Below are 69,694 nucleotides of genomic sequence, written 5' to 3'. Positions count from 1 at the left end.
CCAGCAGGACCTCAATTTCAGACTCAGTCATGTTTTTTTTTCTTTTCTTTTCTTTGTGGTTGTCATTTTCAAGCATAGAAGTTTGGATATTGGCTTGTGTATAAGGTGGAGATCTGACACCAGTCAACTGCGCACAACTTCAAGATCATTTGTGATTTATTGTAAATGTATATTATTTTTGTCACATCTGGAAGAGAGGCACATGCACGTGTTTTTGTGCGCACATTCTATGAATCGCACTTACATTTTGAGAAATGATCTTAGAACAAATTTAGGACGTTTTGTCTGATCAGAGAGTAGTTGTCCAGTGTTTCTTCAGCTCTGTGTTCATGTAGTAATAGATTAATTTAATGAAGAGAAACGCAGTGATTCCCACAGCAGTGCAGATCCTCACAGAACTCATACAGCACAAAAAACAGACATTAATGATCATAATAATACATCTAGAACAATCACTACATCAGCAACTATAGTAGATCAGCCTTCAGAGCAGCATTTATGAAGGTCAAAGACGTGTCGTCAGTGCTGCTGAACAGTTCTGAGTACACGCAATAGGCTTAAAGACTTTAATTTAATTTATACTTCTGGGACAAAACTACGCCGTGGGTTGTGTGTACGTGCAGGCTGCGGCGTAGCCTGACGTGAACCTCTCCAAAAATGTCACAGCGCGTCAAATCTAGGTCGACTGCAAGCGCTGCGACATGTGTCTGCTAGTACCCCTCCCTCCATATTAGGGCTTTGCGATATGGGCAAAATATCTAATTGTTATTTTTTTTTTGTTATTATTATTTTTTATTTTACAAATAGCCTATTGCGATTGCAATTTGATTTGCGATTTTAAATGCGCAAAGTTAAGCTTCGGCTCAATATTGTCAATAATGTACAGTATTAGTATCATTACCCTGCTAAAAAAAAACGAAATTCTTACAGTTTCCATTAAACCATTACAAAATTCCTTTTTGTTTTTGCCATTATTCCAATTACTGTTGTTCTGTTGGTTGCCCTCTGCCATATTACATCCCACCAATAGAATCCATCAAATAGGCACCATTATAATTTACGTTAAAACCAATACAATTCCCATTATCCATCCATCCATCCATCCATCTTCTTCCGCTTATCCGGGGCCGGGTCACGGGGGCAGCAGTCTAAGCAGAGAACCCCAGACTTCCCTCTCCCTAGACACTTCCTCCAGCTCTTCTGGGGGGACACCGAGGCGTTCCCAGGCCAGCCGGGAGACATAGTCTCTCCAGCGTGTCCTAGGTCTTCCCCGGGAAGGCGTCCAGGAGGCATCCGGAACAGATGCCCGAGCCACCTCAGCTGACCCCTCTCGATGTGGAGGAGCAGCGGCTCTACTCTGAGCTCCTCCCGGGTGACTGAGCTTCTCACCCTATCTCTAAGGGATCGCCCAGCCACCCTGCGGAGAAAGCTCATTTCAGCCGCCTGTATCCGGGATCTTGTCCTTTCGGTCATGACCCAAAGCTCATGACCATAGGTGAGAGTAGGAACGTAGATTGACCGGTAAATCGAGAGCTTCGCCTTGCGGCTCAGCTCTTTCTTCACCACGACAGACCGGTACATCGACCGCATTACTGCAGAAGCTGCACCGATCCGTCTGTCAATCTCCCGTTCCATCCTTCCCTCACTCGTGAACAAGACCCCAAGATACTTAAACTCCTCCACTTGAGGCAGGAACTCTCCATCAACCTGAAGTGGGCAAGCCACCCTTTTCCGACTGAGGACCATGGCCTCGGATTTGGAGGTGCTGATTCTCATCCCAGCCGCTTCACACTCGGCTGCAAACCGTCCCAGTGCATGCTGAAGGTCCTGGCTTGATGAGGCCAACACGACAACATCATCCGCAAAGAGCAGAGACGAAATCGTGTCGTCACCAAACCTGACCCCCTCCGGCCCCTGGCTGCGCCTAGAAATTCTGTCCATAAAAATCATGAACAGAACCGGCGACAAAGGGCAGCCCTGCCGGAGTCCAACACGCACCGGGAACAAGTCTGACTTACTGCTGGCAATACGAACCAAGCTCCTGCTCCGGTCGTACAGGGACCGGATAGCCCTTAGCAAAGGGCCCCAGACCCCATACTTCCGGAGCACCCTCCACAGGCCGCCGCGAGGGACACAGTCGAATGCCTTCACCAAATCCACAAAGCACATGTGGACTGGTTGGGCAAACTCCCATGAACCCTCCAGCACCCTGTAGAGGGTATAGAGCTGGTCCAGTGTTCCACGGCCTGGACGAAAACCACACTGTTCCTCCTGAATCCGAGGTTCTACTATCGGCCGGATTCTCCTCTCCAGTACCCTGGCATAGACTTTCCCAGGGAGGCTGAGAAGTGTGATCTCCCTGTAGTTGGAACACACCCTCCGGTCCCCCTTCTTAAAAAGAGGGACCACCACCCCGGTCTGCCATCCCAGAGGCACCGTCCCTGACTGCCACGCGATGCTGCAGAGGCGTGTCAGCCAAGACAGCCCCACAACATCCAGTTTAACAATTCCCATTATAACTCTGAAATCCATTCAATTTTCAGTTGTGTTTTGGGAGGGGTTCTATATATATATATATATATACAACCCGATTTCCGGAAAAGTTGAGACGTTTTTTTAATTTTAATAAAATGAAAACTAAAAGACTTTCCAATCACATGAGCCAATATTTTATTCACAATAGAACATAGATAACATAGCAAATGTTTAAACTGAGAAAGTTTACAATTTTATGCACAAAATGAGCTCATTTCAATTTTGATTTCTGCTACAGGTCTCAAAATAGTTGGGACGGGGCATGTTTACCATGGTGTAGCATCTCCTTTTCTTTTCAAAACAGTTTGAAGACGTCTGGGCATTGAGGCTATGAGTTGCTGGAGTTTTGCTGTGGGAATTTGGTCCCATTCTTGCCTTATATAGATTTCCAGCTGCTGAAGAGTTCGTGGTCGTCTTTGACGTATTTTTCGTTTAATGATGCGCCAAATGTTCTCTATAGGTGAAAGATCTGGACTGCAGGCAGGCCAGGTTAGCACCCGGACTCTTCTACGACGAAGCCATGCTCTTGTTATAGCTGCAGTATGTGGTTTTGCATTGTCCTGCTGAAATAAACAAGGCCTTCCCTGAAATAGACGTTGTTTGGAGGGAAGCATATGTTGCTCTAAAACCTTTATATACCTTTCAGCATTCACAGAGCCTTCCAAAACATGCAAGCTGCCCATACCGTATGCACTTATGCACCCCTATACCATCAGAGATGCTGGCTTTTGAACTGAACGCTGATAACATGCTGGAAGGTCTCCCTCCTCTTTAGCCCGGAGGACACGGCGTCCGTGATTTCCAACAAGAATGTCAAATTTGGACTCGTCTGACCATAAAACACTATTCCACTTTGAAGTAGTCAATTTTAAATGAGCCTTGGCCCACAGGACACAACGGCGCTTCTGGACCATGTTCACATATGGCTTCCTTTTTGCATGATAGAGCTTTAGTTGGCATCTGCTGATGGCACGGCGGATTGTGTTTACCGACAGTGGTTTCTGAAAGTATTCCTGGGCCCATTTAGTAATGTCATTGACACAATCATGCCGATGAGTGATGCAGTGTCGTCTGAGAGCCCGAAGACCACGGGCATCCAATAAAGGTCTCCGGCCTTGTCCCTTACGCACAGAGATTTCTCCAGTTTCTCTGAATCTTTTGATGATGTTATGCACTGTAGATGATGAGATTTGCAAAGCCTTTGCAATTTGACGTTGAGGAACATTGTTTTTAAAGTTTTCCACAATTTTTTTACGCAGTCTTTCACAGATTGGAGAGCCTCTGCCCATCTTTACTTCTGAGAGACTCTGCTTCTCTAAGACAAAGCTTTTATAGCTAATCATGTTACAGACCTGATATCAATTAACTTAATTAATCACTAGATGTTCTCCCAGCTGAATCTTTTCAAAACTGCTTGCTTTTTTAGCCATTTGTTGCCCCCGTGCCAACTTTTTTGAGACCTGTAGCAGGCATAAAATTTTAAATGAGCTAATTAAGTGGATAAAAGTGTAAAATTTCTCAGTTTAAACATTTGCTACGTTATCTATGTTCTATTGTGAATAAAATATTGGCTCATGTGATTTGAAATTCCTTTAGTTTTCATTTTATTAAAATTAAAAAACGTCCCAACTTTTCCGGAATTCGGGTTGTATATATATATATATATATATATATATATATATATATATATATATTTTTTTTTTTTTTTTTTTTTTTTTCAGCATACCTGATTATAATGGTATAACTACTTTTACAGAATTAACTTAACTGAATTTCACAGGAAAGATTTGTATTTAATTTTTTTTTTATAAAATGAACTGTTTTTCTTTAGTCAATTATTAAAGTATTACATATGTTACATTGTATTTGGGATTTTAAGAACAAGTGTGAATGGCTCGTCCGTGACGCGGGATTCGCGCCTTGTGGGGAAGAGAGGAGCGAGTATAAGAAGCGTTCTGTCACGGAACAGAGAGAGAGAGAACCCAGGAGGCGAATGGCAGGTTAATCCTCTTTTAATAGAAATAAGGCAAAGCCGCAATGGCCGATAAACAAAGGCTGATTTCAGGGATAATTCCTGGTCGAGACAATGAAGCCTAAGTGGCAGGTCCGGGAAGCCTGTCTTCAGCGAGACCAAGGGAACTGGTGATGCGTCGGGCCCTTCGTTACTCCTCACGGCAGAAAACTGGGCGGAGAACAAAACAGGTAACAAACAGCCCACACAAGATTCTCAAAACGACTAGACAAGACAGGACAGGACTAATGGTCTGTAGAAAAAGCACAAAAACGTCAGAAACATCCAAAGAAGTTAGTAATAATCCAACAGGGAATGGAAAGAGACAGAGCTAGAAATAGAGAGCCTAATGATAGGAGATAGAGAGCAGGTGAGCAGAAGAGAACGTGGAACAGCTGAAGATGATGAGAGTAGAGATAAGTGAGCGCAAAGAAAAAGGAAAGAACCAGCAGATGGAGACAGAGATAGAAAAGAGAAAGAACTGGGATCATGCCACGTTCAGAAACACAGGCTGTGTGTGCGGTCTTCTGAATTGAGAATAGCGAACATGCAATAATAGATGCTCTTGACGCAGCTCTTGCAAATTACCTTTTTGTTCGTTGTCTTTCGTTTCGAAGCTTTAGTTACATAACGTTTTTCTTTAGTTTTAATTTTCCTAACTATTGAGCTGACCTGTTTTTTTATTAAATGGTGGGTGGGTGTTTACACAGTTGATTAGAGCAGAGCTGATTGGGATGAACAGAGGTGCGCTCATTTTATTGGTTAGTAAGACTGTCACTCAAGGCTAACAGTCATGAACATGCTCTGGAACAGTGTCATATCGCGGCCTCATCGCAAGCTTTCGTCTCAAATCGCGATTTCAATTGATGTTGTCCACAACAACAAAGTGGAGATTGTGGAGTCCTTGAGGAGATTGAAAGAATGCCATCTTCTCCTGTTCCATTGTTGTCTCTTTTTTGTAGTTTTAAATAAACAATCTGTTTTTTTATATTTATTTGCCACCATCACGGCTATAATGCTTCTCCAATGAGACGCTTCTTCTTCGGCTTTTGTCGTGGTACTGCGGGGTTAGACAAGCAGCATGCACGTGGTCAATGCAGAGTAGCAGTTTGCATGTGTACTGCACATCAATGCGGACAGGGCAGCTGCTGGCCAAATGGGTGCCCTAAGCAGGATTGTATTTTTTTGCCCCCCTTCCTCAAATATGATGATGGAAAAAAACACCTACTATAGGGGTGAAAATAGAACTTTAATCAAATAAAAAAAGTAAATGAATAAATTGTATTATTTACAAATTACAATTGTAGCTCTCGACATTTACCTATGGCTATAACTTTATTATGACTAATTTATTTTATAGTCTCAAGAATTCAGAAATAATGCAAAAGGAAATTAAGCAGTTTTACTATGATAAAACTATAGTTTATTTTTGTAAGGGTTGTGATATGCACATTTTTTGTTGAAGAAATTATAAAGGCTGTGTCATCTATAGCAGGTGTCCAAAAATGAAAGATTAAGTGAATATTTGAATAAAATGTTTGGTCAGTAGCCTAAACAAGGATTTGATTGTCCTGTAAGTGTAACAGCAGCAATTACATGGCATTTGCCTCCCTTTGCAGGCATTTGTAATAACATGTACATAAATTGTTTATTTTGTATTTGCCTGCATTATGTATTTTAACAGTGTTATTATTAACCAATCATTATTGCATCATTGTTTTTTTATATAATGCATTTAAGTCATTTTAAAGGCTATTGATGGCTTATGTCTGTTTTTATAGAAACAACAACAAAAAATATTACAGTATATTAATACTTCTTTGTAAATTATTATTTGAAGTAACAAAACCATGGCTAATTTGCAGTTACCATGGCTACAAGAACAATGATTTGTGGTGTTATTGTTAAAACCATGGGTAATTTTCGTAAGAGAACCTGAACAAAAAAAAACCTTTCACAGGAATGTGCCTGAAAGTGATAAACGGGCCTTGTTTTTACCTAAATGATTTATAATTTATTTTAATATATATATAAAAAAATCTATAAGGTGTGCATTGTAGCTGACACAAAAAATAAATGAACACATTGATGAATGATGACTACAAGTCTTTCTCCTTCAAGTGCTATTGAGCTTCAAATTTGCGTTTGAGTCCATGTGAAAACGTAGCATAATTTACATATGATTTACAGTTTGTTTTAATAAATATCAACATTCAGCCGCAAACATGAGGTGCGAGCGGTCGCGAGCGCGGATGGGAGAATGGCGCATGTTTTTTTTTTTTTGAGCAACTGGTATGGTGCCCCCCTGGGAGTTGGTGCCCTACGAAGACTGCGTATTCTGCGTATAGGGAGCTGCGGTACTGAATGCGGACAACGACGCAGAAGTATAAATGAAAACTGACGCACATTCTACGGCGTAGAGGCTACGGCTATGTCCGATGCAGAAGTATAAATCAGCCTTTAAGCTTGCCGGAAAGCACCGGCAAAAGTAGTTAACATAAATGTGACAGGGGGAAATAGTAAGTTGATATTTCAATTATTTACTAATAAACTAGTGTTTTCTGAGTCTGTGTAAGGATGAAGTTGCCGATGCTGACTCGCCATCTCATTAGACGTGCCTTTAGAGAGAGGTGCATCTTTACAGAGGTTTAACGTTAAAACATTGTTATATTCTTGAACTGTTTTATATCTATACATTTTATTTTAGGCAAGTCGTGATGATTTAAGAGAAGATCAAACATGATCAAACATAGTCTCACTGTCTGCCGCTGGCCGCATGGTCGTTAGTTTAAAAAAATAAAACATACTTAATGAACAAAAAATGCTCCAAACGTTTTTCTAAATTAACTTAATAAAATAAAGTAATTAAATATTATCAATCTGCCATTACATAAAAAACTGAACTATTTTAATAGCTGAAACAGTATATAAGATGTTTAGGGAGAAGGGGAGAAAAAAAGCAGGGCTCTACACCTGATGTCTGTTCAATGAATTGAGTGTCTAAAGTGGGTGTGGCCTTTTCTTTGGGGGGTGGGGAATGCTTTCAGGAAGCAAAGCCACATGGGGCTCACTGCCACAAAATGGTAACATAAATATAACTTTTTAACATGTTTAAATTTAAATAACACTGAAAAAAAAAATGTTTCATTCATCCAGTTAAAAAAATTGAGGGTAATGATTCACATCTATATTTTATAACTTTAGCCAATGAAAAATAAATTCATCCAATTAAAAATAAATTAGGGTCATGATTTTATATATATATATATATATATATATATATATATATATATATATATTTATATATTTTTTTTTTTTTTTTACTTTAGCCAATGAAAAATAAATAACTTGCCCTAAACAATATTTTCTATGTCTATGAAAACTATTTTATAAAACTTGGCACAAAGTATATTTTTCTTGTTGAAGAATTTAAATTTTTGGTCCAAACAAAAATATATACATTTAATCAAAACAAAAATTCTCATTTAAGAAATTTATTTTTATGGTTATCATATACATAGAAAATATTGTTTTGGGCAAGTTATTTATTTTTCATTGGCTAAAGTAAAAAAAAAAAAAAAATCATTACCATAATTTCTTTTTAATTGGATGAATGAAAGTTAAATCTATATCAGTTGTTTTATTTTTCCAATTTGTTAAACTAGAAAATTAAGCAAATAAATGAAGGAACGTTCATGCAATTGCAGTTTTATTTTAATTCAATTCCAAATATTAATGTAAAAATACAACTAAACATGAATTTTTATCTGAAAATATTTCCCCATAAAACATGAAAAAACTAGTTTAACAAACAACTAACATAAAACAGTTTATCTCAGAATCACAACAAACGACATCAAAACTATATGGTTTTATTCCTCTCTGAGTTCACAATATTGTCAGAACTGAATTTTAGGAGCTAACTCACCTTTTCTGAGGTTGAGCATTACTTGCTGAATAAAATGTAAAGTGCTTTTCAAACACTTAGTCCAGGAGCAGGACATAAATCAGTCTGAAAAATTGACACAGAAGGCCTGAGATTGGTCGGTTTTATCCATTACAAAGTTTTCTTCAGATGATTCCCGCTCTAGATGGGTTAGATGTGGACTTGATCAAGTCAGTTAGATAATGCTGCTGTCAAATACTCAAGAACATATGCTGCGTTCACACTGTGTTCTGCTCAGAGCTCTTCATATCCTTGGACCGGGAACTGTGTGTTTCTATGTCAACACTATCGACGCCTAAATTAATCTGCAGCAGTCAGGTACAGTCACTTGATACAAGTAGAAGCTCTCAGAAAATTCCCAGATTACAGATGATAATTATGAGTTCTACAAGGACATGAATTCTTTATCCAAGTTGGAATCTTGTAATTATGGCAAATACAACACTTATACAAAATTATTCTTCGATTACAAGAAGTTTTCTCGTCGCTTCACAACGTTACGGATGAATCACTGATGGCAGATGGAGTATTCTGACGATGCTATTCATACTTTCCTGCACCCTGACAGTGTTACTTGGCAGTACCGGGTTGCTATGGGACAGTCTCAAGCCTCCCGGTTTTCATCCAAAATATCTTACATAGTGTTCCAAAGACGAACGAAGGTTTTATGGGTTTGGAACGACATGGGGGTAAGTGATTAATGACAAAATTTTCATTTTGGGATGGAGTACCCCTTTAAGATGTGCCAGTACAAGATTTTTTCAGTTAAGACAGCTTGATGCATTTTAGTCTGAAACTTGTCTGTGGGATAATGTTTATATAACGTTGGCTGTGCTCTCTTTTCACAGTTATGAGGGCCATACTTACACTTCCAAAGCATCTCTTCAATTTCTTCTTCCTTCAAAAACAAGATAGTCGTTAAGAGGGTTATGAACCTAGATAGAACAGAAATATATTCATCCGTTTTTGTATGTATATCGTTAATTAATTTAAACTTACTCTTTCAAAAAACACCCATGTCTATTTAACTTAGTCCTTAAATTATTGAACTCACCATATTAGTGCCACCATCATCTCTCCTTCGCTGCAATCACTCCCCGAGACGAGTCACATTAAAGATTCGTTTAAAATGAACGAATCACTCCCCGAGACGACTCGTTCTTCCCGAGTCACATTAAAGATTCGTTTAAAATGAACAAATCACTCCCCGAGACGACTCGTTCTTCCCGAGTCACATTAAAGATCCGTTTAAAATGAATCACTCCCTGAGACGACACGTTCTTCCCGAGTCACATTAGATTCGTTTAAAATGAACGAATCACTCCCCGAGACGACTCGTTCTTCCCGAGTCAGATTAAAGATCCGTTTAAAATGAATGACTCACTCCCTGAGACGACACGTTCTTCCCGAGTCACATTAAAGATTCGTTTAAAATGAACGAATCACTCCCTGAGACGACTCGTTCTTCCCGAGTCACATTAAAGATTCGTTTAAAATGAACGAATCACTCCCTGAGACGACTCGTTCTTCCCGAGTCACATTAAAGATTCGAGAAGAACAACACATCACTAACACAGTCACTCCACCCACAGATGACTTCCTGCTCTCGTGAAGTAACATGGTGTTTTTAAATTGTGTTCAAGATGTTCTTAAAGGTAGGCTAAACATTCATACTCTGTATGAGTAAAAAAAAATTTTTTATTTTTTTTTTATCCTTTATTTAACCAGGTAAAACTCATTGAGATTAAAATCTCTTTTAAAAAACAAACAAAAAAACAAACATAAGGAACAGTTTCCAACATATAAAAAGACCACATCAAATACACATACACATATATATATATATATATATATATATATATATATATATATATATATATATATATATATATATATATATATATATATATATATATATCACAAGACCCAGTGCTGAATAAGGCTTAATATAACTTTATGAACAATTACACTGACCAGTGTTCACCTGCTCCACATTCTTCAGAGTTGAAACAAACTGTCTATAAGAAATAAAGGTAGTCATTTTCAATGATTTCTGAAGAAGGTTCCAGGCAGAAGGTGCTGCAAACATAAAGGCTTTTTTCCCTATTTCTGTTTTGACACGGGGTACCAACAAGTGTAGTACATCATTTGAACGTAATCCATAATGGCCATGATTACTTGTTAAAAGGACACTCAAATAAGTAGGAGCTAGTCCAAGAAGTGCCTTGTAAATGAAACATAGCCAGTGAGTGTACCTTCTTGCATAAAGAGAGGGCCATTTTGCTTTATAATAAAGGATACAATGATGTGTCCTATAACTACAACCAGTAAAAAAACGTAATGCACAATGATACACAACATCCAGTTTCTTCAAACATTGGGCAGAAGCATTCATATATATCAGATCACCATAATCTAATATGGGAAGAAAAGTGGCCATCACCAGGTATTCTCTAGCGCGAATGGATAAGCATGATTTTGATCTGTAGAGATAGCCAAGCTTTATCTTAAGCTTAGAAACCTGATTGCTAACATGGGTTCTGAAACATAATTTAAAATTAATGATTATACCCAAATATTTATAACTGTTAACTAATTCAATTTCATTTCCTTCAAAAGTTGAGATGCTTGAAGAAGAAACTGGAAGTTGTCTTGAGTTTGTGAATACCATTATTTTTGACTTTTGTACATTTAAGACCAGCTTAAGCTGTTTTAAACGGTTCTGAACAGTATTAAATGCAGACTGCAAAAGCTCAAGGGCTTGTGCAGTAGATGATGCAGTACAGTAAATAACAGTGTCATCAGCATAAAAGTGATACATAGCATTCGATAGATTTTCACAAAGTTTGTTTATATAAATTGAAAATAATATGGGCCCTAATACTGAGCCTTGAGGAACCCCCTTGGAAATAGGCAAAAATGAAGACACAGAACCAGCCATTCGAACACTTTGGGTTCTACCTGACAAATAATTTGCAAACCAATCTACCGAATGCTTAGACAAACCAATGCTCACTAGACTGTTCACAAGAATGCCGTGATCAACTGTATCAAAAGCCTTTGAAAGATCTATAAACAACGCAGCACATATTTTCCTATTATCCAAAGCCCCAGCAATATCATTTATCACCTTCAATGCTGCAGATATGGCGCTATGTTGTTTCCTAAACCCTGATTGAAAAGGTGAAAGGATATCATTTATATTTAAAAATTCCTTTAGTTGCTCACCAACCAGGCGCTCAAGGAGTTTAGCTAAAATACACAGCTTAGAAATAGGCCTATAGTTATTCAAAATAGATGGATCGCCCCCTTTTAGTAATGGTGTAACATGGGCTGACTTCCATACTTTAGGGATGTCATTTTCGACAATTGTTAAGTTAAAAATATAACATAAAGGCTCCGCAATGAAGTCAGCTGCTATCTTAAGGAAGAAGGGATCTAAATTATCAGGACCAGCAGACTTTTTTGTGTATAATTCCTGAAGGGCTTTATGGACTTTGGTAATTGATAAAGGAGAAATATAAAATTGTTTTTCTAAAGGTAAACATGGGTCAGAGGGGTTCTCCTGTACAAAGGAACCAGAAGAATCAGGACATAAGGATTCAAATAGGGATCCTGAAGAAATAAAGTGCTCATTAAAGCAAGCTAACATTGTTTGTTTATCAGTCACCTTGCCTGAATCAGCCATAACATGAGGGGGTAGTTCACTACAGCTAATATTTCCAAAATAGGCTTTAATAATTTTCCAGAACTTGCTTGGATTATTTAAGTTTTTTGTAGTTTCATTAACAAAATACTCTGATTTTGACTTTTTAATAAGAGATGTAAGTCTATTTCTCAATTGCCGAAAATAAACCCAGTCCGTTTCGCTCTTTGATTTCCTGGCCCTTGACCAGGCAGCATTCCTATCCTTGAGAAGGCATGAAATCTCAGGAGAAAACCAGGGATTATTTCGGCCTTTAACTCTGAATTTACGTACAGGGGCATGCTTATCTATGATCCTAAGAAAACCATCATAAAAATAGTTCCAGGCCAATTCTACTTTATCTATAAGGTAGATTTTGTTCCAATCAAAATGAAACAGATCATGTAGAAAGGCTTGTTCACAAAAATGCTTCATATCCCTTTTAAAAATAATCCGTGGTCTCTGTTTCATGATTTTAGCATTCCTAACTGCCGCAATTGTACAATGATCACTCAGGTCATTTGCAAACACACCTATATCTGAGAATTTGTGTGGAGCATTAGTTAAAAACAAGTCAAGTAAAGAGGACTTTTCAGGGCACTTGAGGTTTGGACGAGTTGGACTATCAATTAACTGTGTAAGATTAAAAGAGTCACAGACAGATTTAAAACTATCTGAAATAGAGGTCAACCAATCCAAGTTAAAATCCCCAGCTAAAAGGACCTCTCCAAATTCAAAGCTCGATAGATGATGATTTAAAGAGCATAGAGCCTCAGTACTTGCTGAGGGTGGTCTATAGCAACCTATGACCGTCAATGTTTGCCCCAATGTAAACTCCATCTTTAGGGCTAAAAGCTCTAGCTGCTTACTAATGGATACTGAATACACAATGTTACAAGGAAAATGATTTTTTATATAAATATATATAAAATATATATATATATTTATAAATATTATATAAATATTAACTTACACTCCTCATAAACAACATTGAGTAAAAAAGAAAAAGGAAAAGACTAAAATAATCTCAGTCGATCTCGCTGATCCGGAGTTCAAGCACGGTTTTCTCAGCTGCAGGCGCGTGAGAAAACTAGCTAACTGATGAGAAATGTCCCGCGTTTAGACAAACAACAAATTTCGCCGATCACAGTCTCTCGAGGAAAAGAAAGAGCAAAAAAGGTAAATGGCAGAAAATAACGTCCATACACCTAACTTAAAACAAAGTTTCTACATTCTATTCCACAGCTCGTTGAATACACACAGTTACAAAATGTTGTTAACGGACTCGCAGCAGCAGTGTGAGGAGGCGTGGTCATGATATAAACTTAATAATATGAGCTAATCTAACCTTGATATTTTACATTTGTCTAAACAAAAATGTCTTAGTTGAGCTCTTAATGAAAAATAGTTATATTTATCAATTTTTTGAACTCAATATTACTTGAAAAATAAAACAAATAAAGGTAAATTTAATTGAAAGACAACCCAGCCGGCATTTCAAAGTTGAAACAACGTGAGGTACCAGGGTTGAAGCAGCGTTGAATTACCCTTCGATTTTGCGAATTGGATCAACGTTGGTATTGCGACGTTGATTCAACGTTATATTGTGAGGCGTTTACAGAATTTGCTAAATATATGGTAGCATATACCTACTAGTATTACACCAAATGTTAATTAAAGCAATACACGAACTGAAAGGGGAAATGAGCATAACAATAAATATAAAAATATAGCCCGAATTAATATAATATCATTATAATATTAATTATTAAATAAGTTTAGCCTATATAATAATGATAATAATAATAGCCTAATATACACATATAAAAAATCACACATATCAATACAGACTGTGGGATGGATAAAAATATTTTATCAGTCTAGGATAATCTCAGGTTGCTCTGGTCACACGGGTTTGTTTATTCATTAAACTCGTGGCCATGACAAAACTAAACCAAAAAGACTTGAGCTTGATTTTTTTTTAATCTTACAGTGGCAGTCATTTATTAATTTATGACAGGAGTTACGCAAATAAAAAAATGAAGTCGAGATCGATATGAAACTTGGGTCATAGTTCTTTTTAATGATGTAAGTTATAGTTTATTAAGTTAATTGCATTCTTTTACATTAAAACTAGCAGTAACTGAACTACTGTAAACAACGCTTCTGTGCGCTGGCGTCCTTCCACAAGTTAAGAGATTTTAAACAAACACTGTAAATACACATTTAATTAACCAAATGAACCAATACACATTTTAATGCTATAAAAGTGTGTACATCGAGAAAAATAAACAACAGATGTTCATGGTAACAACTTCTTTAACTTGAGCAAACGCTGCTAATACACATATATTTGTTAATAAAGTAAATAAAACGAAAACATGCATGCTTTAATGCTAGTGAATAAAAGGAAACTCGCATGTCTCTGCTCATGACAGTACCTGGATCAGTGAGCTGCGTCTCGGGCCGATGATGTCACTTCCAGGGAGGCATGTTGTACTAGTGATGGGAAGTGGTGATTCTTTACTCTCTTCTACCTCCTGGTTACATCCTTGCGAGACAGCAATAGGGAATAAGATCTGTTTTTTATCTAGTCCCTCTCTTAGGAATAGAAAGATTAGACAACTTTTTCAGAATGATATTATTACTGTCCCTTCTATAATATCATATTGGAGTATTTGTTTTAATGATATTCCTTGGAAGAAAGTGTGGTCTCTATCCAACAAATATCTAATCACTAATAAGGTTAAAGAGGTATCATTCAAGTTGCTACATCGATTTTACCCAGTCAATCTTTTTATCAAAAAAATGTTTCCAGAGTTGGATCCACTATGCTCCTTCTGTGGAGTGGAAGACGAGTCTATACCTCATACCTCACCTTTTTTGGGATTGTGTTCATGTAGCTACTTTTTGGGAAAATTTTGTCTATTTGTACGTGCTTCCTTATTAGTCAATTTTTCTATGGGGTTTAAGGATGTGTTATTTGGTTCTTATAACTCTGACAGAAATCTAAAAGACAAGTATTTTCTTGTAAATCTATTTATTTTTCTAGCCAAGTTTTCTGTACACAAGTGTACATTTTTGTCTGTCAAACCTCTTTTTATTGTCTTTTGCAATGACCTGAAATATTATTTGAGTACTATATCTTCTTCCAACTATGCCAAAGCTTTAAAGTCAGTTACATTGTGCACAAAGTATAATGTTTATGCTTCTTTATAATGAAAACAAAAGGGACTCGAGGCATTTCTATCTCTCTTGAATATATTTAAAGGATATGTTACCCCTGGCTATATTATTATTTATTATTTTGTTATTATTTTGTTTTACCTTTGTCTATTTTACTTGCTTTTTACTTTACTTGCTCTTTATCTACTGTTTATATATATATATATATATATATATATATATATATATATATATATATATATATATATATATTATATTGTAGATAAAACTGTATTTGCTGTTATGTTTGTTCAATTAAAAAAATAAAAAATAAAATAGTGATGGGAAGTTCGGATCATTTTACCGACTCGGACCTTTTGAGTCTCGTTTAGCAAAATGAACAAATCACTCCCCGAGACGACTCGTTCTTAACAAGTCACATTAAAGATTCGTTAAAAATTAACGAATCACTCCCCGAGACGACTCGTTCTTTCCGAATCACATTAAAGATTCGAGAAGAACAACACATCACTAACACGTCACTCCACCCACAGATGACTTCCTGCTCTCGTGAAGTAACATGGCGTTTTGAAATTGAGTTCAAGATGTTCTTAAAGGTAGGCTAAACATTTGACATATAATCCATATACAATGTAAATGTGAGAGTCAGCGCTAACACATGGGTTTATATTTATTGTGACTGAAATTATGGATGGAATGAGCTGCATTAGTTAGTTTCACTTTCATTTTTGAAACAGAACTGTATCAGAAGCAAATATCTGTGTTTAGTGTTGAGAAGCAGAGATATCTGATTCCATGAAGTGTTCAGTTCATGTTCAGGTCTCTGTCTGTAACGTTACATGTAGCGTGTGAAGCTGCACCTCCTCGAGATGTTGATCAGTGTAGAGTCGGGTGTAGCTGGGGCCCTGTTTGTGTAACAGCGTAACACATTATCACACTTCAGTTTAGTGTTCTGATTTCAGGTCAAGCATGTCTTAGAAAGATTGTTCTGGAAACTCATACTGAGGAAGTATATTTGATGTCTGTCATCCTCCATTCAGCGTTCAAACTGCGTGTCGTGTTCAGTTCTGAAAGTCAAGACAATGAAACTCTCTGAAGATGATCCAGTCTTCCTCTTCCTCCTATCAGAGAAAAGGAGATCACTTGCAGTGAATTGTAGTCCATTAATGATTCCAAATTACATGACCCAAAACCCCCGAAGTGCTCCCCTCTCCTCAGAAGACGGTTGGTTATTATGGGCGGGGTTTTGTGTTTGAATACAGATCTGGCGCCAACTGCAGGACGCTCCGCGGATTTTACCTTTATTATGTTCTTCTTTTAGCACTACTCACAAATCACCTGAAGATCCTTTTACACAGCATGAAACAGATCAAGATGAACAAAAGAGCAAACAACCACCACAACTGAGCTATTACATATAAATAACTAAATCAGCCGATCCACATAAAAAACAGACAATAATTAAATAAATAGAGTAATACTACAACCCGAATTCCGGAAAAGTTGGGACGTTTTTTAAATTTTAATAAAATGAAAACTAAAAGACTTTCAAATCACATGAGCCAATATTTTATTCACAATAGAACATAGATAACATAGCAAATGTTTAAACTGAGAAAGTTTACAATTTTATGCACAAAATGAGCTCATTTCAATTTTGATTTCTGCTACAGGTCTCAAAATAGTTGGGACGGGGCATGTTTACCATGGTGTAGCATCTCCTTTTCTTTTCAAAACAGTTTGAAGACGTCTGGGCATTGAGGCTATGAGTTGCTGGAGTTTTGCTGTTGGAATTTGGTCCCATTCTTGCCTTATATAGATTTCCAGCTGCTGAAGAGTTTGTGGTCGTCTTTGACGTATTTTTCGTTTAATGATGCGCCAAATGTTCTCTATAGGTGAAAGATCTGGACTGCAGGCAGGCCAGGTTAGCACCCGGACTCTTCTACGACGAAGCCATGCTGTTGTTATAGCTGCAGTATGTGGTTTTGCATTGTCCTGCTGAAATAAACAAGGCCTTCCCTGAAATAGACGTTGTTTGGAGGGAAGCATATGTTGCTCTAAAACCTTTATATACCTTTCAGCATTCACAGAGCCTTCCAAAACATGCAAGCTGCCCATACCGTATGCACTTATGCACCCCCATACCATCAGAGATGCTGGCTTTTGAACTGAACGCTGATAACATGCTGGAAGGTCTCCCTCCTCTTTAGCCCGGAGGACACGGCGTCCGTGATTTCCAACAAGAATGTCAAATTTGGACTCGTCTGACCATAAAACACTATTCCACTTTGAAATAGTCCATTTTAAATGAGCCTTGGCCCACAGGACACGACGGCGCTTCTGGACCATGTTCACATATGGCTTCCTTTTTGCATGATAGAGCTTTAGTTGGCATCTGCTGATGGCACGGCGGATTGTGTTTACCGACAGTGGTTTCTGAAAGTATTCCTGGGCCCATTTAGTAATGTCATTGACACAATCATGCCGATGAGTGATGCAGTGTCGTCTGAGAGCCCGAAGACCACGGGCATCCAATAAAGGTCTCCGGCCTTGTCCCTTACGCACAGAGATTTCTCCAGTTTCTCTGAATCTTTTGATGATGTTATGCACTGTAGATGATGAGATTTGCAAAGTCTTTGCAATTTGACGTTGAGGAACATTGTTTTTAAAGTTTTCCACAATTTTTTTACGCAGTCTTTCACAGATTGGAGAGCCTCTGCCCATCTTTACTTCTGAGAGACTCTGCTTCTCTAAGACAAAGCTTTTATAGCTAATCATGTTACAGACCTGATATCAATTAACTTAATTAATCACTAGATGTTCTCCCAGCTGAATATTTTCAAAACTGCTTGCTTTTTTAGCCATTTGTTGCCCCCGTGCCAACTTTTTTGAGACCTGTAGCAGGCATTAAATTTTAAATGAGCTAATTAAGTGGATAAAAGTGTAAAATTTCTCAGTTTAAACATTTGCTACGTTATCTATGTTCTATTGTGAATAAAATATTGACTCATGTGATTTGAAAGTCTTTTAGTTTTCATTTTATTAAAATTTAAAAAACGTCCCAACTTTTCCGGAATTCGGGTTGTATAAATGAACTAAATTATAAATGATTTGTCCTCCACTAAACTTTGGACTGATTGTGTTTTAATGTTTGTTGACATACAGTTAAACTCACAGGATTCTGGAGTTGGTGTCAATCCACTGATTGAGTCCGTCTCATTACACGCTGAAAAATAATTTATAACCATCATGATTCACTTCAAGTGTGCAAGATTCAGTTAAAACAGCTACAATACAGGAACATGTCTCTGGCCATACAGTAACACACATTTCTGCTCCATTAGGACAGATCCATTTAGTTAAAGTTTACAATAATTACAAGGTAGATGGTGACCATAAGGAGTGTATTTAATTTGTTTAACCTAAAAAGAGACACAGAGAAGTTCACACAGAAGTGAAACTCCAGTCTGACTGAGATTTTGGGTGAGCTGTCTCTTTAAAGATCATCATCTGTCCATCACAAACATAATGCTGAGAGTTTAATGAAGTGTTTGTCTCTCCTCTGAATATAGTCTTGTATTTAAACTGCAGTGAGAGAAAGACGCATTAGAGAAGCATTTATATCTTTTATGAATGTTTCATTGATTAACACAGTATAAGTTCATTGTGTTTATATAGGCTATAAATAAACATAATTTATGTTTGTATTTAATTATATATAAATAATAGAATAATTATAATAATTACATATAATCATCAGTTTTTTAATTTAGGGTCAAATTTCTGCTTATTTCTTGATCTTTAAAACATGTGTAGTTTCAGATTATACTCTCTTTTCAGATGCTGTTTGTTCTTATTGTCCTTTTCTTTATTATTTCATTCTTCATGATGCCTCTCCATTTAATCAGAACTGTTTATCTCGATGAGCTGCAGATTCAGAAAGAAAGCAGTGCAGGTTTAATGTTACTTCCTTCATTGCAGCAGATCACTTTCACTTTGACGACGCAGAGAGATGAACTGAACTTCAGCTGAACATGGAGCTGCTTATGCTCCTTTTAGGGACTGTTAGTCCTCTTATATCTGACGGTATGTACATGTTTTTATTTCTCTTTAAGTTGATTCTGAAGGCAAGGCACATAGTTAATTATGTCCTGTTTAAATATCTGCAAACTTACAGGATCCGTTCAAGTTTTGGACACATTTGACTCAATTTATTTTGCTTGTGATTGTAAAAATATATTTTGCTGTAGAGGCTTCTGCTTAAATTATTGAAATGAGATTGTGCCTGTATGCATTACTTTACAGAACAGTTAATCAAAATGTAATTATTTGTACCTAATAATGAAGAAAAATCATCATCACGTTTCCTCCTTCAGTAGAGTTTAAAATCAGTGCATGTGTTATAAACACATTAAGACTCTCTCCTGCTTTACTCTTCATCTTCAGCATGATTTTGCTTCATGTCTTAAGCTTTCAATAGTTTTGTTGGATGATTTACTTGAGATGATGATGATGATGATGATTCTAAAAGCTTTTATTCAGATTTATTTTTTCTCGTTATGTGTGTATATGTGTTTCTAATCGTCAGGCAGCACTTCCTTTAGAGATGCTTTTCATTTTTTTCAATAGTAACCAGTCTGTATTAGTTGCAGTTTCTCTGTAAACTTGAACAGATTTCAACATGTCTAGATGCACCAGAATGATCTCTTATTAAACTTCAGTTTGACTTTGACAAGGCTAAGAGATGATGATCATTTATCATAACCGAACATGGACCTGTATATGTTTATATTTGTGTTTGTAATTCTAATAATATTAAATGGTTTGTACTTTCTTTATTTCTCTTTAATCTAATTCTGGTGAAATAAGCCACACAATTAACAAAATGAAAAATGCACAAATATGTATTTCGTTTTGCACTTAAACTTTTGATTAAGAATATTTCTGTGGATGATCTGCAGTAGAGAGTAAAGGAAAAGCAGCGTTTAAATGGTTCCCATGATGCATCTTTTGAAGCTGAAGGTCCAGAGAGAGAACAGAGCTGGAATCTAGACACAAAACAAGCTTAGAGGTCAAGTCAAGTCACTTTTATTTATATAGCGATTTAAACAAAATACATTGCGTCAAAGCAACTGAACAACATTCATTAGGAAAACAGTGTGTCAATAATGCAAAATGGCAGTTAAAGGCAGTTCATCATTGAATTCAGTGATGTCATCTCTGTTCAGTTAAATAGTGTCTGTGCATTTATTTGCAATCAAGTCAACGATATCGCTGTAGATGAAGTGACCCCAACTAAGCAAGCCAGAGGCGACAGCGGCAAGGAACCGAAACTCCATCGGTGACAGAATGGAGAAAAAAACCTTGGGAGAAACCAGGCTCAGTTGGGGGGCCAGTTCTCCTCTGACCAGACGAAACCAGTAGTTCAATTCCAGGCTGCAGCAAAGTCAGTGCAGAAGGGAGAAGAATCATCTGTTTCCTGTGGTCTTGTCCTGGTGCTCCTCTGAGACAAGGTCTTTACAGGGGATCTGTTTCTGGGGCTCTAGTTGTCCTGGTCTCCGCTGTCTTTCAGGGATGTATAGGTCCTTTCTAGATGCTGATCCACCATCTGGTCTGGATACGTACTGGATCCGGGTGACTGCAGTGACCCTTTGATCTGGATACAGACCTCGGAATAAGAGAGAAACAGACTAATATTAGCGTAGATGCCATTCTTCTAATGATGTAGCAAGTACATCGGGTGTTATGGGAAGTGTTACCGGTTCCGGTTTACCTAATTAATGCAGCCTAAAAATCATTTAACGGATTTGGATATTAAAAGCATATTAGTATGTTATGTGTAAGCCAGGTTAAAGAGATGGGTCTTTAATCTAGATTTAAACTGCAAGAGTGTGTCTGCCTCCCGAACAATGTTAGGTAGGTTATTCCAGAGTTTGGGCGCCAAATAGGAAAATGATTTGCCACCCGCAGTTGATTTTGATATTCTAGGTATTATCAAATTGCCTGAGTTTTGAGAACGTAGCGGACGTAGAGGATTATAATGTGAAAGGAGCTCATTCAAATACTGGGGTGCTAAACCATTCAGGGCTTTATACTGTAAGTAATAAGCAATATTTTAAAATCTATAAGATGTTTGATAGGGAGCCAGTGCAGTGTTGACAGGACCGGGCTAATATGGTCATACTTCCTGGTTCTAGTAAGAACTCTTGCTGCAGACTAGACAAACTACTACTAAGTGTGCAGAACAACCACCCAATAAAGCATTACAATAATCTAACCTTGAGGTCATAAATGCATGGATTAACATTCCTGCATTTGACATTGAGATCATAGGCCGTAATTTAGATATATTTTTGAGATGGAAAAATGAAATTTTACAAATGCTAGAAACGTAGCTTTCTAAGGAAAGATTGCGATCAAATAGCACATCTAGATTCTGATGATAAGGAGAGCAGTCTCAGTACTAAAGTACGGTCTAAATCCTGACTGGAAATTCAATTCAATTCAATTCAATTCAAGTTTATTTGTATAGCGCTTTTTACAATACAAATCGTTACAAAGCAACTTTACAGAAAATTATGTTTCTACAATATTTAGTAGTAGCTAGTAGTTTGTGCACGTTTGCCAGGATTTTAGAAAAATAAAAATAATAATAATAATACAAGACGTAGTCAGCTAGATGATGAACTATCAATATTATTAATTAATAGTAATTATATGATGCAGTCACACATGTAGCAATAATTGTTAGTTCTGTTTGTTGATTCAAGGTTAGGATCATCTGGGGTCCTCTGAGGGTCAGCATCATCTCTTCTCAGGTGTTCTGGATCCAGACTGGAGCTTAAATCCTAGTTACCACGGGATGTAAATCCCGTGGCAAAACATAGAAACAAAATAGAGACATCATTAGCATAGCTGCTGATCCAACAAAGTAAAATTAGTTTAACCTAAGCTAAAGAATAAAAATGCAGATGCAACTACACTCACAATTTAAGAGATACATTATTCGAATGCTTGGCGAAAGAGATGCGTTTTTAATCTAGATTTAAACAGAGAGAGTGTGTCTAAACCCCGAACATTATCAGGAAGGCTATTCCAGAGTTTGGGAGCCAAATGTGAAAAAGCTCTACCTCCTTTAGTGGACTTTGCTATCCTAGGAACTACCAAAAGTCCAGCGTTTTGTGACCTTAGGGTGCGTGATGGGTTGTAGCGTGGTAGAAGGCTAGTTAGGTACGCAGGAGCTAAACCATTTAGGGCCTTATAGGTAAGTAATGATAATTTGTAACAGATACGGAACTTAATAGGTAGCCAGTGCAGAGACTGTAAAATTGGGGTAATATGATCATATTTTCTTGACCTGGTAAGGACTCTAGCTGCTGCATTTTGGACTACCTGTAGCTTGTTTATTGACGAAGCAGGACAACCACCTAGAAGTCCATTACAATAGTCCAGTCTAGAGGTCATGAAAGCATGAACTAGCTTTTCTGCATCAGAAACAGATAACATGTTTCGTAGCTTGGCAATGTTTCTAAGATGGAAGAATGCGGTTTTTGTAACATTGGAAATATGATTTTCAAAAGACAAATTGCTGTCTAATATAACACCCAGATTTCTGACTGTAGAGGAAGTAACAGTACATCCGTCTAGTTGCAGATTGTAATCTACAAGATTCTGTGTGGTGTTTTTTGGTCCAATAATTAATATCTCTGTCTTATCCGAATTTAATTGGAGAAAATTATTTGTCATCCAATCTTTTACATTTTTAACACACTCTGTTAGCTTAGATAATTGGGAAGTTTCATCTGGTCTCGTTGAAATATATAGCTGAGTATCATCAGCATAACAGTGGAAGCTAATTCCGTATTTTCTAATAATATTACCAAGGGGCAACATGTATATTGAAAATAGAAGGGGACCTAGGACGGATCCTTGTGGCACTCCATATTTTACTGATGATAAATGAGATGACACCCCATTTAAGTAAACAAAATGGTAGCGATCGGACAGGTAGGATCTAAACCATCTTAGAGCCTGCCTTTGAATACCTGTATAGTTTTGTAATCGATCTATGAGTATGTCATGATCTATGGTGTCGAACGCAGCACTAAGATCAAGTAAGACTAGAAATGAGATGCAGCCTTGATCTGACGCAAGAAGCAGGTCATTTGTAATTTTAACAAGTGCAGTTTCTGTGCTATGGTGGGGCCTAAAACCTGACTGAAATTCTTCATACAGATCATTTTTATGCAGGAAGGTGCTCAATTGAGCAGACACAACTTTTTCTAAAATTTTAGACATAAATGGAAGATTTGAAATAGGCCTATAATTTGCCAGTACACTAGGATCTAGTTTTGGTTTCTTAATAAGAGGCTTGATAACCGCCAGCTTGAATGGTTTTGGGACGTGACCTAAAGATAACGACGAGTTAATGATATTGAGAAGCGGTTCTTCGGCTACAGGTAACAGCTCTTTTAGTAATTTAGTGGGTACAGGATCTAATAAACATGTTGTTGGTTTAGATACAGTGATAAGTTTATTTAGCTCTTCCTGTCCTATATTTGTAAAGCACTGCAGTTTATTTTTGGGTGCGATGGATGAAACTGAAGTGTTAGACGCTGTAGAATCTACATTCGCTATTGTATTTCTAATGTTATCTATTTTATCAGTGAAGAAATTCATAAAGTCATTACTATTTAACGTTGGTGGAATATTTGAATCAGGTGGCGTCTGGTAATTTGTTAATTTAGCCACTGTGCTAAATAAAAACCTTGGATTGTTTTGGTTATTTTCAATGAGTTTGTGGATATGCTCTGCCCTAGCAGTTTTTAGAGCCTGTCTATAGCTGGACATACTGTTTTTCCATGCAATTTTAAAAACTTCCAAGTTAGTTTTTCTCCATTTGCGTTCAAGACTACGAGTTACTTTCTTGAGAGAGTGAGTATTACTGTTATACCATGGCACAGTACGTTTTTCTCTAACCTTTTTCAATTTGATGGGGGCAACAGCTTCTAATGTATTAGAGAAAATAGTGCCCATGTTGTCAGTAATTTCGTCTAATTCATGTGTATTTTTGGGTACAAATAGCAGTTGAGATAGATCAGGCAGGTTATTTGCGAATCTGTCTTTGGTGGCTGGAACAATAGTTCTGCCCAGACGGTAACGCTGAGACATATAGTTAATATCAGTTATACGCAGCATGCACGATACAAGGAAATGGTCTGTAATATCATCACATTGGGGTACAATATCTATAGCAGTAAGATCGATTCCATGCGATATAATTAGATCTAGTGTATGATTAAAACGATGAGTGGGCCCGGTGACATTTTGCTTGACTCCAAAGGAGTTTATTAGGTCAGTAAACGCAAGTCCTAATGTATCATTTGCATTATCAACGTGAATATTAAAATCTCCCATGATTAGCGCCTTATCAACTGTAACTAGAAGGTCTGAGAGGAAATCTGCAAATTCTTTTAGGAATTCTGTATACGGCCCTGGTGGTCTATACACAGTAGCCAGAGCAAGAGATACATTAGATTTCTTTTGCATGTCTGACAGTGTAACATTTAGCAGAAGTATTTCAAAAGAGTTAAACCTGTATCCTGTTTTCTGGGTAACATTGAGAATATCACTATATATTGTTGCAACACCTCCTCCACGACCAGTCTGACGGGGCTCATGCTTATAACAGTAGTTTGGTGGAGTAGACTCATTTAGACCAAAATAATCATTTGGTTTTAGCCAGGTTTCAGTCAAGCAGAGTACATCAAAACTATTTTCTGTGATCATTTCATTTACAATAACTGCTTTGGGTGTGAGTGATCTAATATTTATGAGCCCAAACTTTAAAAATTGTTTTTGTTCATTTACTTTACATTTTTCTGGTTTAATTACGATAAGATTTTTTCTAGATCCTACATTATATTTTGACCTCACTATTCGGGGAACAGACACAGTCTTAATAGTTTTTACAGCACAAGTACTTTTATCATTTAAGCGGGTGGAACAAAACTCATCATAATAGTTATTAGAGAATTGTCTTACTAGTCACATGGAGCGAAGTGTCCTGGAGATGTTGTCAGAGAGCAGCTCCGCTCCGATTCTGCTGGGGTGTAATCCATCAGCGCGAAACAGCCTAGGACGCTCCCAGAAAAGATTCCAGTTATTAACAAATAGCAGTTTCTGTTCTTTACACCATGACAACAACCATTCATTTAAAGCAAAAAGTCTACTGAACCTTTCGTGTCCTCGTCGATACGTGGGCAGTGGTCCTGACACGACGATCGTCGCCTCGGGCGTCGTGCTGCGAACCGTCTCGATCAGGCTGCTGAAGTCCCTCTTCAACGTCTCCGTCTGCCGCAGCGTGGTGTCGTTAACCCCGGCGTGAAGCACGACCGCTCTGGGGCTCTCGTCGACCTTCAGGATCGCGGGTATCTGCGCAGAAACATCGAGAACACGAGCACCAGGCAAACAATGAGTGTGCACTTTACCTTCGGCTAACGTAGCACTTACGTGTCGGACGATGGAGTCTCCGATGATCACAGCGTCGCGTCCTGTCTCGCGGAGGGGAGCGAAGCGGTTCCGGATGGAGATGTCGAAGGCAGGAGGGGGAGAAGTCGTCGCCCGGGACCCGGCTCGCGTCCTCCGAAATCCTCACAAATACCATTTTTCTCTAAGAAGGAATATAATTGTGAGGATACCACCTTTTCTAGTATCTTGGACAGAAAAGGGAGATTCGAGATTGGTCTATAATTAACTAGTTCTTTGGGGCCAAGTTGTGGATTTTTTGATGAGAGGCTTAATAACAGCCAGTTTGAAGGTTTTGGGGAAGTATCCTAATGACAATGAGGAATTAATAATAGTCAGAAGAGGATCTATGACTTCTGGAAGCACTTCTTTTAGGAGCTTAGTTGGTATAGGGTCTAACATACATGTTGTTGGTTTAGATGATTTAACAAGTTTATACAATTCTTCCTCTCCTAAAGTAGATAATGAGTGGAACTGTTCCTCAGGGGGTCTATAGTGCACTGTCTGATGCGATACTGTAGCTGACGGCTGAATGGTTACAATTTTATCTCAAATAGTATCGATTTTAGAAGTAAAGTAGTTCATAAAGTCATTACTGCTGTGATGCTGGAAAATGTCAACACTTGTTGAGGTTTTATTTTTCGTTAATTTAGCCACTGTGTTGAATAAATACCTGGGGTTATGTTTGTTTGCTTCTAAAAGGATCTAGCAGTTTTTAATGCTTTTCTGTAGGATAGGTTACTTTCTCGCCAAGCAATACAAAATACACCTAGTTTTGTTTTCCTCCAGCTGCGCTCCATTTTTGGGGCTGCTCTCTTTAGGGTGCGAGTATGCTCATTATACCATGGTGTCAAACTGTTTTCCTTAACCTTCCTTAAGCGTAAAGGAGCAACTGTATTTAAAATGCTAGAAAAGAGAGAGTCCATAGTTTCTGTTACATCATCAAGTTGTTCTGAGGTTTTGGATATGCTCAGGAATTTGGATACATCAGGAAGATAACTTAAAAAGCAGTCTTTTGTGGTAGAAGTGATGGTTCTACCATACTTGTAACAAGAAGTAGAATTTGCAATTTTGGCTATATGAAGTTTGCACAAAACTAAATAATGATCTAAGATATCATCACTTGGCTGCAATTTCAACACCATCAACATCAATTCCATGTGACAGTATTAAATCTAGAGTATGATTTCGACAATGAGTTCAGAATGTCTATAAATACTGATCCCAATGCATCATGGATATTAAAATCACCCACTATTAAAACTTTATCTGCAGCCAGAACTAACTCGGATGTAAAATCAGCAAACTCTTTAATAAAGTCTGTATGGTGCCCTGGTGGCCTGTATACAATAGCCAGTACAAACATAACAGGGGATTTATCATTAACATTTGTTTCTCTGGATAAGGTTATATGAAGCACCATTACTTCAAACGAGTTATACTTGAAGCCTGCCCTCTGAGAAATCCTGAAAACGTTGTTATAAATTGAAGCAACACCTCCCCCTTTGCCTTTTAGACGTGGCTCATCTTGGGGGGTGGACTCAAGATATGATTAACTCTGGTTTGGTAACATTCATGTCAGATATTGTCAAGTTGTCATTTTTATCAGGTCATGTTATCTGATTACCTGATTTGACCCAGCGTTTACAACCTGTTTTTTCTATAACAATGATAGTGAAAGAATTTCTGTCAATGATTAATAAACACTGTTTGCTTGTGAAGTGCAAAAGCAAAAACCAGATCTGAATTAGACACAGATAATCACAGGGACTTGATTTAAATCCCTCTGCTGGGAGGGTAATGAGGTAATGTAAAGTTATTAGTGAATGAGACTCATCTGAGATAATAGATCACAGCGATGTAGTCAAGTCTAGTGGCAGCTCTTCGATATAGGAGTCCTCCCTGAGCCACGCACACACAATATTTGTTATTATACATTATATACACTGATATTTGCATGATGTATGATAGAGAATCATCCGTTCTTTTCCTATATGTCCCCTCTCCCTGTTCACATGTGTAAAGTTCAGCTCTGGCTCAAGGGTGTGTCTCTGGAGGTCAGGTAAAGTTTTTACAATCAGTCACTAAAGCTGCCTGATCCACATAAAAGCAGATTAAATGCTAATCCAGCATAGACCATATCTGTGTAAGAACAATTCCCTTCTTTCACTGTAAAAATGGTGGTATTGTTATTAAACATTTTAAAGGGGAAGTCGTGACCTAGTTGTTAGAGAGTTTGACTCCTAACCCTAGGGTTGTGGGTTTGAGTCTCGGGCTGGCAATACCATGACTGAGGTGCCCTTGAGCAAGGCACCAAACCCCCAACTGCTCCCCGGACACCAAAGCATAAATGATGCTCGTTGTGTGTGTTCACTGCTGTGTGTGTACACTTTGGATGGGTTTAATGCAGAGCACGAATTCTGAGTATGGGTCATCATACTTGGCTGTATGTCACTTAACTTTTTTTTTTTTGAAAGTATGCTTGGATCTTGGATGGCTTACTGATGTCATCACCACTGGCAATTTGTTTCGGTTTTATAGTGTATCAATAATCAAATCCAACAGTAAAAGAAGACGTAAAAATACATGACACCTGATCATAATTTATCCTGCTGTTTCTTGCTATTACAAAAGTGTTTTATTAACACAAAGTTGCTGCAGCCAGAGAAAAGCTAACATTCGAAAGTCAAGGGTCAAGAGCCCAACAAAAGCTAAACACTAATCCCCTTAATGATAAGTAAATATATATATATATATATATTTTTTTTTTTTTCAATAAATCATACTCTGATCCTCTGTAAACTCTCAATATGAACTGTAATGTAAATGTATTCGCTCTGCGCTGTCCAGTGTATCATGCAGCTTTGCCACACACCACACACCAACTCGCCTCGAGTTGTTTATGAAGAACAGAAAGTCCATGCTTTTCTCTGTTATTCAGCCATTCTCTTTGCCATACCCTTCATCTTCCTTTTTTGACATCACAAGCCATAGCTGCCACCAGGAGTTAAACTGGGATTTGTTATGGGGGGGAGGGGCTGGGGTATGATATTGAGCTGACATATATATTAGGGATGCACTGATGTATCAGCCGCCGATATTTATCAGCCGATTTTTCTCAATTTACAACCATGGCATATAGGCAATATAAGGAAAAAGGCCAATATAACAAACCAAGGGTTTATTGATTAACTGTGTCAAAGTCAAAGTCAAAGTCACCTTTATTTATATAGCGCTTTAAAAAAAATACATTGCGTCAAAGCAACTGAACAACATTCATTAGGAAAACAGTGTCAATAATGCAAAAATGATAGTTAAAGGCAGTTCATCATTGAATTCAGTGATGTCATCTCTGTTCAGTTAAATAGTTTCTGTGCATTTATTCGCAATCAAGTCAACGATATCGCTGTAGATGAAGTGTCCCCAACTAAGCAAGCCAGAGGCGACAGCGGCAAGGAACCGAAACTCCATCGGTGACAGAATGGAGAAAAAAACCTTGGGAGAAACCAGGCTCAGTTGGGGGGCCAGTTCTCCTCTGACCAGACGAAACCAGTAGTTCAATTTCAGGCTGCAGCAAAGTCAGATTGTGCAGAAGAATCATCTGTTTCTTGTGGTCTTGTCCTGGTGCTCCTCTGAGACAAGGTCTTTACAGGGGATCTGTATCTGGGGCTCTAGTTGTCCTGGTCTCCGCTGTCTTTCAGGGATGTAGAGGTCCTTTCTAGGTGCTGATCCAGCATCTGGTCTGGATACGTACTGGATCCGGGTGACTGCAGTGACCCTCTGATCTGGACACAGACTGGATCTGGTGGCCACAGTGACCTCGGAACAAGAGAGAAACAGACAAATATTAGCGTACATGCCATTCTTCTAATGATGTAGCAAGTACATAGGGTGTTATGGGAAGTGTTTCCGGTTCCGGTTTACCTAATTAATGCAGCCTAAAAATCCTTTAACGGATTTGGATAATAAAAGCATATTAGTATGTTATGTGTATGCCAGGTTAAAGAGATGGGTCTTTAATCTAGATTTAAACTGCAAGAGTGTATCTGCCTCCCGAACAATGTTAGGTAGGTTATTCCAGAGTTTAGGCGCCAAATAGGAAAAGGATCTGCCGCCCGCAGTTGATTTTGATATTCTAGGTATTATCAAATTGCCTGAGTTTTGAGAATGTAGCGGACATAGAGGATTATAATGTAAAAGGAGCTCATTCAATGGATACCAAGATGGCGCCGCACATGGCTGCTTCAGTGCTTGGCTCTCCAGTGTTTGTACTGTTTTTGTTCGTTTTTCCTGTTTTTTGTTTAACAAACACGATCAGTTTCACCAGGGATGAACTGCTGAACATTCGGCAGAACACACCACATGATATTTTTCCGGATTTCTATTATACAGACGTTTTACTGAACATTGTTATCGGAGGAGCAGCGGCGTTGATCAAGCGCTTCAGGACGCGCAGACGGGGAAAGCGAGCGGGAGCGCTCGTCAGACTCAGGAAGCGCGGATTTCAAACGCCGTTGCCTAGCATCCATCTCGCAAATCTCCGCTCTCTCCCCAACAAAACGGACGAACTCCTTCTGCTCTCTCGGACAAATAAGGATTTCTCTCACTCTGCTGCTCTGTGTTTCACGGAAACCTGGCTGAATGACGCCATACCGGACAGCGCACTCCATCTGCCGGGCTTTCAGCTGTTCAGAGCGGACCGCGAAGCAGAATCAACGGGGAAATCGCGCGGCGGCGGGACATGCTTTTACATCAATGAACGGTGGTGTACAGATGTAACTGTGTTAAAGAAGATGTGCTGTCCTGATCTAGAAACGCAGTTTATCAACTGCAAGCCGTTCTATTCGCCGCGGGAGTTTCACTCGTTCATTCTGGTTAGTGTTTACATTCCACCTCAAGCGCATGTGAGCTCAGCTTTACAGAAACTCGCTGATCAGATCACAGACACAGAACAACAACACCCGGACTCTGTTTTAATCATTCTTGGGGACTTTAATAAAGCCAATCTCTCCCGTGAACTGCCAAAATACAGACAGCATGTTACCTGTCCCACCAGAGACAGTAATATACTGGATCACTGTTACACCACAATAAAGGATGCATATCACTCTGTTCCACGAGCAGCTTTGGGACGTTCTGATCACTGTCTGGTTCATCTTATACCGACCTACAAGCAGACACTTAAATCTGCTAAACCTGTAGTAAAGACTGTGAAGAGATGGACCAGTGAAACAGAGCAGGATTTACAATCTTGTTTTGACATCACAGACTGGAGCGTTTTTGAAGCTGCTACCACCGATCTGGACGAACTCACAGAGACTGTAACATCCTATATTAGTTTCTGTGAGGATATATGCATTCCTACCAGGACTTATTTGACATTCAACAATGATAAGCCATGGTTTACAGTAAAACTCAGACACCTTCGTCAGGCCAAAGAGGATGCCTACAGAAATGGGGACAGGGTCTTGTACAATCAGGCCAGGAACACACTGAACATTAGAGTGGCTAGAAGATTAGAGCGGCTAAAAAGACCTACGCTAAAAAGTTGGAAGACCAGTTTACTTCCAACGACTCTACTTCAGTTTGGAGAGGACTGAGAGCCATCACAAACTACAAGACACCATCCCCTTGCATTGAGGCTAATCAACAACTTGCTAACGACCTGAATGAGTTTTATTGTAGATTTGAAACCCCCAACACCCACTCTGACCATCTCCCTACACAACCATTAACACCTCCTGCAATCCCCCTCTCCATACCTCTCTGGAGTTGTGTGAAGTGCCTTCCTGCTTCAAACGCTCCAGCATAATCCCCATTCCAAAGAAACCCAAGATAACAGGACTTAACGACTACAGACCTGTGGCTCTAACGTCTGTCGTCATGAAGTCGTTTGAAAAACTGGTTCTGGCTTATCTGAAGGACATCACTGGACCCTTACTGGACCCCCTGCAGTTTGCGTACCGAGCAAACAGGTCCGTGGATGATGCAATCAACATGGCATTGCACTTCATCCTGCAACATCTGGACAAAACAGGGACTTATGTGAGGATCCTGTTTGTGGACTTTAGTTCGGCTTTCAACACCATCATCCCAACAGCCCTCCAGACCAAACTGACCCAGCTCTCTGTTCCTAGCTCTATCTGTCAGTGGATCACCAGCTTTCTGACAGATAGGCAACAGTTAGTGAGACTGGGGAAATTCCTGTCAAACAGCTGCTCCACCAACACTGGTACCCCTCAGGGATGTGTTCTCTCCCCTCTGCTCTTCTCCCTGTACACCAACGACTGCACCTCTAAAGACCCCTCTGTCAAGCTCCTGAAGTTTGCAGACGACACTACAGTCATCGGCCTCATCCAGGACGGTGACGAGTCTGCTTACAGACAGGAGGTTGAGCAGCTGGCTGTCTGGTGCAGTCTTAACAACCTGGAGCTGAACACGCTCAAAACAGTGGAGATGACTGTGGACTTTAGGAGAAACCCCCCTGCACTTTCCCCACTCACCATCATGAACAGCACTGTGGCTGCAGTGGAGTCATTCAGATTCCTGGGAACCACCATCTCTCAGGACCTGAAGTGGGACAATCACATTGGCTCCATTGTGAAAAAAGCCCAACAAAGGTTGTACTTCCTTCGCCAGCTGAGAAGTGTTTTACCTGCCACAGGAGCTGCTGAAACAGTTCTACTCAGCCGTCATTGAGTCAGTCCTGTGTACTTCAATTACTGTCTGGTTTAGTTCAGCTACAAAATCAGATATCAGAAGACTACAGAGAACTGTTCGGACTGCTGAAAGGATTATTGGTGCTCCCCTGCCCACCCTCCAAGAACTGTACACATCCAGAGTGAGGAAAAGGACTCAGAAAATCACTCTGGATTCCTCACATCCAAGTCACCCCATCTTTGAACTTTTGCCATCTGGCCGGCGCCTCAGAGCCGCAAATACAAGAACAGCAAGGCACAAGAATAGTTTCTTCCCCCAGGCAATCTACCTCATGAACAGTTAAATGTTTCCCACTTAAACTTATGCTTATGCAAAAATGTGCAATATCCTTATATTTATTTGTTACCCCTCCATCCTAGAACATTCCTGCATCTCATTCAATCCTATTCCATTATCATTTATAGCACAATTGTTTATACACTTATTTATTTGCCAATTTGTAATTCTCCTGTAATATTTTTTTTTTTTTTTTTGGTCTGTGTGTTGTTGTCTCTGTTTACTGGAAGCTTATGTCACTAAAACAAATTCCTTGTATGCTTAAGCATACTTGGCAATAAAGCTCTTTCTGATTCTCTGATTCTGATTCTGATTCAAATACTGAGGTGCTAAACCATTCAGGGCTTTATAAGTAATAAGCAATATTTTAAAATCTATAAGATGCTTGATAGGGAGCCAGTGCAGTGTTGACAGGACCGGGCTAATATGGTCATACTTCCTGGTTCTAGTAAGAACTCTTGCTGCTGCATTTTGGACTAGCTGTAGTTTGTTTACTAAGCGTGCAGAACAACCACCCAATAAAGCATTACAATAATCTAACCATGAGGTCATAAATGCATGGATTAACATTTCTGCATTTGACATTGAGAGCATAGGCCGTAACTTAGATATATTTTTGAGATGGAAAAATGCAGTTTTACAAATGCTAGAAACGTGGCTTTCTAAGGAAAGATTGCGATCAAATAGCACACCTAGGTTCCTAACTGATGACGAAGAATTGACAGAGCAACCATCAAGTCTTAGACAGTGTTCTAGGTTATTACAAGCGGCGTTTTTAGGTCCTATAATTAACACCTCTGTTTTTTCAGAATTTAGCAGTAAGAAATTACTCGTCATCCAGTTTTTTATATCGACTATGCAATCCATTAGTTTTTCAAATTGGTGTGTTTCACCGGGCTGCGAAGAAATATAGAGCTGAGTATCATCAGCATAACAGTGAAAGCTTACACCATGTTTCCTGATGATTTCTCCCAAGGGTAACATATAAAGCGTGAAGAGTAGCGGCCCTAGTACTTAGCCTTGAGGTACTCCATACTGCACTTGTGATCGATAGGATACATCTTCATTCACTGCTACGAACTGATGGCGGTCATATAAGTACGATTTAAACCATGCTAATGCACTTCCACTGATGCCAACAAAGTATTCAAGTCTATGCAAAAGAATGTTGTGGTCAATTGTGTCAAACGCAGCACTAAGATCCAATAAAACTAATAGAGAGATACACCCATGATCAGATGATAAGAGCAGATCATTTGTAACTCTAAGGAGAGCAGTCTCAGTACTATGATACGGTCTAAATCCTGACTGGAAATCCTCACATATACCATTTTTCTCTAAGAAGGAATATAACTGTGAGGATACCACCTTTTCTAGTATCTTGGACAGAAAAGGGAGATTCGAGATTGGTCTATAATTAACTAGTTCTTTGGGGTCAAGTTGTGGTTTTTTGATAAGAGGCTTAATAACAGCCAGTTTGAAGGTTTTGGGGACATATCCTAATGACAATGAGGAATTAATAATAGTCAGAAGAGGATCTATGACTTCTGGAAGCACCTCTTTCAGGAGCTTAGATGGTATAGGGTCTAACATACATGTTGTTGGTTTAGATGATTTAACAAGTTTATACAATTCTTCCTCTCCTATAGTAGAGAATGAGTGGAACTGTTCCTCAGGGGGTCTATAGTGCACTGTCTGATGTGATACTGTAGCTGACGGCTGAATGGCTGCAATTTTATCTCAAATAGTATCGATTTTAGAAGTAAAGTAGTTCATAAAGTCATTACTGCTGTGGTGTTGGGAAATGTCAACACTTGTTGAGGCTTTATTTTTCGTTAATTTAGCCACTGTATTGAATAAATACCTGGGGTTATGTTTGTTTTCTTCTAAAAGAGAAGAAAAGTAATCGGATCTAGCAGTTTTTAATGCTTTTCTGTAGGATATGTTACTTTCCCGCCAAGCAATACGAAATACCTCTAGTTTTGTTTTCCTCCAGCTGCGCTCCATTTTTCGGGCTGCTCTCTTTAGGGTGCGAGTATGCTCATTATACCATGGTGTCAAACTGTTTTCCTTAACCTTCCTTAAGCGTAAAGGAGCAACTTTATTTAAAGTGCTAGAAAAGAGAGAGTCCATAGTTTCTGTTACATCATCAAGTTGTTCTGAGGTTTTGGATATGCTAAGGAATTTGGTTACATCAGTTAGATAACTTAAAAAGCAGTCTTTTGTGTTAGAAGTGATGGTTCTTCCATACTTGTAACAAGAAGTAGAATTTACAATTTTGGCTATATGAAGTTTGCACAGAACTAAATAATGATCTGAGATATCATCGCTTGGCTGAATAATTTCAACACCATCAACATCAATTCCATGTGACAGTATTAAATCTAGAGTATGATTTCGACAATGAGTAGGTCCTGAAACGTGTTGTCTAACACCAATAGAGTTCAGAATGTCTATAAATGGAGATCCCAATGCATCTTTTTCATTATCAACATGGATATTAAAATCACCAACTATTAAGACTTTATCTGCAGCCAGAACTAACTCGGATGTAAAATCACCAAACTCTTTAATAAAGTCTGTATGGTGTCCTGGTGGCCTGTATACAGTAGCCAGTACAAACATAACAGGGGATTTATCATTAACATTTGTTTCTCTGGATAATGTTATATGAAGCACCATTACTTCAAACGAGTTATACTTGAAGCCTGCCCTCTGAGAAATCCTGAAAACGTTGTTATAAATTGAAGCAACACCACCACCTTTGCCTTTTAGACGCGGCTCATGTTTATAACAGTAATCTTGGGGGGTGGACTCATTTAAAAGAATGTAATCATCAGGTTTCTGTCAAACAGAGTACATCTATATTATGATCAGTGATCATATTATTTACAAAAAGTGTTTTCGTAGAAAGGGATCTGATATTCAATAAGCCAAGCTTTATCATTTGTTTATCCATATTGCTTCTGTTTTTTATTCGTTGAACCTCAATTAAATTGTTAATCTTAACTTGGTTTGGACGTTTTTTGTTTTTTCTAGTTTGGGGGAACAGACACAGTCTCTATAGTGTGATATCTAGGTGAAAAAGTCTCTATGTGCTGAGAATTAACTGACCTCTGTGACGGGAGGCAGCTAGCAGACGATCGGTTTAGCCAGTCTGTCTGCTTCCTGACCTGGGCCCCAGTTAGTCAAGTATAAACACTAAGACTATTTGCCATATTTCTAGAGAGAATAGTGGCGCCACCCCAGGAGGGATGAAGACCATCTCTTTTAAACAGGTCAGGTCTGCCCCAAAAGCTCGTCCAATTGTCTATGAAACCTATGTTATTCTGTGGGCACCACTTAGACATCCAGCCATTGAGTGATGACAATCTGCTATGCATCTCATCACCACGATAAGCAGGGAGGACACCAGAGCATATTACTGTGTCTGACATCGTGCTTGCAAGTTCACACACCTCTTTAATGTTATTTTTAGTGATCTCCGACTGGCGAAGTCGAACATCATTAACGCCGGCATGAATAACAATCTTACTGTATTTACGTTTAGCATTAACCAGCACTTTTAAATTTGCCAAGATGTCAGGCGCTCTGGCTCCCGGTAAACATTTGACTATGGTGGCTGGTGTCTCTATATTCACGTTTCGTACAATAGAATCACCAATAACTAGAGCACTTTCATCAGGTTTCTCAGTGGGTGTATCACTGAGTGGGGAGAACCTGTTTAATGTTTTGATCGGAACAGAGGAGCGGTGTTTTGACCCACGACTACGCTGCCTCACCGTCACCCAGTTGCCAGTTGCTTAACTGTGTGAAGGCACTGAGCTCTATAATGTCTGTTGCATAATCCTAGCGCTGCTGTCTGTACGTTAATGCTAATTAAATAACAAAAGACAAAAGATTGCACACTATTCTTGACTAAATAACTTCTGTAACTTTCATAAGTGTAGCCGACCTCATCTGAATGATGACCAAAACTTTACTGATGTTTTATTAATTTTATTGCGTCCTTTTTCACTCCAAAAAAAATAAAAAATCACCAAGAGAGCTAAACAAAACACCGCACAAGAAGTGCACATTAAACTCTCTCAGTTGCATTATCATCAACATACAGCGAATTACACACAACTTTTTCAGTTTATATACACTATTAAATTGGAACCTAGATTTAACGTTTTATAAATTTGTAATTCCACAATTCACCCTTTGAGAGTTCTAATAACTCTCACAGAATACAAATTTGGACACTTAAAGGTCCATTCTTGTAACCTGTGATTGTCACAGGCACATAGCACTTGCTATGTGTTGACTGTCTGTAGTGAAGAATGACATGCTGACACAGAAACAAATATGCAGCTAGGGTTCGTGTAGTTCTTATGGGTAATAGTCTTTCCTGGTTGGAACTGTAATTTCCCTGTGATGGGCATGGGTTAGTTGTTGAATTAAACACTTGATTTTGTGGATGCATAGATAGTACAGTACACCAGTAGGAAAAACAACAGCAGAATTGCTGTTTCCTTGATCCACAGCCAGGGTTTACCTAACATGTTTACGAACCATGTAGAATTGTTGTCAGTCATCTGGTGTAATTTTACTGAAAGATCAAGAATGTCTTGTCGGATTTTGTTCAAGTTCTCTGTTGGATCCATTAACCCGGTGCAGCACTCAGGTCCGATAATGGCGCAAGCTCCCCCTTGCATTGCAAGAAAGTAATCCAAGGCCATTCTGTTCTGTAAGATCATTATCTTGTGCGAAGCGAGAGTGTCTGAGATGTTACCCAGGGCCAAAGCTGTATCATTGGGCAGTTTCTGTACAGAATTCGATAAGCTTCTGTCTTGATCAATGGCCTGTATGACACCATGAGACGGGATTAATGCTCCAAGAGTTCTTGACCACCGTGTTTGTGCACAAGTGAGTCAAACAAGGCATTTCTTGACATATTCATCAGCTCTAAGAATATGTTGTTTCTGGAGTCTATACTTTGTGTGATGTCCATGATGATTTCTAGTATGGCATTCTTGATCATGTTGATGGATGACTGAAGTTCCTGTATGTGATTCTCTGCATTGTGTATTTAATTTTTCTTCCATGACAGTTGGCTCGGTTGTGGGTCTGGTTGTCTTTTAGAGGTGGTGGCTTCGTACACAGGTAATGAGGTCATGCGTATGGGTCTCGGGACAGCCATCAAGTGGTATCTGCACAGAGTAAGAAAGAAAACAAACGACGACAGAGCACCACTTGTTGTAAAAGACTGCAAACACTAGGGTTCTATCCTCTGTTCGATTTGAGTCTGCTATTGTTGTTCCTTCTTTCCCTATTTCTTAATTACTGCGACACCTAAAGAACAGTGAGGCAAGGATAGACTAGTGGGTGGTGGAAGGCCTATGAGGGAATCTTCACCGCAGGAATGGCCCCCGAAGCCTGTTGATTTCGGTTCTTTCCTGGGCAACTCACTGGTCCATGTGTCCTATCCTATCCCTTAAGAGGGGGGGGGGGCAACTTTACTGTACGACATCTCCATCCTCTAATGGAACATCAGTCATAACAAACATCATAAACCAAAAAGGATAGGTGAATGACTGGAGTGTGCTTATAGCTTTGAAGGCTGTGAGTGTACTTAACTAGCGTTCTCTCAATGGGAGGAAGTGATAGTCACCTTCCTGTAGTTTTATTTACAAAGAATCTTTCATATTTGTTGTACATTACTGGGGAAGTTAAGCACTCACAGACCTAACAGTTAATACCTGAGCATGCTGCTCCAACAGTTAGGTGACGTGGGGAGGGGCTGCTTCAGAAAACTAAGTAGACTGAGTAGGAGCTGAGTAAAGCTGTTAATTTCTCCTAATGTCTTCTTGCTTTTCCTACACTCTTTCATCCTGTGTCCAGTTTTACCACAGTAATGACAACTGCCCTCCTTCTTAGGACTTTTATGTTTCTGTCGGTTCTCTGTGTTGACCTGAAAGGAGGCTGCTGCGATCCTTACTCTGACTTTGTCACCAGAGTCTCTTTCCCAAGTAGCTAAGCTGTCCAGATTACTTCTGAGAGTTTTCTTTGACCAAGTTAGATCTAGGAATGGCAAGACTTTTCTGTACTCAGCTACAAGGCCATCTGACCAGATGTGGACTAATGGTCCCTTGTCATCAAGCACACATTCAGGAAGTAGGGCTGTGCGATTAATCGAAATCGCAATTTGAGACGTTGCACATATGCACGACTGTCAGCCTTGAGTGACAGTCTTACTAACCAATAGAGTGAAGACACCTCCATTCTCCCCAATCAGCTCTGCTCTAGCCAGCTGCGTAAACGCCCACCATTAAAAAAAAAAAAAACGGTAAGCAGGAGAGAGACAGAGTGGGATTATGGCATCTACAGGGTCAGGTCAATAGTTAGGCAAATTAAAACTAAAGAAAAACGTTCGTTAACTTAAGCTTTGAAAAGACAGACAACAAACAAAAAATATAATTTACAAAAGCTGCATCACAATGCATATCAAGAGCATCTCTTATAGCATGTTCGCTATTCCCAACTCAGAAGACCGCACACACAGCCTGTGTCTCTGAATGCTTCTCATACTCGCTCATCTCTTCCCCGCGCGGCGCGAATCCCGAGTCACGGACGAGCCATTCACACTCGCCACACTCACGCAGTCAGTTTCGTAACGCTCTGTTATATTCTTTCAAGATTCAAGATTCAAGATTTTTATTCGTCACATACTAAATTATATATAGCATACATAACCAGCAGTGAAATGTGAGTCAGGTCCGCTCCATGGACAGTGCAATTATTAAAGAAAAACAACACAGATGAAAATATACATAAATATAGCTATGTAAGAATGAAATAAAAGTAAACAATAAAAATATAAGAATAAAATATAAAAAAGATGTATATTGTAGAATTAAATATAGAACGCAAAATAATGTGCATGAACGTAAACTGTAGTCTTAAATATTAAGATGTACAGGGATGTACAATGTGCATATATGCATTTTACTGTGTTCTTAAATATAAGATACACAGGAATGTACAAGAAGCAAATGTGCAAACACGGTGACACTGTCAGTGTGTCTATGTGAGGTAGTGAATAAAATGAAAAAGATAAAGTGAACATTAAGTGGAGGCATGAGGATGTTAAGGTGCTGGTTAAGAGTTTAGGAGCCTGATGGCCTGGGGGAAGAAACTCCTCCTGAGTCTCTCGGTTTTTGCCATCAGGCAACGGTAGCGCTTACCAGATGGCAGCAACGTTAAAATATGGTTACTAGGGTGGATGGGGTCCTTGATGATTTTAGTAGCTCTACTTCTGCAGCATTTGAGGTAGATGTCCTGTAGAGAGGGGAGAGCAGACCCTGAGATGCGCTCAGCTAAGCGCACAACTCTCTGCAGTGCTTTGCAGTCTTGACTGGAGCTGTTCCCATACCACACTGAGATGCATTGAGTCAATACACTTTCTATAGCCCCAGAATAGAAAGTTTTCAGGATTGCTGGTGAGACCCTGAATTTCCTCAGCTGTCGCAGATGGTACAGTCTTTTCCTGGCTTTATTAACCTGTGTTTGAATGTGAGTAGTCCAAGTCAGGTCCTCGGAGATGTTTACACCAAGGTACTTGAAGCTGCTCACCCTCTCCACAGGGGTCCCGCTGATCATAAGAGGAGTATAGGGCTGCTGCTGTTTCTTCCTGAAGTCCACAATCAGCTCTTTAGTTTTGCTCACATTCAGAAAGAGACAGTTGTCCTGGCACCATGATGTCAATTTCTCTACCTCATCCAAGTATGCGGTCTCATTATTGTTGTGAATGAGGCCCAGAACCACAGTATCATCAGCAAATTTGATAATGGATGTGGAGCTGTGCGAAGACACGCAGTCATGTGTGTAGAGAGAGTAGAGCAGGGGACTCAGGACACAGCCCTGTGGGGCTCCTATGTTCAGGGTGATGGAGCTGGAGGTGTACTGGCCTAGTTTCACCACTTGAGGTCAGCCGGTGAGGAAATCAAGAATCCAGTTGCAGAGTGAAGAATTCAGGCCGAGGTTAATGAGTTTAGAAGCTAGCTTTATGGGGACTATAGTATTAAAAGCTGAGCTATAGTCAATAAATAGCAGCCTTACATAGTTCCTGTTATTGCTGTCAATGTGTGTGAGAGAAGAGTGCAGGATGTGAGAGATAGCATCATCTGTGGATCTGTTAGGGCGATAGGCAAACTGAAGAGGGTCCAAAGTATCCGGTATGGAGGAGCAGATGACGTTTTTAACCAGTCCCTCAAAGACCTTCATGACTATTGATGTGAGGGCAACTGGACGATAGTCATTCAGACAAGAGGGTTTGTTGTTTTTAGGCACAGGGATGATGACTGATTTTTTGAATGAGGTGGGAACCACCGATGTAGCAAGAGACTCATTAAAAATGTATGTAAACAAACCAGCGAGCTGATCAGCGCAGGACCGCAGAACACGGCCAGAAATCCCATCAGGTCCGGCTGCTTTCCTTACATTCACTCGCTTTAGTGCCCTCCGAACCTCGTCCTCCGACACGGTGATCGCATGGTGATCGCTGATCTGACTGCTGCTTCCTGACGCGCTGATCGGCAGACTCGCACTGCTTAGATTGTTTTCAAAGCAGATGATTTATTTCCAAAGTCACAGATGGTCCTTAGTCCTTGCCACATGCGTCGGGAGTCATTTAGCTGGAAATGTGACTCTATGCGTTCCCTGTATCTGTGTTTGGCGGCTCTTACTGCACGCCGGAGAGCATAGCACGATGCTTTGTACTCGCTCATGTTTCCTGACAGAAGACCGGCGTTGTAAGCAACAGTTCGTTTGTTTACTGCTGCACGGATTGATCTGTCCACCCACGGTTTCTGATTTGAGAATGACCTTGTAGTTATTGTATTCGTGGCTTGTTCGGCTAGCGTGTTTACAAAGCTTAACGCTACATCCGTGAACTCGCTGACGTCAGATGAACTTGCGCGAAACATGTCCCAGTCTACGTCAAGAGCCGCCTGTAACGTTGCTTCTGATTGGGCGGACCATCGTGTCACCACCCTCTGCACCGGGGGATCTTGAACGAGCCGTTGTTTATATTCCGGTGTGAGGAAAATGGCGGCATGGTCCGATCTGCCGAAAGCCGGTAGTGAGCGAGCTTTGTAGGCATTCTTAAACTGAGTGTAGCAATGATCCAGTGTATTCGGTCCTCTGGTTGGACAGGATACATGTTGATAAAAATTAGGCATAACTTGCCTGAGTTTGGCTTTGTTAAAGTCCCCAGCAATGATAATAGCAGCGTCAGGATGTTTGTTGATGTAGCCGCTGAGCGCATCGGTGTCTGCTTGTGGTGGGATGTAAACAGCAGTTATGATGATCGATGAAAACTCCCGAGGCAGATAGAATGGGCGGCAAATAATGGTTAAATGTTCCAGATGAGGCGAGCAGGAGCGCGACAGTGTGGAGATATTCCTCGGGTCACACCATTTCTTGTTAATCATGAAACACACTCCTCCGCCTTTGGATTTGCCGGCCTCGGCTGTCCTGTCCATCCGTAAAACAGAGAAGTTTTCAGACCGCGTTACAGCAGCGTCCGGGACCAAGGGCGTGAGCCATGGTCCTGCACTGCAAATCTCCACAAGTGCATCTGGCAGTATGGAATGAGGCTCGATGCAGGTTCGTGCCTGGCTCTCGTTTAAAACGAATGTAAATTCAGTCAAACTGCTTGATAATTTCACTTGGATGAAATGAAACATTCAGCACATTTTCCACTCATTCTTAAAATCCCTAATACAGTGTAACGTAACACTTTAATGATTGACTAAAGAAATACAGTTCTAATATTAAGCTGAAGCTTGACTTTGCAAATTTAAAAATCGCAAATCAAATCGCAATATCTGTCAAAAAATATCGCTATTAGATATTTTCCCCATATCACACAGCCCTATTCAGGAGCATCAGCCATTCCACTGTAAGTTACTGCTGACTGACAAAATCTTTCAGTGTATTCACTCACAGTTTCAGCCTCCTTCTGTACACAACTAGTGACCTTTGACCAATCCACTTTTGGTCAACAATGTTCTTTAACACTCTCAGAACTCATTCAAAATCACTGAATTCGGACTCTTGTCAAAAGTTGGGATATTAGATGGGTGACTTCAGCTAGAGACACTATAGAGACGCATTTTGCTGATCAGTGCTCTTCTAAATTAAAAAAAAAATTTGCCTGCTGAGGGTAAGCTCTGGGATAGTCTCTCTATATCAGGGGTCTCCAACCTTTTTGTGAGTGAGGGCTCCCTGAAGGGATAAAATAGTCTTGAGGGCTACTTGTTTGATATAGGCATACACACGCGCGCACACACACACACACACACACACACAAAGTTTCAAGTTTTGAAAAATACAACAGCAAACAGTAATATTGTTAAATATTATGACTATTGAATATATAATTACCGTATATACCCGAATATAAGACAAGTTTTTTTGTCCTAAAAATAGGCTTTTTTGTCCTAAAAAATGGGGGGTCGTCTTATATTCGCGATATAGACAAAATCACGGGGGGAAAGGGAGAAAGAACAACGGCATAAATATGAAATAGTGACTGAATGATATACTTTACATACAACCCGAATTCCGGAAAAGTTGGGACGTTTTTTAAATTTTAATAAAATGAAAACTAAAGGAATTTCAAATCACATGAGCCAATATTTTATTCACAATAGAACATAGATAACGTAGCAAATGTTTAAACTGAGAAATTTTACACTTTTATCCACTTAATTAGCTCATTTAAAATTTAATGCCTGCTACAGGTCTCAAAAAAGTTGGCACGGGGGCAACAAATGGCTAAAAAAGCAAGCAGTTTTGAAAAGATTCAGCTGGGAGAACATCTAGTGATTAATTAAGTTAATTGATATCAGGTCTGTAACATGATTAGCTATAAAAGCTTTGTCTTAGAGAAGCAGAGTCTCTCAGAAGTAAAGATGGGCAGAGGCTCTCCAATCTGTGAAAGACTGCGTAAAAAAATTGTGGAAAACTTTAAAAACAATGTTCCTCAACGTCAAATTGCAAAGGCTTTGCAAATCTCATCATCTACAGTGCATAACATCATCAAAAGATTCAGAGAAACTGGTGAAATCTCTGTGCGTAAGGGACAAGGCCGGAGACCTTTATTGGATGCCCGTGGTCTTCGGGCTCTCAGACGACACTGCATCACTCATCGGCATGATTGTGTCAATGACATTACTAAATGGGCCCAGGAATACTTTCAGAAACCACTGTCGGTAAACACAATCCGCCATGCCATCAGCAGATGCCAACTAAAGCTCTATCATGCAAAAAGGAAGCCATATGTGAACATGGTCCAGAAGCGCCGTCGTGTCCTGTGGGCCAAGGCTCATTTAAAATGGACTATTTCAAAGTGGAATAGTGTTTTATGGTCAGACGAGTCCAAATTTGACATTCTTGTTGGAAATCACGGACGCCGTGTCCTCCGGGCTAAAGAGGAGGGAGACCTTCCAGCATGTTATCAGCGTTCAGTTCAAAAGCCAGCATCTCTGATGGTATAGGGGTGCATAAGTGCATACGGTATGGGCAGCTTGCATGTTTTGGAAGGCTCTGTGAATGCTGAAAGGTATATAAAGGTTTTAGAGCAACATATGCTTCCCTCCAAACAATGTCTATTTCAGGGAAGGCCTTGTTTATTTCAGCAGGACAATGCAAAACCACATACTGCAGCTATAACAACAGCATGACTTCGTCGTAGAAGAGTCCGGGTGCTAACCTGGCCTGCCTGCAGTCCAGATCTTTCACCTATAGAGAACATTTGGCGCATCATTAAACGAAAAATACGTCAAAGACGACCACGAACTCTTCAGCAGCTGGAAATCTATATAAGGCAAGAATGGGACCAAATTCCAACAGCAAAACTCCAGCAACTCATAGCCTCAATGCCCAGACGTCTTCAAACTGTTTTGAAAAGAAAAGGAGATGCTACACCATGGCAAACATGCCCCGTCCCAACTATTTTGAGACCTGTAGCAGAAATCAAAATAGAAATGAGCTCATTTTGTGCATAAAATTGTAAACTTTCTCAGTTTAAACATTTGCTATGTTATCTATGTTCTATTGTGAATAAAATATTGGCTCATGTGATTTGAAAGTCTTTTAGTTTTCATTTTATTAAAATTTAAAAAACGTCCCAACTTTTCCGGAATTCGGGTTGTACTTGCATGTAAAATTAGAAAAGCAACATAATATCTGTGTTTAACTAAATTAAAACGCTGCTCCTCTGCCGCGCGATACGCAGAGAGAACAACAGAGGTGCGCGCACGAGACGCAAAGCGAGAGAGAGAGACAGAGAGATGCGCGCGCGCAGAGCGAGAGAGAGAGAGAGAGGTGCGCGCACGAGACGCAGAAAGAGAGAGATAGAGAGACGTGCAGATTCTAGATATTTTAAATTGTTGAATTATTTTATTATGCTTTAATGGTATATGAAATGTCACCAATAGTTATTTTCTCATTTTATGCCATTATCATAAAAAAGAAAAAAAAAATGAAAGATTACAATTCAGGCTATTTATAGAACGTGCTCGGCGGGCGACTCAGAGACTCCACGCGGGCTACCAGGTGCCCGCGGGCACCATGTTGGAGACCACTGCTCTATATCTTTAGGTCCTGGAACTTTGGCAAAAGTTTGTACTTGGACAACAGAGGGGTTGAGAGGAACATTTTAAATTCCCTCAATTCCTTGAGATCTTCTCCTAGCACCACATACCTTCACTGAATCTACAGGCACATCAGTTACTGATTGTATGGCTTCATCTGTTTCAAAGAAAGCTTATAAGTCAGGATAAGTGTTATCAGGCTGACTAACTTCTTCAACATCAGTTTTTGCTGCAGCTTTGTTGCGGTTCAATTTCTTAGTCAAAGAGAATACTCTAGCTCAGAGCTCTTTGTTCTGTTCCTCTAGTTCTGAGTTACGCTGAGACTGTTGCGTAGCTAGTGCTAAAGGAAATTCTCTGTGGCAGCAGATAATGCTTTTCAAATTGTTATTGCGAATACATGCTCCTAGTACCTATTTACACTCATCTACAGACCAAGTCTTGTCTGGATGGATATCATATTTCTGAGTTAGTTATTGTCTAACTTTCCCAGTGACTATTAGGTTTATTTGCACTCCTAACAGTGATTCGAATTTGGTATCTGACCACAAAGGAGTGGGGATCAATCTAGCATTCTTTCTAAACATTTTGTGAGTTTCTTTGTTACCACACAATCAAAACACTAATACCAAATATTAGCACGTGATGCTAAACTTCCCTGCCGAAACAGAGGATAACACAAACTTCTAGCACTTTATGCTAAACTTCCCTGCCGAGACCGAGGGTAACCAATTTTTCCCTGCCGAAACAGGATAACGAATATTAACACGTAATGTTAATCTTCCCTGCCTAAACAGAGGACTTTCATCTCTAAAGCAATTTTTTAGAGGATAACTTAGCTAACCAAATCCTACAGCTGTCTGTTAACTCTTCTCTGACGGCCCAGAGGATAACAAATTTGTACTGGTCTTAAAGGTTCTTTTGGATAGAGTTACACTCACCAACCCTTGGTTGTACAGAAAGATTCAGTCTGGAATGAAGTCAGTTCTTTGTTGAGCTTGAAGTAGGGCTGGGCGATATATCGCATGCGATTGTCACGCGCATCTCGTCAGTAAAGCCGGTTTCCTGATTGGCGGTAAATCTCCATCACCTGTTTTCAAATGGAATGGCATTTAATAAACAGAGCCATAGATCACTGACAAGTTATGCAATATCGCATTCATAATCGCAGATGAGTCGCATTCGATTGTGAACGTGATATTGCATAGCTTGTCAGTGTAACCTTTTTATTAATGCCATTAATGTTTTTGTTAATAGAGCATATAGCACTAGTCACTAAATGAATGTAACATGGCAAAGATGAATGCACTTTTGGTAGCTAGTTGAATGTAAGGGAAATATAATTTTGGAATTTCTGTGGTTTAATGTGATTTTGTTGTTCATGTATGTTCATGATGAAATTTTCTTTTATTGTTGTAATTAATTTATAGCATTAACAAGATGACCCGATGAATTCATTTTGGGAGCGATGACTGATTGAATGTATTTTTAGTCCAGTCTGTGTATATAAGATTTGTATTGAGTTCAGAGTTCAGAGCATGTCATGTGTGGATTGGTTAACTATGTTGTGTATTTTCAACAGTTTCAATATGAAAAAAAGTGTAATGTAAATGTACTGCATTTTGGGAAAAACTAATAATAAAACTTTATAATAAATCTTTGAAAATCAAAATTTGGTTTTCTATCAGCTGTGACATATAAATCTGCATGTTTTTAATATTTTATCCAAGGGCATTTTTTTAACCTTTAAGGCCCGGACACACCAAGCTGAATTCAAAGAACTAGCGGTTAGTGTTGTCACGGTACCAAAATTGTCAGTATTCGGCCCCGATACCAGTGAAAATCCACGGTTCTCGGTACCAATTTCGGTACCAAAGCAAAACACAAAAATATATGCTAATTCACAAAAAACACACACACTTTTTATCACTAAAAATAAAACCAGTGCCATTCTTTATATTTATTTACAGTTGTATTTAAGGTTTTTCTACAAGTAATATAATTTATGAAAAACAGTAAACAAGTTTCACCCAAATTTAATTTGTCTTTTAATTAATGAAATTTAAACACCTTTTTTTGGTTAATAAAAAGGATTTGCTATTAAAATTAAAACATGGAACACAGCTCCAACCTCTTCATTAAGTTTGTGGATGACACAACTGTGGTGGGTCTCATTAGCAACTAAGATGAGACAAACTACAGGAGTGAGGTGAGCCGCCTGGCCAAGTGGTGCAGGGACAACAATCTCTCTGAACGTGGAGAAGACGAAGTAGATTGTTGTTGACTTCAGGAGAGCACACACTCAGCACGTTCCTCTGACCATCAACTGTGCGACTGTGGAGAGAGTGAGCAGCACCAAGTTCCTGGGTGTGCACATTACAGAGGACCTCTCCTGGACTGAAAACACCGCAGCACTGGCCAAAAATCACAACAGGGTCTCTACTTCCTCCGCAAACTGAGAAGAGCCAGAGCCCCGCCCCCCATCATGTACACCTTCTACAGAGGCACCATCGAGAGCATCCTGACGAGCTGCATCACTGTGTGGTATGGCGCCTGCAACATGGCGAAAGACTGCCGAAAGACTCTACAACGCATAGTGAGAGCAGCTGAGAAGATCATTGGTGTCTCTCTCCCCTCCCTCCAGGACATTTACGGAACCCGTCTCACTCGCAAAGCCCTCTGCATCGCAGGTGATCCCACTCACCCATGGCTGTCAGGAAGCTAAACTCCCTCCCGAACTTGCCCCCCCTCCCCTCTTCTGCCACAGGCACCACTGAACTTTGAACCCCACCCCCCCCCCCCCCCCCCCCACCGCCAGATCCCACATTCCCAAGTCCTTCCACCGCCGCTAATATACGATGACATGCACCAGTCACTTTGTGCAGCATTGGTCTGCTCACTACCTCATTCAGCATGGAATTGATGTCACTCTAGTACCTCTTCAGTCAGTTAAATAAAATAACTGCTCTGGAGCCCTTTCTCACTTTAATCAGACTGAATAAGCTTCTTTTTTGCACTAAAAATCTTTTATCTGCACTGTTGTTCACTTCATTGATTTGCACTCTATCTGCCATGCCTTGCGCTGCTTTATTTAACTTTATTTTTAATATTATTATGTCTTTTTTACATTCCCTTATTGTGTAGTTGTTTCTTATATTTTATATTTGATCTAGATTTTTAGGCTCTACAGTTAATATTATCTGTATGCACGGGGGGTCTGAGAGTAACGCAATTTCGATTCTCTGTATGTACGTACTGTACATGTGGAAGAATTGACAATAAAGCAGACTTGACTTGATATTGTGTGATTTATTTCTTTAAAAAATAAAGTTTTATTAATCTTTTCAACAGTAGTAGCAGTATCACATACATTCTACTAAATAATAGTAATATTTCTAGCACAATGCCTTTATATAAAAATTAACTTTTATTTTGATGGGTTTCTGTGAATACCTTTAAATTGACACTGGTTTTACTCAAATGAAACGGTAAAATGCTTGTGAAGTGACTCAGAACAGTTCTGGTGATGTTGTTTATGTATTTATGTCCTCACTGAGACGGCAGATGCTGAAATCACTGCAAGCGTCAAGCGCTTCAGTCTATGTAGTAAACAAACCATTCATTCATTCACACAGAGATGCACAGAACACGCAGGATTCATATTTCAAACAACTTTTGCGGCTTAACATTTACAGATACTGGTCCATATGGATATTTGATTTGATTTATTTATGCTAACTTTGACAAATTCAGTGACTGTCCATATTAATATGTAAGTTTCATTTTCATGACTGGATTTTGAGACTCCGTCTGCGTTTTCTGGTTCGTGGAAATCATAGCGCTGTATGCATCAAGAACTGGATTTGACCGGGTACTCCGTACCACCGGTACTTAAAGAAACATTGTACCGTAACATTTTCATTTTTTTTTTGTACCGACTTGGTACCGAAGTAGTGAGTCTTTTGACAACACTACTACGAAAACTGAAACGAAACACGACGAAAGCTGACGGTGTTGTCGCCTCGCGTTGGCAGCGTCAGACCGAAATACTGTGTTCGAACACACCACACAACTACAGCTGACAGGAAACTAACACATGCGTTCTGTGCCACCGACGTGAGCCCAACGAGAGCCGATGAGTGGAACGCACCAAACAAACTAGCCAAAGCATCACTGGCCATCGACTGACCGTCAGCTTGGAGTGTTTATAGAGGGCATTTTCCACTAACCTCAATATTCTTTCATTTCAAATTATTAGATTTGATCTATAAACTAAATTATAATAATGTGATTTACCTATACCTTATCAAATTAAATCATTTACACGGAAAAATACAACTGCATTAAATAATATGAGATTATTTAAAATATTTTTGAATATACAAACAAGAAATGATGGTGGAGATTATACTTTTCAACGAAGTTAAAATGCCAGTATAGGTGTCATTCATCCAATCTATTAGTTCAAAAGGCAGATTCATCAGATGTTTATGCATGGGCTAATGAAACATAAGTAGCTATATCCACTATTCGCCACTTACTCTAAATGTAATAAAATTTGAATTATACTTGCGTTTTGGTGTTTACATCGTTGTTATTGGTTACTGATGTTTTATTTATGTTACTTGTCTGGCGTTAATGGAGCACTAATGTCGAGCCCTGGAGTCTATGTGCCGGGGCCCAGCTCCAGCCCAATTTAAAACCTGGCTGCCACAAAGAAAACTATTTCGTCCTCAGGATCCATATTTTTATGAATGGTGTGAAATATAATTCTTACGTCAGAGTTTGTAAAAATCGTAGGAAATTTGTATCATCTGTGACTGCCTCCGTATGATTTTCAGATAAACTCATCGTGATGTGCGAGGCCGTACGAAGTTCTGACTATCAGAATCGCACAGTGTACGCCCAACTTTAGGCTGCACGTCCACAAAAGTGTTTTTTTGCCAGCTGAAAACGTCAGGCGCTCTGCTGAAAATGCCCAGCTATGAGCGCTTGAGAGTGCAGCGGTTTTTTCATTTGAGACGCTATGGTTCATCTCCAGGAAAAGACATCTTTGATGAGTATAAGAGACTTCATTAAAAACATTACAGATCTTACTGATCTCAAACAAGTTATTGTGTCGACTTTCTGGTCAACTCCAACATACAACAATTGTTCCACAATTTGATGTATATGATCCATTGCTTGAAATATACACGTTGTGGTCAATTTTTTTTCTTTATTTCTTCATATTTTGATATTGTGTCATTTAATATGTTTGATTAACTGATTGTTTTTTTTAAGCATATTGATCAGTTGTGTGTTTTTTTTTTTGACGAAATAAGCTATAAAATTTCAACAAAAAATGCATGAGATAAAATAGGGATGCAAATGTTGACTGCTAAAATTGTGATTATCGATTTTGACTACAAAACAAGCTGTATTTCACTTTTCTTTTTCTCTTTCTATGGGGAAAACCTTGTTTTCAGGGTTGACTGTGCGTGGTCCGTCTGCTCCTCTGGTGGCTCCTCTGGGATCTTCAGTGGTTTTGCTCTGTTATGTTGATAAACCTTTACCAGTGGAGGATCTGGAGGTGGAATGGAGAAGACCAGACTCTGAGACTTTAGTTCATCTGTATCAGGATGGTAAGAGTCAAACAGAAGTCCAGCAGGAGGATTATCAGAACAGAGCTAATTTCTTTACTGAGGAGTTTCAACATGGAAACTTCTCCCTCCGTTTGGACGATCTGAGAGCTGAAGATGAGGGACGATACACATGTACAGTTCACAGTCAGCAAGAGTCTGGTGAGACTGTGGTTCAAATAAACGTTGATGTTGGTGAGTCAAAACCCAATTAGTTGTAGTAGAAAGTCAATCTAGTATTTTGTGAGAATATTTGATGCTCATATTTCAGTTGTATTTGTATTATTTCAGTACGTTTGCGAGTGTCAGCCTCAGATGTGTCCATATCTGCATCTGTGGGTGAAGATGTCACTCTGAGCTGCTCTGTAGACTCTCACATCACACCTGAACACATCGACGTTACATGGAAGAAAACAGATGAAAATATTCAGGTTCTGCTCTTCCAAGATAATAAGACTTTACCAGACTCATCAGATGAGCGATACAAAGACAGAGTTGAGTTCTTCACTGCTGAAATCCCCAAATTAAACTTCTCTCTCAGACTGAAGAGCATCAGAACTGAGGATAAAGGAGTTTACATGTGTGAGGTGTTTGCTGGAGGACTTTCAGCCAATACAACTGTAGAACTGGAGCGACTGGGTGAGGTCTAATGGATAAATATATGCATACATAATAACTGGGACCTAAAGAAACAAATTAGTTTTTGTTGTTTAGTTATGTCTAGCTTACAGTACTTTGTAACTGTCAGATATTTCTATAATTAATTTACAGTATGTCTGAATGATTATTCCTGGATGTGATAGTAAATGCTAAATAACCTTAAATGCAGGATTGTTGTGCTACAGAGGTGGGTGTGTGTGTGTGTGTGGTATATATGGTTTGTAAGGAATGTATATGAAGACATGGGTTGTACAATGTAAACATGGTTTATGAGGACACTTCCTTTGTGAGGGGTAGGGTAAGGGGATAGAAAACACAGTGTGTATGGTCTAAAAACCATTACGTTTATGGGGAGTCCCCGTAAACCACATATACCAGCGTCTGTGAATGTGTTTGTACTTGTTTAACTATACTTGTGAGGGCCAAATGTCCGCTCTTAAATCGTGAAATACTTTGACAACCACTAGTGAAGACATTTTACTGGTCCTCACTAGTATAAAAAGGCTTATAAATTGGCCAAAACATGTTTTTGCTTAAATCTAGTGTTCTGCAGATGTTTCTGTGAAGGGTAGGTTTAGGGGAAGGGGTTGCCTTAAAAGTAATACTTTTTAAGGGCCTGCAGGAACCCTGCAACATGCAAAATGTCCCCACAAAGATAGCAATACTAGTAAACTTTGACATTTTTTGGTCCCCGTGAGGAAGCAAGCTTATAAATCTTATCTCTTAAAATAATCTTATCTTAAAATTATGTTTTGAAAATCTACAATAGCAGAAAGCTTTGTGTGAGGGGTAGCTTTTGGGGTAGGGTTAGGTTAGAGCCAGGCTCCCACAACAAGATTTTTTAAATCCTAACAGATTAGATCTTCCCTGGTAGATCTTCTCTTTGTCTGTATGTTTTTGACACGTTATATGGGGAGTCATGTCTACTTTCCACAAGCCATTCCTCCATCTTCACTTGTTTTGCAGTTGCACATCGGCTGCTGTGACAGTACTGAAGTAATCATAGCTGTAATCATAAAATTCAATCTGTGAACACCTCACATTCCCAGATAATCTCTGCTGAACATCAGAACTGATCGAGGTCCTGGACAAGATTATTTCTCAGGTTATTGAGAGGGATAAATCAGCCTAAAACTCATGTAGTCTGAGCCCAGATTAAGGGGATAGGAAATACAGTTTATAAATGGTGACAATACGTCCTCTTTTTCCTGGACACATCTTAGCCAGGATTTCTATATTCCCTAAAATATCCAATCGTTGTATGATATGACATCAAAGTACCTAAAAGTAAGAGAGCAGGCGACTCCTTATGTTTTGAAATCGCTCTCGCAGTACTTTGATGTCAAACACTGATCAGTCTGTGCAGCTGCTTCTAGTCGAACACACATTTGTGTATTTTTATCACTTTGACCAGTCTCTGTAGATCCCACCTGCCACTATTGGTTGATTATGTTTATTATACAATGCCTGCATGTTATTGGTCAAATGTTTATTAGGCAATATAGAAATCCTGGCCAGGAGGTGTTAGGGAAAGAGGATGTATGGTCACCCTAGTTTATACAGTATAAACACTATTACGCCTATGGGATGTCCTCATAAAACATGGAAATGTGTGTGTGTGTGTGTGTGTGTGATAGAAACATATTTGCACAAATAAACAATACAATTAAACAATTTTAGGGCAGTATAAAAGAAAAGCCCATAACTCTTGTATTCAGTGTGATGTCTGTGTTTTTCAGGTTTCTCTGTTTCACACATCGTGATGTTGATTCTCTGTGTTTCTGCGTCTGGATCTGCTCTTCTGCTCTGCTGTCTGATCTACTGCAGAAATCAGAACGGTACACATATTATTATTTACTGTACTTTATTTGGGACTTGAAGATTGAGAGGAAACAGAGAAGAGTGCAAGCTATATGTGTTTATGATGTGTGAATAGCCTTCAGTGTTTCAGTCAGACTTTCACATGATCAGAATGATACAATAACAGACAAACACACAATAAACTTCATTTGAAGCCTTTATCTAAAGATTGAAAAATTGTTTAAAGATTTGAAAACAATCACAGAGAAAGAAATGAGTGTAAGATGGTGAAATGATGAAATCTAATGTCAGAAATGAAGGACATTGAGTTCTTAGACTTAGTAGATAGTAATTAATTATTTAATGCAGTGTTTTACGAACATCATTTCAAGCAGACAGATGTGCTAAAGCCACTCGGTCAGAAACAGAAGTAAATACTTGATTCTTTTGCAGGACTGATAATAAGAAAGATCAGCAGAATGATTCAACGAGTTTGTATTTAATGACTTAAACCTAATGTTTTAGGCAGTGAGACTAATCAACAGAGAACCAATATAATATCATTTGATTCTGTATAACACTTTAATCGATAGCACTTAATAAAATTTGACACAGCAGACAATTGAACATAATCAAGTACATGAATGTTGCAAAGCACTGGCAATTTGTTCAGAAGTGTACAAGAGACTCTATGATGAGGAGGATGAACAACGCTTCAACTGGGATTTGAGAAATGTGCTAAAGCAACTGAGAAAAACTTGTGTGCCATTGAAAACGATCATTGTTTTTGCAATATAGTGGAGAAATAACACGATTGCTATTCACATTTGTTACGTCTTTCCTGTAAGCCGTTGTCGCTGATGACAGGAGTGAGCATGGATTTAACACATGCAACAACAGAGTCCATGCATCCTGACGTAGATCCAAGCAGAATGTCTTTATTTTGTGCAAGTGAATAAACAAAGCCTCAGACTCCGCTCCCCTTCCTTCGTGCACAAAGTTAATATCTCCACATACTGCACAATCCACATTCTTGCAAGTTACCCTTCAGCACGGTCGAAACCCTCGTGCTTCCCCATTACCTACGACCCCAGCTCTCTACACAGGGGCTCTAATTACACCATGGTGGACAACAATATTACACAATACAGAAAATGGCTCCTACAGTATTCATATTTGATCATATTTAACACAGCTGAAGGAGCAGTTGTTACTATCCTCTGCTAATCAGTGTTGCTGAAATTAAATAATTATAGAACGATTAACAGCTTTGCCTCCGAACACTGCTCTGAGTACTGTACTTATGTTTCATTATTGTTTTATATTACAGTATGTGTGTATTTATGTACATCATGTTTTTCACCTTCTAGATATTTCACAGTACTAACAAACTCTTTTCATTCTCAGGGTTAACTGTGACATATTCTCAAAACAGACATGTTGATCTGGGATCTTCAATGGTTCTGAAGTGTTATAGAGTTAAACCTTTAGAAACGGAGGATCTGAAGGTGGAGTGGAGAAGAAAAGACACTTTAGTTCATCTGTATCAGGACAGAGAGAGTCAAACAGAGAAACAGCAGCAGGATTATCAGAACAGAGCTCATTTCTTCACTGATCAGATTCAGCAGGGAAACTTCTCCCTCCGTCTGGACGATCTGAGAGAAGAAGATGCTGGAGAATACACATGTAGAGTTTACAGCAAACAGAAATCTGTGTTTTCAACTCAGATTACTGTGGAAAAGGGTAAGTGAATAGATACAAATGTATGCTGTTTAATCATTATATTAGAATGAAATTAGTCTTTATAGACTTCACCATGAAGCATGTTCAGTCATAAATTGTCACAAATAAGTCTGTGCAGTGACCTAGAGCAGTGTTTCAGCTCTTAAATCACAATTAAAACGTCTTCATCACATGAACTATGAACATGTTCCACTAAAGTTTGACAAATACTAAGTAACTCAATATTTGTGTCTTGTTTCTCAACACCAAATCTAATGTTTTAAACACATGCTCTTTGTGTCTGCTGTGCATTCACTGATGTGATAGTGAACACCAAAAACACAAGACATTTCTACTATCAGCACATGCCACTAAAATATCATTAATAATAGCTTACAAGCAAATAATTGAATATAGTTTTAATAATTAAACAATAATGGAACATTTAACATTTAAAGCTTTTGTTCATTTTGACTGACATGTTGTTATTGTTCTTCTTTCTCCCTAGGTATCACGTTATTAAATGGTAAGTGAACTGATAAAACAGAAAAGAGCACTGAGCCTAATCAATATATGAGTTTTATTAGGTTGATTATTCATGGTATCAGATTTGATTGATCATAACTAGTCGATGTGATTCCAGTCCTGAATATAACTGTGAGATGTTCATGTTTTCCTGGATGGGATTTGTACATGTTTAATCCCCTCTAATATGATCTTATCCTGCATTAGAAATTGAATTATTAATATCAAATACCTTTAGAGTAAAATGTAAATCTCTTACAGTTATAACTTCACTGCATCTTCATCTACACAGTTTCTGTCTTGTAAACAAAGCAGTATGCAGCATATAATCAGTTAATGTTCAGTCCATGCTCATCTGAAGCATTAAAAAGTCTTCGTTAAGATGTTATAAACAATGAACCAAGCCAGCTATGAGGTGAATTACAGCACACACTTTAATTTGAAGCATAATAATAGTAATACTAATAATAAAATACAAAGGTACAAGACTATGTACTTACTGAGGGAAAGAACTACAATCCCATAAAACATTGCGAAAGACATAACGAATAAAAACTGAAAAATATAAAACCCTGAACTCAGCTACTAAACTATTTTATTAAAAAAATTCAAGTGATAGAATTAGATTAAGAAAAGCATATACAATCAATGAACAACACCGGAGCTCCTAACAGGGCTGTCTTTAAAGATTGATCAGTTATTGTTAAAGATCAGTTTCTCTTCTGGAAGCTGACTGTAGCACTCCATACAGAGCTTCAACACACAATAATGTGAAATGAGTAACTACTGTCATATAATAAACTACACTGAAAAACTATAATCTGGTAAAAAGAATAAATCTGAAAGTGATTAAGTTCTGGATAAGGTCAGTTTAAATGATCATCAACATCAGTTTACAGTAGCCAGAGAAAAAGCTGAAGTGAAGAAGTCCGAGGCCAAAGTGCCCAACTAAAGCAAACATTAATAAACATAAAAACAACTTCAATCCAAGCTACTATCTTCAGTAAAACATCATCATCTAAAGCTATTTTAATGCTCAATAAGAACTCTTGTCGATATATGCAGTGTTTCTCTAGTTGCTGATGCAGTGATGCCTAATTTTCATTTCACATTTGTTTATAATATGCATTTCAAAACAAAACCAAGCTTCTGACTTCATGCAGTGTTTGATGATGATAAACCAGCAGCGTGAGACCAGTATTAATTAAAAGCGACATTAACCCTTTCATGCAGAGAGGTCACTGCAGTGGACGGCTGTTCAAAAACTATTTCCTCTCGTATGCATGTGTAGGGGATCTACATTTTATATTGTGTGAAGACTTTTATTTTGATGTTTGTCACGGGCGCCACCATTTTGAGTTTTTGACGAGTTGCACGGAGAGATATGGTGCATTCAAGTCATCTCGTATAGATCGTATTTCCGAGTTGAATGCACATGAACGCCACCACAATATCGTAATACCAGTGGGGAGCTCGGGATTTTCTTTAAGCCCCGATCTGTACGAGTTGGGGACGTGTCAGTGATTAACATGACGGAATACACAATACTTAAAGGTATTTAGCTGGGATTTTGTCAGGCTTTTCTATTTACAGCGCAGTAAGTTAATCGACGACACATAATATGATGGCATTATAATATAACAATGCAACTTGTAACAATAAAGTTGGCAGCGGCTTCATAAATTAATTTAAAACATTAAAAAACGAAGTAAACCTAATGCACATTTCATTGTTCTTCATTTTCTAGAACAAGAGTTTAAGAACGTTGTTGTATTTTGTGTTATTAATTAAGAGATAGTACTCCGCCATCTTGCTCCGACGAAAGTGACTTGAACGCACGTGCCGTTGTAAGCACGACTTCCCTCCTCGTATACGTACGAACTTCCCAGGAGGACTTGAGCGCACCAATAGTGCTGCCTCCAAAAACCGGCCTGATGAAGGCATCTCAGGAGAAAGGAAGTAAAGCTAACCTCTGAATTCGGTCGTGCCTCGATGCCCTCCTACCTTGGAATGCATACGTCCTTCGAAGGCAGCATTTTTCAGTTTTCGGATGCAGCCAGAGAGAGAGCGGAGAAGAGCAGCGTTGAGCTGAAAATGAATGTTGATCTCGGGTAGTCAATCACGAAAAAAAGTCACGTTTAGACTCGCGACATAGATACGAGCTGCATGACGTTGCCTCCGAGTCTTCGTTTATGTGAACGAGTTTGATGCAGTAAGTGTTAAAACATGTTTTCTGCCGTGTTTGTGCATGAAGCTGGGCTAAAGGCCTGTTAGTTTCATTAAGTCCCAGTCACGTAGGAGTTGAATAGTCAGGGGCGCAACAATCCAGTGTTAGAGGAGTTGCAGCAAAAAAAAAAACAATAAAAAAAAAATATATATATATTGGCACCCCCTCACTTCTAAATAAATAAGAGGCCGGACATCATCATGTTTGGGCTTTAAATAATAAATGTTTATTTTAAAGTATATCAGACATCCCCTGTAAGGCTACCATAATAATTATATGGTATATATGTACACACACATACACACACACACACACACACACATATATATATATATATATATTTCATCTATACTACTATATTGACTGGGTTAAATAGAATTGCATTACTAAAGAGAAACTAAAATAAAATTTTCATCGACTAAAAATGAAATTAGTCATAATTTACCCAGCTTGTTCTTAACCTGCATTCAGTTCTTCTGTTGAACACAAAATAAGATACTTAGAAGAACGTGTCTCAACTAAACAGATCAGTATCTTCCATAGTAAGGTAAAGAAAAGAAACCTCAGTCATTGGGGACCAGAAACTGTTTGGTTACCCACATTATTTATAGTATTTTCTTCTATGTTTAACAGAATAAAGACATTATTACAGGGTTAGGACAACTTGTGGCTGTGTGAACATTTTTGGGTGAACTGTCAGACTGAAATGCCTCTGTGCACATTGATAACTTTCCCATTCAGCGCTCCATCTGGCCATATAAATAATAATAGTGTTGTGTGTGGTTTGAGGATTGGCTGTGTGTATAGGACGGCCTTGATGAGTGTGAGATTTCCTGTCCTGAATCTGTCCCAGTCTGTTCAGTACTGCTTCTTCATGTCCAAAATACCATTCACACATCTTTTGCTTTAACGGAAGGTCTCAATATGGAGAAAATGAATTGTTTTCTTTCGTTGTTTTTTACAGCGGAAGTTTCCTCTGCTCCTCTGGTTGCTCCTCTGGGATCTTCAGTGGTTTTGCCCTGTTTTTGTGACAAAAGTGTGCTACCAAATGACCTGAAGGTGGAGTGGAGAAGAACAGATGCAGACTCAGACGTAGACTCAGACGTAGACTCAGACGTAGACTCAGACTTCTCAGACTCTGAGACTCTGGTTCATCTGTATCAGGATGGTAAGAGTCAAAATGAGAAACAGCAGCAGGATTATCAGAACAGAGCTCATTTCTTCACTGATCAGATTCAGCATGGAAACGTCTCGCTCCGTCTGGACGATCTGAGAGCTGAAGATGAGGGACGATACACATGTACAGTTTACAATAAACAGAGATCTGTGTTTTCAACTGAAGCAAGTTTGGTACCAAGACTGCTTGGTAAGTGAACATACAGTGATGGGCAAAGGTATTGGAAGTGATATCAATGTTGTGTTTTAAAAAGTTAGCTGCTTCAGCTGTTGTGCTGTTTATTCACATTGATTATTGTGAAGATTGATCAGATGCATTTTAATAATTGCTAAAAGCTTCACTGGCCAAAAAAAAAAAAAATCACCAAAAATGTCAATTTCACAGTCTCCAGCAGAAAATGACCAGCTAACATTATTACACGAATCATATCATCAGCACACAGAAAGTGTGAACGAGTGCTAGTCAAATGTGCTGGCATTGTCACTTTACATCAAAACAGCCTCACAGTCGCTGCACAGAAGATCACACCTGATATATCCATTAACTGAGTCTCAGGCGCAGTGAAGAAGTCTTCAGGACGTCCCAGAGTGTCCAGGACCGTCTCCTCCTGAGGAGTGAGCGAGAGCATCTGCACACACAGTGAGGACAAGACTTTCAGACAACAGCCTGGTGTCACGAAGAGCAGCGAAGAAGAAAAACATCAGGACAGACTGAAATTCTGCAGGAAGTACAAGGATTGGACAGCAGAAGACTGGTGCAGTTATCTTCTCTGATGAAGCTCCCTTCAACTGTTTGGGACATCTGGAAAATCAATTGTTCAGAGAAGAAAAGGTGAACTCTACCATGAGTCTGTGACGTGCCAACAGTGAAGCATCCTGAGATCATCCATGTGTGGGGTGGCTTTTCAACCAAGAGAGTGTCTCTCTCATAATTCTGCTCAACATCAGAACGTCCTGCAAGAGCGACTTCTTCCAGCGATCCATGAGCAGTTTGGTGATGATCCGTGCATCTTCCAGTACGATGGAGCACCATGTCAGAGCAAGAGTGATAAAGAAGTGTCTCGAAGATCATTACAGTGAAACATTGGATCTGTGGCCAGACAACTGCCCTGATCTCAATCCCAGAGAGAACCTGTGATCAGTCCTCAGAAGACGAGTGGACGAGCAGAAGAACACAAACTGTGATCAACTCTGAGAACTAATGAGACAAGCATGGATCTCCATCAGTCAGGATCTGGTTCAGAAGCTAATGTCCAGCACACCAGAGCTAACTGCAGAGGTTATGAAGAACCAGGGTCAGCACTGGAAGTACTGACTGATAATACACATTGAATGTTTTTGCTAATAATCATTGTTTTTCTGTATACTATAGATTCATATGAAAGGATCATCTACAAACACTGAAGCAGCAAACTCTGCAAAACAAAATATTTATGTCACTGCCAAAACTTTTGTCAATGACTGTATAACGTCTTCGCTCCATGTCATTTTACCCCTTGAGTTTGTGTGTGTGTGTGTGTGTGTGTGTGTGTGCACTTGTACAACTATTTTTATGAGAACCAGTTTGAGCTGTAGACCATGGGAGTTAGGACAAAGAGAATGAAATAACGTTTGGCTGGTCTACACTCGGTTAGGGCAAAGGACTAGGGATTGCATTGTGTCAATGAATGTCTTCACAAAGACACTGTACAAACATTTGTGTCTGTCTGTGTGTGTGTGTGTGTGTGTGTGTGTGTGTGTGTGTGTGTGTGTGTCTTTGCAAATGCCACTGAAATGTTGAAAAAAGTTCATTTAGGGTTTTTAGTAATGAACGTTTAAAAAGAGTGAACGACTTTGTTGCATTCCTCATTTGTAAGTTGCTTTGGATAAGAGAGTCTACTAAATGAATGAATGTAAATGTTATTAAATAATTAAATTCAAAACTCAATTTGCTCATTAAATTAATCTTAGGTTATTTTCTATGTTCTCTCTCTAGATTCAGTCCTCCATCTTCATCTGTTTCTAGTCGTCTGTCCAAATATGATCATGTTCTTTGCTTTTGTCTTCTGGGGTGTTTCTGAGGGTAAGTGTTTCTTATAATTACAGAATATCTTAATTAATTTATTAATTTGTGTCGATTGCATTGGTTCACCACTAGGTGGCGACAAGTGTCTTAATGTGTTTGCCAATGAATTAATTATTCATTCAAGAGAATCGTTCAAAAACGCTGATTCATCCAGTAATGAAACAAGGGAAGTAGGTTTATAAATGAGTCGTTGAATCAGTGATTTAAACATCATTTTTTTTCATAATTTTTCATAAAATTTCATAATTTTAATATAAATCCTGGGGTATTAAATATATTACATATACACTACCAGTCAAAAGTTTTTTTGAACCGTAACCTGCATTTATTTGATCCAAAGTACAGCAAAAACTGTACATTTTGAAATATTTTTACAATTTAAAATAACTGCTTTATACTTGAATCTATTTTAAAATTAAATGTATTCCTGTGATTTCAAATCTGTATTTTCATCATCATTCCTCCAGTCTTCTGTGTCACATGATCTTCAGAAATCATAATAATATGATGATTTACTGCTCAGCAAACATTTATTAGTATGTTGAAAACAGGTTTTTCAGGTTTCTTTGATAGAAAGAACAAAATTGATGTAAAATAGAAATCTTTTGTTATAAATGTCTTTGTCACACTTGATCAATTTAAAGAATCCTTGAAAAAGAAAAAAAAGTATTAATTTATATACTTGTGATAATGATAATAGTAATAATAATAATTAAAAAAAATGTTTCTGTGGTGTGAACTCTGCTATTCTTTAATACTGAGAATGATTTGTAGAACTTAATCTTTATCGTTATCTTTATAGTTTTCGTGTTTGGTGTGCTCTAGAACAGGGTCCCAAACATGGTCTCACTGAGGGACACTTCTACATTACGCTTGCCATCGAAGGGCCAGTTATAACTGTGAGACTCTACAAAAGTCACCACTCCTTAACATGTTTTCAAATACTGTTAAATAGTCTCTTTATTTGATTATTACTTATTTAAATTAATACAGTTAAAATTGCATATGCATCTGCATAGATATAAAAAATATGTTATTGCTCTGTGTTATTTTAATATTAATCCTTTTAATTTATCAGGTTAAGAAATCCAAATTACTCCTTAAATCAAAGTAAATAATAGAGACAAGTACAACCCGAATTCCGGAAAAGTTGGGACGTTTTTTAAATTTTAATAAAATGAAAACTAAAGGAATTTCAAATCACATGAGCCAATATTTTATTCACAATAGAACATAGATAACGTAGCAAATGTTTAAACTGAGAAATTTTACACTTTTATCCACTTAATTAGCTCATTTAAAATTTAATGCCTGCTACAGGTCTCAAAAAAGTTGGCACGGGGGCAACAAATGGCTAAAAAAGCAAGCAGTTTTGAAAAGATTCAGCTGGGAGAACATCTAGTGATTAATTAAGTTAATTGATATCAGGTCTGTAACATGATTAGCTATAAAAGCTTTGTCTTAGAGAAGCAGAGTCTCTCAGAAGTAAAGATGGGCAGAGGCTCTCCAATCTGTGAAAGACTGCGTAAAAAAATTGTGGAAAACTTTAAAAACAATGTTCCTCAACGTCAAATTGCAAAGGCTTTGCAAATCTCATCATCTACAGTGCATAACATCATCAAAAGATTCAGAGAAACTGGAGAAATCTCTGTGCGTAAGGGACAAGGCCGGAGACCTTTATTGGATGCCCGTGGTCTTCGGGCTCTCAGACGACACTGCATCACTCATCGGCATGATTGTGTCAATGACATTACTAAATGGGCCCAGGAATACTTTCAGAAACCACTGTCGGTAAACACAATCTGCCGTGCCATCAGCAGATGCCAACTAAAGCTCTATCATGCAAAAAGGAAGCCATATGTGAACATGGTCCAGAAGCGCCGTCGTGTCCTGTGGGCCAAGGCTCATTTAAAATGGACTATTTCAAAGTGGAATAGTGTTTTATGGTCAGACGAGTCCAAATTTGACATTCTTGTTGGAAATCACGGACGCCGTGTCCTCCGGGCTAAAGAGGAGGGAGACCTTCCAGCATGTTATCAGCGTTCAGTTCAAAAGCCAGCATCTCTGATGGTATAGGGGTGCATAAGTGCATACGGTATGGGCAGCTTGCATGTTTTGGAAGGCTCTGTGAATGCTGAAAGGTATATAAAGGTTTTAGAGCAACATATGCTTCCCTCCAAACAACGTCTATTTCAGGGAAGGCCTTGTTTATTTCAGCAGGACAATGCAAAACCACATACTGCAGCTATAACAAGAGCATGGCTTCGTCGTAGAAGAGTCCGGGTGCTAACCTGGCCTGCCTGCAGTCCAGATCTTTCACCTATAGAGAACATTTGGCGCATCATTAAACGAAAAATACGTCAAAGACGACCACGAACTCTTCAGCAGCTGGAAATCTATATAAGGCAAGAATGGGACCAAATTCCAACAGCAAAACTCCAGCAACTCATAGCCTCAATGCCCAGACGTCTTCAAACTGTTTTGAAAAGAAAAGGAGATGCTACACCATGGTAAACATGCCCCGTCCCAACTATTTTGAGACCTGTAGCAGAAATCAAAATTGAAATGAGCTCATTTTGTGCATAAAATTGTAAACTTTCTCAGTTTAAACATTTGCTATGTTATCTATGTTCTATTGTGAATAAAATATTGGCTCATGTGATTTGAAATTCCTTTAGTTTTCATTTTATTAAAATTTAAAAAACGTCCCAACTTTTCCGGAATTCGGGTTGTATCATCAAATCACCGGCCATTACATTAACTTGGTTTAAAACTTCTGTGTTACATGTGACAGATATGACATTTAAAATAAACAAATGAGTCTGGTCTCATGAAAGTGTGTGAAGCACGGTTTTCTGTTTCTATTTGGCATGACATTTATACGCAGAAATTGACTTTGATGTGCATATGATACACAATGCTTGTAGTACAAAAAATAAATAAAAAGTTCAAATTCCATATTTCCTTTTTGTTTTATATCTTTTATTTTAAAAGTGTTTGTTTTCAAATAGATGAAAAAATCTGGCATTAAACTATGGCACATTGCCTGTGTTATCTCCATGAATTAAACTTAAGGAATGTGGGTCTTTTATGAAGAGAATTTAACATAAAAAGCTGTTTTTGTATAAACACAATTAAACAGTATATTTGAATCTATTCATAAAAATTTACAAGATATCATAAATCCTCCAGAAATGGCACAGATGTTGAGTAAGCACATTAATAAACTGAGTAAAATGTTTTGTTACTAAATGACATTTAGTAATTTTCACCCAGTAATCACCCAAACAGTGTAAGGGTGTAAGGTCCAGGCACTCGGCCCAAGGAAGGTATCCGGTGCTGGATGAAGATTTCCTGCGTGTTCGGTCTTTCAGCTCGTAGACTTATTCAGTTTTAGGTTAAACTCAAATCTGACTCCATTTTAGTTTGACCTCGAATTTAGGTCGAAAAGGCAAACTGGTTGTATGTCTGTTTCTAATTAGTACTATATGCACTTAACCCTAGACGCAGATTTGCGGAAACATAAGCCTTCACTTAATCTACTTGAGAAATAATTTCAGAGTAAATCAGAATAAAATCAAATGAAACTATTTATGATCAGTCAGGTAAATATGTATTATGCCAATTACATATCCAATGCAGAGATATCAAGACATCAAATTCTCAAAGATGAATCTAAGTGTGAAAGATGCATACCTGACCTTAGAAAAATACACAGTGTGTGGACACACTTCCTGTTATGGGCTCAGTCTGGCTACAGAAGGCCCTGATCCTCTCGCTGCAATCGTTTAAACACCTCAGACCAAGACAAACATCCCCCGAGATGGAGACAGGAACTAACCATTGGATTTACATTAACTCAGATTATCTTCTCATCTACCTTTGTTAGATTGAGACCATTGTACCAGTTGCACTGAGACATTTCCAACGATACTAGACATGAGAGTTAGTTCACTTGCATTGACATTTTCATGTAATCATTTTGAGCAGATTGAGTAGAAGGAAGAATGGGTGAAGGGATTTAAAATGAAACAAATGGACAGAAGGGAAGGAGGTCTCCTGCTGTCTCGAAGATGCTCGTGTATGTTTGTATTGTCTGTTTCTCAGGAGATCAAAGTATCTCAGCTTCTCTCATCCTCACCAAGGGTTCAGCCAGTTCCTGTGAGACAGCTAAAGAGGGCTGTACTGTCAAGATAAGCCAGAAATACTGATCTTCTGAACAGATGCACTGAGAGGGATGCTCCAGAATGAGTCTCATAAGCAGCTGCAGGAGACGTCTGCTGAACTCAATCTGTCAATGACTGCTCAGTGTATTCAGTGAAAATAGTACTGCATCGTTCGTGTTATTAGTTCAGTCAGATTGTGTTTGTTAAACTGTGATCAGATCACATGTAATCACTGCAGAACTGTTCACAATCTTGTGTATTATCAGTGTGTCAGTGAATATCAGTGACTGATGATGATTAATATCTGTTTTTCAGGATCTGTGAGTGAGACGGTCTGTTGTTGTGCTCTTTATTTCCTGAGACCTCTCCTGTTGCTCTGGGCGGCTCTGTATATTAATAATTTCTCAGGTATGATTAATATTGCTCTGTTTATCAGCGGATGAATCATAATACGCAGATGTCTGGACTTTATATCATCTCTGTGTGAGGGATTCAATAAAACATGAAATATTGTCATTTGTGTTTCATTGTGTTGGTGTTTATAAGATATTGTGACTGTAATTACTGTCTCTTCTGTTTTACAGTCAAGATAAAAACATGGATTCAGAATTACAGTTATGTGGCAGAATATGTTGTTTTCTCACTTGTTGTTTATTCAGGTAAACAAATACAGATATCACTCAACCACAATTATGAAAACATTCAAATGCACATTAAAAGATGAAACAAACGGTGGTTGTCTGAATTCAGATGTCATTGTAATGATCAAATCTAAATCGACAGTATGACATGAATCATAACACATGCAGACACATGAACACAAGACATACAACTGATCTACAGCTCATTATGAAGAAAATCAGCTTTCAGTTGAATTAATGACTTCATATGATTGTGTGTTAGACACAGACTGAAGCTCAGATCACAACAGAATGACTGATTTACATGAAAACAGTTCTTCTTCTGTCATCTACAGTATTTACAGTGTGATTGTGTTTATTTGTGATGGTTTTCATCTCTTCTTGTCTTCCAGCTCTTTTCGCAAGTGCTTGGGAAAGGTTTCTGAATTATGCTGTATTTAGTAAAGTCATGATGATAGTGCTGTTTGTGATCGTGTTTGTGTGCTGCCTCTGCAAAATCACTTACAGTAAGTATTTCTGATCTGATACTGCACTTCAGAGTATTAGTAGAAACAGCACATATTGAGCTTTTCAGTAAATATAATACTGTGCAGTTTTATTAGAAAAATGGTGAACCTTTTATGATATTATTATTTTATATGACTTCATTATATTTATTGATATGTTCATAACATAAAGATAATACATATGTTTGTATAAAAACTTCTGTTGATGATTTTATTCTGTGTTGTTGTGAATTGTGTGATGATAAAACTGTCATTATAATGATTCAAAACTGAATCAAATCAGATGTTGATGATCAATCTGTTTGTTCTAGTTTTAGTTTCAGAGGTCTGGAAGAAAACTGGACGGATAGTTACAATATTTGATCTTGTGGCTGATATGACCTTTCAAATTCTGCCCACTTTACAATTCATCCTCCTCTTCTACACGTTTGGATCCGCCAGAGGAGGTGAATTCATATTCATAATCATCTGAGATCATTAAAACACTCATTATAGACTGAGCCTGATGTTGGTTATGATGCAGTGTAATCTGCGGATGAATGATAATATCCAGCATTAATATAACTCCTCTCCTGTGTTTAGGGATAATCATGATTGTGGTTTTACCAGTCTTACTGATGATGATGACAAATGACAGATGGATTATTAAATGTGTTTCCACTGATGGGCTCAACTGTGAGTATCTGCTGAATTATGATCTGATCTCTGATGAACTGCTGCAGCGTCTCTGTCATATTAATATTAATCATTGTGTCTCTGTGATATTAATATTAATCATCAGTGTCTCTGTCTTATTATATTAATGGAAATGAAGATTAAAAATCATAAAAAAATCCCATAGACGGAAAATAAGATGGAAATGCAGTAATGAAGACGGAGCTCCTGGTTTTCTGGTTATTGGTGTTTCCGATTTGAAACATTTCTGAGGTTTTTTCTCAGAGCCTTACAGTCTGAATCAAACCATCTGTCAGTGTACAGTGGTTTTATAATTGTCATATCGCTTCTTTGTGCTGTCTCATAGAATATGTAATTTATATCTGTCATTGCTTGATGTATGCTGAATTGATTTTTAGGGTATTCCTGTATTTGGAAAGTATGTAAGAGGGACTGTATTTCTGAAGATTCACTGTATTTCTGTCTTCTGTCCATTGGATGAGATAATTGTGTGGATTTGATTGGTTTGGGTAGTGTTTCAGACCGCTCTATATAGAGGGTGATTTGGCTGTGGTCTGAGAAAGGTCTCAAGGGTTTGACTCAGAGAGGAAAGCTCTAGATCTGTGACTGCTGCTCCCCAGAGCTGAGCCGAGCCATGTACAGAGTCAGAGTCTGACAGTCTTCTGTGAGAGTTCACTGTCTGATCACAGATCTGTCTGGGAGGGTGAGAAGGGAGACATCTGTTATTGCCCGTAATGAATCCGGTTCTATGGAATCTAATTTGTCACCGGTTCTAGAATTGAAGTCACCCAGAAGCAGCACGTTTCCCTGGGCCTGGAAATGGCTGATTTCTTGCTCTAAGTTTAGGAAGGTTTCTTCTTGGAAATAGGGAGACTCAAGGGGTGGTGTGTATATGGCACAGAGGAAGACAGTCTGAGAGGTTGATATGATGTCTTTTTTAATTTTCAGCCACACGTGGTACTGGTCTCTTTTGACTAATTCTATGGGAAGTTGTGGCCTAATGGTTAGAGAGTCGGACTCCCAATCGAAAGGTTGTGAGTTCGAGTCCCGGGCCGGCAGGAATTGTGGGTGGGTGGGGGGAGTGCATGTACAGTTCTCTCTCCACCCTCAATACCATGACTTAGGTGCCCTTGAGGAAGGCATCGAACCCCCAACTGCTCCCCGGGCGCCGCAGCATAAATGGCTGCCCACTGCTCCGGGTGTGTGTGTGTGTGTGTGTGTGTGTGTGTGTTCACTGCTCTGTGTGTGTGCATTTCGGATGGGTTAAATGCAGAGCACAAATTCTGAGTATGGGTCACCATACTTGGCTGAATGTCACGTCATTTCAGATTTAGTCCAGATGATCTTCCCTCTTGTGAGTGACCTGTCCCGGTTGGCAGTGGCGAGACCAGGATGTTTTTATAGGGGTGGCCAGGGAAGGGCCAGCACAGAAATCTTCATTATTTTATATAAAAAAATATGTTTGACTATAACGTAGGCCTACTGGACTATTTTAGTGCCTTAAAAACAACTGAGTACAATTAATTTCTACTCAACTGTAATTGTAATTTGCGACTTAGATCAAGTAACACTGGGTGAATATGACATTTTTTGTATTATTCCTCACCTCCAGGTGTTTTAATAAAGCTGCTCACTTTAGTTTCATTGCTCATTCAGCTTCTCAAAACTCGTAAATGCTTGCTCTCCAACATTACTCATGGATGAGGCGTGCAGTGATCAAAAATGTGAAAAAGGCCAGTAATCAACAGTAGAAATAAATGACAGAATATAACATTTGTTTTTATGCATTTAAATGGTTTCATTTTCACATATTTTATAGTATAAGTGCACTGTGCTCACAATTAATTGTGCATTAAATTACTAATAAAAAATACAAATCAGCTTATGTCTGATATTGTGATCTCGAATTGCAGAATAGGCTAAATTTCATTTGAACGTGCATTTGAGAGACGTGGTTTACTGCTTATACATGCACAGTTTGCAGCTTTAATCACCTTTTCGGTAATTTCATGACTTAGCTGTAGACATCTTCAAGAGAAAAAAGATAAAGTCCTTTAATCACAGAGCAAATAAATAAGTCAAAGCTTGTTCTTGTGTTATAGTTACTTAAATCTAGACTGGCCAAAAATATAACATTAGCTCTATTGAACACACACATCTGCAAAAAATACCCTCAGTCTTCAGTCCAGAAAATAGCTTTTCATATTTCATGTGGAATTCCTGTTTCCCCTCGGGTTGCCAGGTCTGTGTAATAAACCCATTATCAAACATTTCCCCAAAGTAGCCTAAATTCTGCCACATGCAAATACACCAAACACAACTGGATGTAAGGAAAGCAAAGTAAAGTAAAAGCATAGTAAAATGATTCTCACACTCCAGTTAA

General features: G+C 38.7%; 2 protein-coding genes across 4 annotated transcripts in view; both read left to right on the top strand.

Annotated features, from left to right (window-relative positions):
* The first annotated feature begins 10,058 nt into the window (after nucleotides 1-10,058).
* Nucleotides 10,059-55,374, top strand: LOC132092689 (butyrophilin-like protein 2). 3 transcript variants are annotated; one of them, XM_059499149.1, is made up of 6 exons: nucleotides 10,059-10,147; nucleotides 19,345-19,449; nucleotides 50,996-51,343; nucleotides 51,440-51,787; nucleotides 53,548-53,646; nucleotides 55,016-55,374. In XM_059499149.1, the coding sequence occupies exons 2-6, from the start codon at nucleotides 19,398-19,400 to the stop codon at nucleotides 55,357-55,359; spliced, it is 1,191 nt and encodes a 396-aa protein (XP_059355132.1). In that variant the 5' UTR covers nucleotides 10,059-10,147; nucleotides 19,345-19,397; the 3' UTR covers nucleotides 55,360-55,374. The 3 variants fall into 3 exon arrangements, with proteins under 3 accessions (XP_059355132.1, XP_059355053.1, XP_059355213.1); XM_059499070.1 differs by lacking the exon at nucleotides 10,059-10,147 and adding an exon at nucleotides 15,882-15,959; XM_059499230.1 differs by lacking the exon at nucleotides 10,059-10,147 and adding an exon at nucleotides 15,912-15,959 and having other exon boundaries at nucleotides 19,348-19,449.
* Nucleotides 55,375-59,187: 3,813 nt separating this feature from the next.
* The window catches only part of LOC132095340 (uncharacterized), a 14,843-nt gene continuing 4,336 nt past the window's right edge, over nucleotides 59,188-69,694 (top strand). The window contains exons 1-7 of the mRNA XM_059500254.1: nucleotides 59,188-59,448; nucleotides 61,234-61,320; nucleotides 65,805-65,897; nucleotides 66,074-66,148; nucleotides 66,523-66,636; nucleotides 66,948-67,082; nucleotides 67,219-67,311. Of these exons, the coding sequence (XP_059356237.1) occupies nucleotides 61,278-61,320; nucleotides 65,805-65,897; nucleotides 66,074-66,148; nucleotides 66,523-66,636; nucleotides 66,948-67,082; nucleotides 67,219-67,311 (553 nt within the window). The 5' untranslated portion in view covers nucleotides 59,188-59,448; nucleotides 61,234-61,277. The remainder of the gene's footprint in view (nucleotides 59,449-61,233; nucleotides 61,321-65,804; nucleotides 65,898-66,073; nucleotides 66,149-66,522; nucleotides 66,637-66,947; nucleotides 67,083-67,218; nucleotides 67,312-69,694) is intronic.

The sequence above is a fragment of the Carassius carassius genome, chromosome 1 (assembly GCF_963082965.1).
Source record: "Carassius carassius chromosome 1, fCarCar2.1, whole genome shotgun sequence".
Taxonomy (NCBI): domain Eukaryota; kingdom Metazoa; phylum Chordata; class Actinopteri; order Cypriniformes; family Cyprinidae; genus Carassius; species Carassius carassius.
This window is presented reverse-complemented; position numbering and strand designations above follow the sequence as displayed.

Excerpts from the sequence above, each read along its gene's own strand:
- LOC132092689 (XM_059499149.1), top strand. The coding sequence starts at position 19,398 with ATGGAGCTGCTTATGCTCCTTTTAGGGACTGTTAGTCCTCTTATATCT. Across the intron at positions 51,788-53,547 it reads TGTAGAACTGGAGCGACTGG|GTTTCTCTGTTTCACACATC; the intron begins GTGAGGTCTAAT and ends TGTGTTTTTCAG. Across the intron at positions 53,647-55,015 it reads CTACTGCAGAAATCAGAACG|GGTTAACTGTGACATATTCT; the intron begins GTACACATATTA and ends TTTCATTCTCAG.